General features: G+C 40.5%; 2 pseudogenes; both read right to left on the bottom strand.

Annotated features, from left to right (window-relative positions):
- Window positions 1-31,990: 31,990 nt before the first annotated feature.
- LOC118984784 (rho GTPase-activating protein 20-like) lies at window positions 31,991-32,861 on the bottom strand (annotated as a pseudogene).
- A 91-nt stretch (window positions 32,862-32,952) lies between these two features.
- Window positions 32,953-59,814, bottom strand: LOC118984783 (rho GTPase-activating protein 20-like; annotated as a pseudogene).
- Between the last annotated feature and the right edge of the window lie 12,275 nt (window positions 59,815-72,089).

Here is a 72,089-nt window from a genome sequence, read left to right as displayed (position 1 = left end):
TGTTTGTGAAAAAACGTACCATTTTCTCTTCAGCAATAAATGCCGAACAATATCATTGTTTGTCAGAACAGTGTTTGTAGGAAGTAGGTGTCTGGAATATTTTATGTGCTGGTTCATTAAGTTCTCCCTCCAAGTTCATGAGGCAAGTACTGGTAACTCAGCCTTTACATTTACAGATGTGGAAGCTGAGTTGGAGTTTCTTATCACACATTAGCAAACAGCAGATGCAGCTTCCAACCCTGGCCAGCCTGACACCAAGTCTCTGCTCTTTTGAAAAGGAAAATCTGACTTCCCCCAGAGCAAAGGAGTTTGAGTTTTAAACAAATATCCCTTTAAAATTCACAGTACTTTCAGTAAAGAAGTATTTTCAGTGTCTTTAGCGCTTGCATAGCTGTTCATATGTCTCATATTTAAGATTTTAGAGTTTAGCCTAATCATCTTGCCATCTGCTCTAAAATGCTGAACCCATCTGTGAAGATATTCATGGCGGTATCAGATTCCATTTATTCTACGAGAAGACAATGACTTTGGAAATACCAAATTTGAATACGTCTGATTACAACATTGTGTTGTGCTTAAGAAATCGAAAAGCTATTTCCATATGGTTGAATGATAGCTGAAGTCCCAGCACTGATAAGGTGATGAGGCAACCAAACTGGAAAAATCCAGACAACCAAAGGCTGATCTGGGGATATTTCAGATCTGGTATACTAGCCAGTGTCTTAATTATTCTTTTATGTTTAATAACACACAGTCTCTAGAAGTTTTGGAAGTAGTACTCTTTTATGGCTTCTTACAAAGTGCTTTCAATTTCATTACGTATAGGATTTTCATTTAACATAAATATACATTATTATTCTTTATTCCATTCTCTCTATATTTTTCTACTTATTATTTGTTATACTTATTTATTTTACTTTTCCATCACACTTTATCTCCCCCTTACCCTCCTCTACCTTCACCCCTCCCCACAATCACCACAACCAAACCATTTTCTTTTTTTTTTAATGAACTATTTTTTAAAGATTTTATTTATTTATCTTTAGAGGGGAAGGGAAGGAGAGAAGGAGAGAAATATCAATGTATGGTTGCCTCTCGTGAGTCCCCCACTGGGAACTGGCCTGCAACCCAGGCATGTGCCCTGACTGGGAATCAAACCTCGATCGTGTGGTTCGCAGGCCCGCGCTCAATCCACTGAGCTATACCAGCCAGGGCCCAAACCATTTTCTAAGTGGTGTTTCCCTGAAAGGGAAATGCACAAACCATGGAAATGTCCTGCCTGGGGACCAAACATGAGATACCACAAAAAAAATGACAAGGGATGTCACTTCACACTCTTTTATAACAATATTGTTATATTGTTACAACACACGTTATTGCTCAAGTGTGTCTAAATGAACAGGCCTACATTGTAACATGAGTTGACTCATCGATGATGCTTCTCCTCCACTAGCTCTCAACATCGACACCTCAGAGAGGCCCTCTGTGGCCACACTCTTTGATGCAATAACCCTGTATAAAGACACCAAATTATTTGAACTCATTAGAGCTTAACAGAGTCAAATATTTGTTGACCAAGCCAAGTAAAATTTCCTCCTAACATTCTTCTGACTCCTCTCTAAAGATTTTGCTAACCACCAGATGAAATCCACTTTTCTGTTGCATCCTGATGGCGTGTTGTACATACGCAAGTGTATTACATTTAAATATTTATGTGACTGTTCATCTGCCAGCCATTGAGATGCTTGAACTCGGTATCTCATGTGTGTTTGTGTTTCCAGCACTTGAAAAATACTAAGTTCTCAGCACCTGCTGGCTGAGTAGAGTGCACAAGTGAATCCCACAAGCAGAGTTTGACTTTATGTTTGAGTAGCACTACAGAAGCTCAGGGGATCAAATATGTGTTAAGAGTACAGGCTCATGGCCAACGTATAGGGCCCTGTTACAGGGCACAGTTTTAGCAGATACACCTAAATGTTGTGTGTTTACCCTTTTTGTTTTCCTACCCAACTCCTGCAAACACATCTCAGGCCAGGAAACACTTTTCTTAGCTCCTGGGTGCTGAGGGAAAGTGTCTCCTCTGAACAATACTGAGCAGATATACTGTGCCCTTTGTGCCCAGACAGACCCCGCTATCCTGTCTTAGAGGATTATCACCACTCCTTTACCTGTATTTCAGTTCCCAGTATTTCAGTCACGTCAGCCCTGGTCTCCCTCTCTAGTGCTGTGTGCCAGTTCTTACTGAAGGAGTCAGTCTAAACAAATGTATTTGTGTCCCCTGACCTCTGCCTCTGTCTAAAAATATGGACTAGTGTGGAGTCTGATCCTAGCTCAGCCAAAAAGATTCATTCATCCAAAGGCAAAAGGTAGTAATCTGGAAACAAGCTATACCATATTTCAAATAGGCTTTACATTCCTGTTTCCTTTCCCCCTCCTTCTTTAATCTTCTTCATAAGAGAAATTGAGACTTGCTCTGGATAGAACACAAATTATAATCAGAAAAACTGGTGTCCTGACTGGTGTGGCTCAGTGGGCTGGGCATTGTCCTGCAAAGTCAAGTGTGGCTGGTTTGGTTCCTAATTAGGGCGCATGCCTGGGTTTTGAATTCGGTCCCCAGCTGAGGCATGTGGGGAAGGCAACTGAATGATATTTCTCTTTCATATTGATGTTTCTCTCCCTCTCTTTCACCATCCCTTCCCCTCTCCCTAAAAATAAATAAACAAAATGTTAAAATAAGAAAAGAGAATATGGTAGTAATGGTTGTATTTGGAAGGAGGGTAGAGGGTGGTCTCAGAGTTTTGAATCCTTCTAGAAGAAAACTTACTTCATTCCAGGTGGTATCTGGTAGCTGAGCAGAAAAGCAGTAGGAGCAAGACAGGATGCTATGGCCTCAATGAAACAGCTCTAAGCACTCAACAAGGGGGACCTAGAGTTCAAAGCCCCACTCATGGATTGGTGGTCCTGCCCACCCATAGTCGGTACTTGCTGGCACAACTGACCAAGTCCAGTGCTTAGAGGTACTCGTTTAAGTCCTTGTATTGTGTAATTTTAGACAAAGTCACTTGAATTCTTTAATTATCAGTTTCATTTCTTTTGTATACATGACATAATACCTGCATCCTTTTCTGATGTTTTTTTTGAACATCAACAGAAATAATGCAAAGTAAGTAAAACCTAACTGATAGAATAATTAATTTACAAGAAACAAAACAACCAAGTGGATGGCAAGGGGTTAATACAGGAGACTGAATTCTGTGCCTCAGAACACACAGAGAAATTAGACAGGAATACAAAAAAAATTTTCTTTAAATTTTATATGTTTTAAGTATATGGCATAATGGTTAGACAATTATATAGTTTACAAAGTTATCTGCCTGATAATTCTAGTACTCACGGGGCACCAGGCATAGTTATTACAAGATTATTGGCTGTGTCCCCTCTGCTGTGCTTCACATCTCATGGCTGTTTTGTAACTTCTTACTCGCTTTACCTTTTCCACCCAGTTCCCCGACCCTCCCATCGGGCCACCTCAGATTGTTCACTCTAAGAGTCTGTTCTGTTTCACTTGTGAATTAATGAATGAATTGTGCTTTTTAGATTCCACATAAGTGAAGTCACATGATATTTTTCTTTCTAATTTGGCATAAGACACTTTCAGTCCATTTATGTTGTCACATGTGGTAAGGTTTCATTCTTTTTTACAGCAAAGCAATACTGCATTGCCTCTATGGAGCACATCTTCCTCATCCACTCATCTGTGAATGGGCATTTGGGCTGCTCCCCTGTCTTGGCTATTGTAAATAACACTGCATTGACCATAGAGGCACATAGATCTTTTTGAATTAGGGTTTGGGATTTCTTTGGATATACTCCCAGAAGTAGAATTGCTGGCTCATAAGGTAGTTTTATTTCTAATCTTTCTGAGGAAACTCCACACTGTTTTATACAGAGGCTACACAAATTTGCAATCCTGCCCACAGTGCACAGGGTTCCCTTTTCTCCACAACCTCTCCAGCACTTGTTCATTGATTTATTGATGAGAGCCATTCTGACAGGTGAGACATGGTATCTCTTGGTTTTAATTCGTGTTTCTCTGATGATAAGTGATCTTGAGCATCTTTTCACATGTTTATTCGCCATCTTTATGTCATTTGTGAAGAAATGTCTACTCAGGTCCTTGCACATTTTTGTGTGTGTAGAGTTGGATGTTAACCCCTTATAAGATGTCCTACTGGGAAATATGTTCTTTCATTCAGTACATTGTTGTTTTGCTTTGTTAATGGTTTCCATTGCTGGGTAAAAGCTTTTTAGTTTGACGAGTCCTATTTGGTTTTTTTTTTCTTTGTTTTCCTTGCTCAAGGATATATAGTAGAAAAAAAGTACTAAGAGCAATGTCAAAGAGTTTACTGCCTATGTTTTCCTCTAGAAGTTTCATGGTTTAGGGTATTACATTTAAGTCTTTAATCCATTTTAGTTTATTCTTGTATATGGTATAAAAAGGTCTAGTTCCAGGTTTTTTGCATGTGTCTGTTCAAATTTTTCCAACACCATTTATTGAATATTTTTACCTATTGTATATTCTTGCCCTCTTTGTCAAATATTAATTGACTACATAGGTATGGGTTTATTTCTGGCCTCTCCTTTCTGTTCCATTGGTCTATGTATCAGTTTTTATGCCAGTACCATGCTGTTTTGGTTACTATAGACTTGTAGTATAATTTGATATCATGTAGCAGGATACCTCCAAATTTGTTCTTCTTTCTCAAGATTACTGTAGCTAATCAGGGTGTTTTGTGGTCCCATAAAAATTTTAGAAATTTCTAAAAGTTTTTAGACCTTGCCCTAGTTGTGGGGAAAATGCCATTTATATTTCCATAGGGATCACACTGACTGTATAGATGGCTTCGAGTCATATGAACATTTTAATGGTGTTAACTTTTCCTATCTATGAGCACAGTATGTGCTTCCATTCATTTATATGTTCTTCAGTTTGTTTCTTTAATGCCTTATAATATTCTAGGTACAGGTCTTTACTTCTTTGATTAAATCTACTCCTAGGTATTTTTCTTTTTTTTAAATATATTTTATTAATTATACCATTACAGTTGTTCTATTCCCCCCTTCATTCCCCTCCACCCGCACACTCCCTCCCCCACCATGATTCCCCCCTTAGTTTATAACCACGTGTCTCAACTTCTTTAGATTCTATATTTCCCCCGCTATTCTCGCCCTCCCCCCTATCTATTTTCTGCCTACCATCTATGCTATTTTCTGTGCCTTCTCCCCCCTTCTCCCCCTCCCACCCCCGTTTCTATTCCCCCTCCATGTGTTCTTCATTTCTATGGTTCCACTCCTGATCTAGCTGTCCTCTTGGTTTGCTTTTGTTTTAGGTGTGGTTGTTAATAACTGTGTGTTTGCTGTCCTTTCACTGTTGATATTTTTCATCATCTCTTTCTTATATAAGTCCCTTTAGCATTTCATATAATAAGGGCTTGGTGATGATGAACTCCTTGAACTTGACCTTATCTGAGAAGCACTTTATCTGTCCTTCCATTCTAAATGAAAGTTTTGCTGGATAAAGCAATCTTGGCTGTAGGTCTTTGGATTTCATGACTTGGAATACTTCTTTCCAGCCCCTTCTTGCCTGTAAGGTCTCTTTTGAGAAATCCGCTGACAGTCTGATGGGTACTCCTTTGTAGGTGACTGTCCCCTTATCCCTTGCTGCTTCTAGGATTCTCTCCTTCATTTTAGTCTTGGCTAATGTAATTATGATGTGCCTTGGTGTGTTCCTTCTTGGGTCCAACTTCTTTGGCACTCTCTGAGCTTCCTGGATTTCCTGGAAGTCTATTTCCTTTGCCAGACTGGGGAAGTTCTCCTTTATTATTTGTTCAAATACGTTTTCCACTCGTGGCTGTTTCTTTCCCCCTTCTGGTACCCCTATAATCCGGATGTTGGAACGTTTAAAGATGTCCTGGAGGTTCCTAAGCCTCTCCTCATTTTTTTGAATTCTCATTTCTTCATTCCTTTCTGGTGGGATGTTTTGTTCTTCCTTCTGGTCCATTCCATTGATTTGAGTCCCAGTTTCCTTTCCATCACTATTGGTTTCCTGTGCATCTCCCTTCATTTCAATTAGTTTAGCCTTCATATGTTCCTCTAATTTGTGACTTTGTTCCTCTAATTTGTGACTATAATCTACCAGTTCTGTGAGCATCCTGATAAATAGTGTCTTGAATTGTGCTTCTGAGAGGCTGGCAATCTCTTGGTCACTTAGAGATATTGGCTCTAGGACTTTGAGTTCTTCTTGCGCCATCTTTTGGGCTGTTTGTGCCTGTTCCGTAGCAGGATCGGAGCCCTAAAGTGTTCACTAGAACAGGGCAACTAAGTCGCTGGGTTGTGACGTTGTATGCGGGGGCGGGGTCAAAGAGGGACAATGGCTTCCCTCTGCCGCCTAGGCCCCCACCGGCGCCGCAGCCACCACCGTCACCAGACCCACGCATTTCATCCCACTGCACGCGAGTGTGCCACGGCTGTCAGCCCTCCACCACTGGGTTCGCCCCCTGGGGCCTGCGTGGTCCGTCTCACTGTGCGCGAATGTGCAACCGCGGTCAGTCTGCCCCACACCCCGACTGGTTCCGGGCTGCTTGCGCGCCTAGGTCGGGGGATCTGTCCTGCCCGACCCAGCTCCGCTGCTGGCTCCGCCCCCCTTACCGTCCCGGTTGAATGGTTCGTAGTTGTCGGACTTCCGTATAATTCCGTTTTCTGGTCTTTAGGTGTATCCTATTTCTCCAAACCTTTGTTGTATTCAAACTTGGTTGTGGGATAAGGCACAGTGTTTCCACCTATGCCTCCATCTTGGCGGAAGTCCTACTCCTAGGTATTTTTCGATGCAACTGTGAATGAAATTGTTTTCTTAATTTCTCTTTCAATACTTTATTATTGGTGTATAAAAATGCAACCAATTTCTAAATATTTATTTTGTATGCTGCCACTTATCAATTTCAATAGTTTTTCTATGGAATCTTTAGTGTTCTCTCTACAGTATATTATGACATCTACAAATAATAGTAGTTTTAATTCTTCCTTTCCAATTTGGATGCCGTTGATTACTTTTTCTTGTTGGATTGCTATGGCTAGAACTTTCAATACTGTGTTGAATAAAAGTTGTAAGAGTGAACATCCTTTCTGGGAACATCCTTTTCCTTATTCATGATCTTAAGGAAAATGCTTTTAGTTTCCCCCTAATGAGTCTGATGTTAGCTGTGGGTTTGTCCTATATGGCTTCTATTATGTTGATATATTCCCTGTATTCCCACTTTGCTGAAAGTTTTATCATACATGGATGCTGGATAGTGTCAAGTTCTTTTACTGCATCTATTGATATAATCATAGAATTTTTATCCATTTTGTTTATGTGGTATATCATATTAACTGATTTGTGGATATTAAACAATCTTGCATCCCTAGAGTAAATCCCACTTGATTGTGGTGTATGATCTTTTTAATGTATTGCTAAATACGGTTTGATAATATTTTGTTGAGTTTTTTTTCCATCTCTATTCATCAGGAATATTGGCCTATACTTTTCTTTTTTAAAATAATGTCTTTGTCTGGTTTTGAAATTGGCAAAGCTGGTCTTCTCTCCTCTTGAATATTTTGGGATAGTTTGAGAGAGTAGCTATTAATTCTTCCTTGAATGTTTGGTAAAATCTACCTGTGAAGCCATTCACTTCAGGACTTTTGTTTGTTGGGAGGTTTTGGGGGGATTTTTTGATTACTGATTCAGTGTTGTTGGTAGTAATTGGTCTGTCAGGTTTTCTGTTCTTCTTGAGTCAATCTTGGAATAATGTATATTTTTAGGAATTTATCCATTTCTTCTAGATTGTCCAATTTTTTGCCATGTAATTACTTTAAGTGTTTTTAAAGTAATCTTTTGTGTTTCAATGGTGTCAGTTGTCACTTTTGCTCTTCCAATTCTGATTTTATTTATTTGGATCCTCTCTCTCTTTTTTTTTTGTGACTAATCTGATTAAGGGTTTGTTAAAGAAACAATTTTAAATGCACATCCATGTTATGTACCACAAAGCACTGCAGAGGCCATTCGAAGCCCTCAAATAATGACTATTAATAACTAGAGGCTATTCTTTCTTCTTTACTTCATTAGGCTAGTTCTTCCTGTTATTCTTCAATTAGAAAGAAAGACATGGGTAACAACAGAATATTATGATTTAAGTATTTTATGCTTAAAATGCTTCTTATGTTTGGTAATTATTGTTCTTCACAGACAAAAAAATGGGAAGAAGAGCAAGAAGTCGGTGGGGAGGGAGAGGAGAACAGGGGAGAAAAGAGAGGAGAGGAAAAGCCTTATCCAACAACTTAAATCTTCCTATTCCTTCAGCACCAAGTTCAGTGTAAAATATTCTTTTAAGTTTAATGTCCTAATTTTTCCCCTTGAACTCAAGTACTTGTTCACTGAGTCACTGTCTAAAGGAGATGAATACTATGCTTCTGGATTTGATATTAAAAATCTCTAGATTGCATTTTGAGTTTTCTCAAGTTTCATATTCAGGGTAAGAATCTCTGCCAACTTCTGTGCCACACAATTATATCCTTTTTTATTTCATAGTGAAAGAGCACTGTATTTGAAAAAGTTTGTATGCCTCATTTTTTGTGTGTATGCATAACTCAAAACTTTGGAAAAAACTTTCTCTTCTAATAAATTCTTGGTGTTAATCCAGTCCCATCACCAACATTCCAATGACTTTCATTTTTATCGCTAGACAAGAGTCTTACATAAATGCTCCTACATTGGGCCAGATACTTAATAAATATGGTCCTATTTAAGCCTAAGGAAAAGTTATGATATACGTAATTTTTCTCCTCTTTTAAAGATGAGAAAGGATCTAAGAAGTTATGAATTATACTGAAAATCCAAGATAGTACATGGCACAATTAGAATTATTTCCCAGATAGTTCTTCCCATCAAGGCTTTTTATATGACAGTATTCTGCCTTCACTTGGAAATATTAAAAAGGCAGTTATTTATATCTTAGCCAGAGGGAAAATGCTAGGAATGCAAAAATAAACACTTCACTTTTCCTTCCCACAAGGCATTTATAGTCTAGTAGTATAGATAGATGCAAACATAAACTAAGAATTACAATGGTCTGTGATTAAAAACATTAAATCGCCTAACATGTATGGAAGGTATCCTATTTGTGAAGCATGTTCTGAGGGATTACCTGTGTTGACTCCTATGCACCATGATAGGGGAATGCGTGAGGGGCCTGGTGGCCAAAGAAGAAAGGAATGAGATCTGCTGAAGGGACCCATTTCTTTATCCTAAGAGGAGACTACATGAGAGCAGGCACCAAAGGATGGACAAGAGCCCCTTGGTCTGTTTGGGTGGAAATATTGCAGGTAAAATGAATATATATGCAAAGGCAGAGAGATGTGGAAAAGCTTGGCCTTTAAGTTTTATGGAAGGAGTAGGTGAGGGAGTGGGATGCATCAGTTTGAACAGGTAGGTAGGACTCAAATCTGGAAAGGCCATGAATGCCATGTTACAAAGTTTGGGTTTTTATTTCATTGTCAGTGGAAGGTCATTAAAGAGTTTTAAGTTGGTGAATGACATAGGACCCCAGCCCCCTGATCACACCAAAGGTGAGTATCTATTCCAACCATAAATGCTGTGGTCATGGACAGGGCTGAAAGCCAATGTTCTTTTCACATCATAGCGACCCCAAGGCTTGGACCCCAGCCCTTGAACACACCAATGTAAGGGCTGGTGCTTTGCCGGTCATGCAGCTTAAGGACCCCAAAGCTCAAGGACTAAAAGGTTCATCTCCTAACGTCCAGTGACAGGCCAGCTGGATCTCTGTGTGCTGCCCTCAAATACGATAGGCAACAGAGAGGTAGGACTCAAATCTGGAAAGGCCATGAGTGCCATGTTATAAAGTTTGGATTTTTATTTCATTGTCAGTGGAAGGTCATTAAAGAGTTTTAAGTTGGTGAATGACATAGGACCCCAGCCCCCTGATCACACCAAAGGTGAGTGTCTATTCCACACATTTGCTACTTCTGTCTTTATAATGTGCTGCAATAAATGGGGGAAAGTGCTTGGCATATAGTCTGGTTGGGATTCACTATTGTTTGCTTGGCAGGTAAAATACTCTCAAATAAATCACTTCCTAAGTCTGGTGAACCTAGGCTCCTTTGCTGCAGAGCCTCACTCCTACCCATGTCGGCCTAGGTGCTGTTCCTGCTGAAGGCAGGGGACTAGAAAAAAAGGCTATGGAGACTGTATCTTGACTCTGTCTCTACAGCAGGCCTCTCTCTATTCTGAGGTATACGCGTGACTTAATACAGATAAAAAATTATTTATGTGGCTCCAATTTACTCTTACCATTTTTTCCAGCTTCAATCAGTGGTCTCTTCAGAGTTTTCAGTCTCAGGCAGATGTTGGGATCCTGGTGTCATGCACAGAAGTAGCTTGATTACAATCACATTCCTTCAATCATCTCATTCTATCTGCAGCTTGATGCCCGTTATTGCCTTCACGGATCCGCCTTGGGAGTTCTGTTCTAACTTTATGCTGAGATATCTCTTTCTATTTTTGCTTCCTTTTCAATAGAGCTATGACTTCCTAGTTATTAGGTACTCACTGTTTATGAAGCACCCAACCTTCCAAGTGAAAAGGTAAGTCCTGCTTTTCTTCCTTCTAGGGCCAGTTAATAAGTTATTTCTTCCTGCCCCATCCCAAGGTCTCACTGAGCTCAGTAAAGCACCTCCTACACGGACTCTTTCTGCTGGCGACTCTTTTCTCCTTATGCCAATGACACAGAAATTGGCCTCCTTCATTCCTTCCAAAGCCCATCTCATGTTATTATTCCTCCAACCTCATTTTCCAAGCCAATTACGATCCCATTATCTCTGCTAACTTGCTATATTATACACACGTAAATTATTGAATACAAAGAGATTATGATCTTAATATTTAATTGCTTTTCATAATGTGGTATTTTTTCAAAATGAAACTCTGTTGTGATGGCATTTCTCTATTATATACCATTCAGTGGCAGTCAGTGAATTGCAAAAGAAAACAAAACCACAAATCTTAGTTGTGGTTTTCAGGAAGGAAGGGTTATTTCTGTTTAAGCCTAAACTACTGACATTCAGCTATTTATTTATTTTTTAAAGATTTTAATTATTTGTCTTTAGAGGGGAAGAGAAGGAGAGAGGGAGAGAAATATTAATGTATGGTTGCCTCTCGTGCGTCCCCTGCTGGGAACTGGCCTGCAACCAAGGCATGTGCCCTGACAGGGAATTGAACCATGATCCTCTGATTTTCAGGCCCACGCTCAATCCACTGACCTATACAAGCCAGGGATCAGCTATTTAAAATTAAAGTGGAAGATGGGAGCCTTAAAGAGAAATGTTTCCTCGGAAATGTTGAGAACATTCTTTCTCTGATGAAAACAGAGTGAATCTTACAGTGGGAATCTCGTTCCCCATCAACACAGACATTCTAGATAGTAGCTCAGAATCCTATCCAGGCCATTCATTCATGGACATTCATCCCATTCAAACACAAATGATTTACTCATACAGTCAATCACTCAAGTATTTTATTGAGCACCAACTCTATGCTAGGCCCTGAAGTTTAAGTTCAGTAAGTCATAACTGACCTCTGCCTTCAAGAATCTCATACTGTGACAGAGGTGGCAGAAAAGTGAAAGGGGGGCTACATTAGAAGACTGATATAAAATGAAGAGACCTCTGATAGGAGGAAGTGATAATCAAGTTGAGTATTGAAGATTTAGTTGGAGACAGAGACGAAGAGGGATAGACACATCACTGGTACTCAAAACAGCAGGTTCAAGGACATCACCACGGGTTACAGTCTGGTGGCCGGCAGTGGAATCATGTCTCAGAACAGTTCTGTTCCACTCCAGCATAGTATTTTTAATTTGACTTTCAGAGCTTTAATGCACAAGTGCCATAGTACCCACTGCCCCCTATTACTTTACACTGCCCCCTATTACTTTACACTGCCCCCTATTTACTTTACACTGAGGCTGTTTTACTCATTTGTGTTTCCCACTTAGTTTCTAAATATATTTCAGTTTTTCAACCTTGGTGTAGAGACAGAAAACAGAATGAAGCATTACAGAGAAGCTTCACATAGCTGAGTATGGGCAGTATAATAGGTAAATGCAGGGAAGGGGAAGGCAGGAATTTGCAGCACTGCACAGGAATTTGAACATGAGGGGCCTTGCAGGGCAAGGATAAAGAATCCGAATTTCATCCAGAAAATTAAAGGGTACAAAGTAATTCGAGCTTGCAGTGTCAGGGTCAGATCTGTCTTGTGGAAAGATCATGAGATCAGGATGGATTGGGGGAGATAAATAGAGACACGCATAAACATTCTAAAGTTATTGATTACACCAGGCTGAATATCATAAAGGCCTGCACAATAACAATCAGAATAAAGGGCTGGGACATGTCTTTTGAGATATTAAGGAGGTTGAAAGACTAAAACCTGATAGATGGGCATCATGGAAAATGATTAAAATGAAAAGGTCTTAGATGAAATTATTATTTTTCTGTCTTACACCACTGGATTCATGGGGGCACCATTTGCCAAAACAGAAAAGGAAGATTAAATCGTAAAAATCTTTTTATCATCACTTATTGTCCCCTTGTCTAGAGCTGAGAGCTCTGCCTCTGTGATCCTGCACTGTCAACAGGGCATCAAGGGGAGAGATCATGGGTTAGCAAAGAGAGTGTTACTCTTGTGACCAGGAGCCTGGTTTTGAACCATCTCCCCCTTTTTAAAAAAGATTTTACTTATTTATTTTTAGAGAGAGTGGAAGGGAGGGAGAGAGGGAGAAAAACACAGATGTGAGAGAGAAATATCACTTGATTGCCTGTCACATATGCCCCAGGGCAACCCAGGTATGGGCCCTGACCAGAAACTGAACCTGCAACCTTTTGCTTTGCTAATGACACCCATCCGACTGAGCCACACCGGTCAGGGCTGAGCCATGTCTTTATGTAGTCTTGGACATAGTATTTTCACTGTGCCTCAAGTATCTCATCTTTCAAATGGAGATGCTAANTAGATGAAATTATTATTTTTCTGTCTTAGACCACTGGATTCATGGGGGCACCATTTGCCAAAACAGAAAAGGAAGATTAAATCGTAAAAATCTTTTTATCATCACTTATTGTCCCCTTGTCTAGAGCTGAGAGCTCTGCCTCTGTGATCCTGCACTGTCAACAGGGCATCAAGGGGAGAGATCATGGCTTAGCAAAGAAAGTGTTACTCTTGTGACCAGGAGCCTGGTTTTGAACCATCTCCCCCCTTTTAAAAAAGATTTTACTTATTTATTTTTAGAGAGAGTGGAAGGGAGGGAGAGAGGGAGAAAAACACAGATGTGAGAGAGAAATATCAATTGATTGCCTGTCACATATGCCCCAGGGCAACCCAGGTATGGGCCCTGACCAGAAACTGAACCTGCAACCTTTTGCTTTGCTAATGACACCCATCCGACTGAGCCACACCGGTCAGGGCTTAGCCATGTCTTTATGTAGTCTTGGACATAGTATTTTCACTGTGCCTCAAGTATCTCATCTTTCAAATGGAGATGCTAAAACTTTCTGCTTACCTTAAGTCTGGTTTGGAGATAAAATGTGCAGGAACGAAAGTGAATTTACTTCAGATGGTATGAAGTTTAAGGAAGTATCTAAGAGATTAATTGAGTCTCTTGGGCACATCTGTGCCAGGATGTGAGCACTGCCCCAGAGGGTGTCACGTGGGCAGATTAAAAAGCAGTGAGAGAGATAACAAGCCTGCTGTGTCAAAACCGGGAGCAAATGAAGCTGAAATAAGCAACCTGTACACTGGTGAGATGGAATGAAACCTTGAAAGTCAGGTCAGACTGACGAGGGAAATCATCTCTCTGGGGAGTCAGGGCAAGTAACTCTGAAGGACTTGTTCCACAGTTCTTCCTCTGGAGAAACACGGGTGGAGAGGTTCACTCTGAAGTTCCCTCTGATGGCTATATAAACCCTCAGTACTGGGGATGTATGTTTATGATGCAGCTGTGAGCCACACAGTATTGCTGGGAAAGTGATATGGCCTACCCTGTGTTTCTCTCAGAGATGCCACCTCGCTGGGGGCTGGGAGTTCATTTGTGGGGGCTGAGGATCCAGTGTAAGTAACAGGGACCCCTCAAATCCATCAGCCCCTGCTGCAGTCCTCTTCCCAGGCACTTGTGAGTGGATTCCTGAAGTATGGTTGTCTGCAGGTTGCCTAAACATAGGATGGTTATGTTAATTAGGATATAGATTAGGAGGCTACAACAAAAAGACTCCCCAGGTACAATAATATAAACAAAAGTGAAAGTTTATTTCTTTCTGCTTTAGGTGTCTTGGCAGGTGGTCCAGGTCTGTGTTGGTGGCCTGACAGGGTGAGAACCCAAGTTCCTTTGATATTCATGCCCCCTCACTGCGTTACCACATGTTTGAAACTAGCTCAACATCACATCTGCCAAGAGTACATTTTGGCCAGGAGAGAAGGGTAAAGGGGAGGCCACAGGACACTTTCTCTTTTAAGGTCATTACCCAGAATTTGTGCACATTGCTTAGGCTCAGTTGAGCAGAACCTAACCAAACGTTCACACCTAGCTTCAATAAAGGCTGAGGTGTATAGTCTTCAGCTGGTGATCCGAGTGCCCCCTAAACCTGGAAACTGCAGAAGCAGGAGGGATGATGGAATCCTGGGCTGGGGGTAATTACCAGTCTCCACCGCAGTAATAGAGGCACTCGGGTCTGAAACTTTGTCCTTAGGGATATCCTTCAAAATAAACTCAACCTGAAGAGATAAAGTGAAATATTAGTCTGGTGAAAATCTAATTATGGCTCTGTGTTTTCTTTTGATCAAGATACAATTTATATGCAGATGAAGGTGCAGATCTTAACTGTTACAGTTCAGTGAGTGTTGATGAATTTGTATACCCATCCAACCTACGCCCTTATTAGGACAGTGAGCATTTTCATCACCCAAGAACGTTCTTTCGTGCCCCTTCTAAGTCAATCCCCAACACCCAGGCAGTCCCTGTTCTGAATATCATTCTCATAGTTTTGCTTTATTCTAGAGCTTTGTGGGAATGGAAATCAGGGAGCACATACTACTTTGCTTCTCTCACTTAGAAAAATGAGTTTAAGATTCTTCTGTGTTGTGAGTAGTACCCCATTATATGAGCTTACTACAGCTTGTTTGCCCATTTTTCTATTTGATGAACATTTGGGTTATTTCCAAATTTGGAAAACCATGAATAAACTGACTACGAACAATCACATGTAAGTATTTTTCTGGATATTTGCTTTCACTTCTCTTGGATAAATACCTAGGCGTGGCATCGCCGGGTCTCAGGATTGATGTGTGTGATGTGCCCAAAAACGTGCTCGTTGTTTAACCAGCAGTTTCAGTTCCAGTTGCTCTAAATCCTCACCAACATAAGCCACTGGATTTTTTTTAAAGATATTTATTTATTTACCTTTAGAGGGGAAGGGGAGAGGGAGAGAAACATCAATGTATGGTTGCCTTTTGTGTGTCCCCTGCTGGGAGTTGGCCTGCAACCGACCTGCAACCCAGGCATGTGCCCTGACTGGGAATCGAACTGCAATCCTCTGGTTCTCAGGCCTGTGCTCAGTCCACTAGGCTACACCAGCCAGGGTGCCACTGGATTTTTAATAGAAGTTCTTCCAATGGGCCTACTGAGTTTGAAAGGGGGGAAAATAAAATCTGGTCTCTGATTTACATATTTTCATATTTCTTCAACAACTCTTCTCCATAAATAAACAGCAAATAAACACTGAAGAAATGTTCCTAAAATACTTTGAAATATCAAAATTTCAACATAGAGAAATGATCCAGTGATACATGTGTTTACAAAAAGGAGTTTTTAATAAAACTTGATCGTATAATGGTGTTTTAAGAATCAGGAGATCTGGGCAGCTCACTGAGTCTCAATTTTTTAATCTACAAAATGGAGATAGAAATACCCTTTTCGGGTGTTAATGAAAAGTAAATAGAGGAATTTTTCCCTGGCACTTGCATGGTGCCTAATAGAGAGTAAAGGATAGTGTTTCAGTAGCATCTGAGATGAGCTGGTCTCGTCCAAATAACCACAATCTTCACCATCACCATCACCACCATCCTTATCGTTAACTCAAACCTTTACCATATTCCAGGAACTGCTAAGCACTTACATATGTCAACTAAATCCTCCAACCCATCTTTAACTTCAGCATTGGCATTTCAATTTGTCAGGCTATTCATGGGTTTCACCTTGCACCAAATACAGCAGGCTCTCCAATAGCATTGCTTTGGTCAACGTCATTTCGTGGTAATGTTGATGAGAGACCTGCAGCTACTTAACTCTTGTCTCTATCAATTAACCTACGGTAAACCGATTTCCTTATATCTTGTTTTGCTGTAAGTTGCATAACCTGTGAAGGACATTTAGTGCAGACTTAAACTGTAATGCTTGCTGCTCTGAGCCTGTTGTCTGATAGAGGAGACGTGGTTGTACTGGGAGCTTGTGCACACACAGAGGCATCGCAACACCCACTCAAATTCATGGGCAGAAGTGTCAGTAGTGGCACATATGCTCCATGTCCTTGTCACCTTGTGGAGAGGGGTCCTTTCCTGGCCCACAGCTCCACGGTGCGTCCAGCTGTGGCTCATCCCAAGCGTGCCCTCTCTGCAGTGTTCTACGGGAATTGGGCTCGCGTGCATCTGCTCATGTCTCTGACTAAACATGTTTCACCTGTGAAACCAAGCGAACCCATAGGGGTTTGTGTAAACACAGGGCATGCACCCTGTAATAGACTATCAGTCTGGACTCAAAAAGGTGCAGGATTTGCTCAAGCTTACACAATCAGCAAGTTGAAGAAACAAAATTCAAACCCAGGCTGTGGGACTCAAAGCCTTTGTTTTGAATTGTTTGGAGGTTCAGACTCCTTAACCAGAGTTTGATGTTTTCATTTGTTTTTAAATCTGACTGAAGCTTTGTTTCTTTTTGATAAACATTCTGAAATGGCCCCATGTTATGTGCCTCAGGAGAACAGATGAGAAATCAAGCATTTGTAATAGATTTGCACATGCAGTGATGTGACATCAGGGGACACCAACACCGGTCCAGTGCTGACCATTTGAGTATCTAGGTCGTTCCAGCACAAATCTCTGGAACCCAGTTTTGTTTCAGAGACTGAGGGGAACCCAATTTTAGTTAAACAGCTCTGGATCAAAACCACAGTTCTCCCCGTGGCTAGCTGTGTAGTCTAGTACCTGAACTATTTAAGATTCAGTTTCTTTATTTGTAAAATAAATATATTAGGACTTTCTCATGGGTTGGCATGAGGATTAAATATAGCTTATGTTGTAATATTTTGTTGGCTCTAAGTCATGTGCGTCTTAAACATCAATAAAAATGTTAAGTGCCTGGTACCTAGGTTCCCACCATTGGAATTGCTGCTATTTTCACTATTGTTAGCACTGTGTAAGCCCATAAAATTGGCACAGAGAAGACTTCCTGTATGAAGGTCCTCTAAAGCATTGAAGGCAAGTGATTGCTCTGAGCCTCTCAGGTACAACTCTGTCCATTGGCATCTCAGTCCCTGTGGTATCAGAACCTCACACATCTGTCAACTACAGTGTCTGGTTTATCTCATTCTATATTTAATAGACCTGCATGAAACCATTATTGGTGAGAGGGTGGTCCAGAGGGAATGCTGAAAAGGACAGGGGTAAATATATTTGCCCTCATGATAGAAATGCAGCCAGAGATTATCAGTCCCTTTCAGTTATGTATTTGGGCAATACAGGTGTCACTTGTAAAGTTAAAAGTTACATTTGTCCATTATCATCCATAGATATGGAGAAAAGAAAATCTCTGACAAAAGTTTCCTCCTTTTTAAAGGTAAAGTGCTCATGCCAGATAGACACATTTTCTATTATGTAATTGCTAAGGAAAAGAACTTATTAGCAACAAAAATATTTACCTGGGTTCAAATCTGGAGATTTCGAATTGACCGGTGTGTGATCTTGAACAAGCTGCTCATTCGCTCTGGGTCTCAGGTCCTTCACTGTACGACGGCACGCAGAACAACACACGCCGCTCAGAGTTATTAAACCATCTTTTCGCGTGTAATTTCTTCAGTTCCTCTTGTCTTTCCCCCTGACCTCTGCTTTTACTTTACCACCTAGTTCAGATGCCTCCTCCAGGTGGAAGTGAAGAAGCCCTAATTAAAGAAGAATTAGAGAAGCCCTGATTAAATATCCTTTTTAGATCTTATAATTTTAATTTAAAGAAATGCTTTGATAAATATGCAGCTAGCTTTTGTCTCCCCCACTGGATTCTGGGCCCTGTGACATTAGGGCCCACGCACAGGCCTGTTTTTGTCCATGCTCCTAGCGGGCACCCGGTGCACTATAGGTGTTCTGTTATTTTCCCGAGTTGAATGAATGAATGAACAGATGAACAAGTGAGGTAAAATGCCTAGCTCAACTCCTGGCGCCTAGTAAGTCTTCACAGTAGCTATCAATGCCATTTTTTATGGGAACTTTTGTTTGGAAATTTTTTTATCTTTTTTTCTCTCTTGCCATGTTTTAATCATTTTATCTACATCACTCCTGCCTGTCTGTGACCTGGCTGTGTTTTCAGGGATCATTTGGATCCATGTGTCTGAGCTTGTTTGCCATTACATGGTGGACTGTCACGGTCCGTTCTGGGATTTAGTGAAGATTTGTTTCTTTGGAACTCAAGGCACCATCCCTTGTTGCGAGTGAGAGTGAGCCGGCTGCTGCTGTGGAAGTGCCGGCACTCACAGGATACCTTCCAATCATCCATGAAGCCCCGGCGACAGGAAAGAGCAATAGCCTTTGCTTGAGGAGTCACCTTAGGGAAAAGCACAACCATGTTCAAGTGCACTGAACAAGTGGATTTGACAGAGTAAATGAGAGTATCTGGATGGGACCATAGTCAGAGTGGCTCTCATCAAGGCAATCTCAGCCACGTTCAGTCCGTTATTCTCAAGGTGCAGAGGAGGCCAGTTTCCGCATGGCACAGGGTACATATGGAAGCAGCTGGAAACAGCCTCGGGATTTCTAAAGAACAGTGTAGCTTGTTTGCATGGATGAGGATTGAGCGTGCACAGGCTACTGACTAAAACTGTGGAAGCACCCAGTTTTGATCTGACATTGGAGCTTTTGGTACTTAACCTGGACCCTGAAGTCAGACGTGTGGTTTTGAATCATAGTCCTATCACTTGTCAGATGCATTTTCTTAAAAAGATTCCTTAGTCCCTTGATACCACAATTTCTTTATCTTTTCACGGGAGGATAATAGTACTTATCTCAGAGTTGTGAGAATGAGTTATTATGCTTAGTGTGTTGAGCTACGAGCCTCATCAACAGTTACTCATGTCTTAGACTCCGTCTCTGACACAGGGTCAGCAGTTGCGTATGGGGCCCTCTGTATCACGGTTATGGCCATCGTGACTGTCACATAAAGGTGTGGTCTTTTATCGTTTTTAAGAAGCTTGCCTTTTCCTTAACTTAGTTCATCTTTATATCAATCCTTCAAGACAAAGAAACTACAACTCATCTTGTAAAACCGCATGTCACGTGCATCAGCCCTAGATTAATATATCAGGAGAAATGCAGAGAAGTTCAAAGGAGCTTTCAGACTAGGAAGAATAGACAGAGGTTTAGAAGAAAACAGTTTTGAGTAACTACAGTGCAGCAGACCAGTGTTAGTTATTATCACCACCATGTAATGTAAGAGCACCTTAAATGGAGGTTTCGAAGGCAGTGATGGCAGAACGGTATTTTAACCTAGTTATAGCTCACTGGAAAACACGTATTCTTTCCACCACACATCAACATTCATTCATGTGATTAAGTGGCACCCCATGGCCAGAAGAATGGCACGAGGTATTGGCGACAGAGCCTGCACTGTTGCAGCCAGTGTCCAAACCAGGATGAGTGACTGGGAGCATCAGCGTCATGGATCAGAGGCCAGGCCCTAATCCATCACTTTTATTTCCCCGGCACCTGGCAGACAATGGGGGCTGAGCGTACATTGGTGTCATGATGGTGATGGAATAGGAAACGAGAAGTCAGGAAGAGAAGCCGGCTGTCTAGGAAACAGGCCCACTGATCTATATCCCCAGTTGCTTCTATTGTTCTTTTGACGTGTTTTCCAAGTCACTGTTTTGCTTGTCTCTCTTTTGTGTGCACTCTGCTTCGTTAACGTTCCAGATGTGAACGGGCTTTCCAGGTGGTGTATGCTGGTTGACACAATATTGATGCTGTGTGTGAAAGGATTACTGTTTCTATTATGTCATAAAACTGTCAGTACAACCTAAGACTGAGAGGTTTTTGACAACTGCATCACATCTACCCAGGTCTATTCCTAGTTTATTGTTAACTGAAATTTGAGAACTTTGGCTGAAACCTCGACATCCTGCACATGTATGATTAATCTTTTGAGTGGAAAGTCAGGACTTGACAATTCGTTCTTTTAGGCCATTCACAAGAGATGGCTTTTTGAAAGAAGCACCGTTTTAGGAATTATTTAGATGATGGCATTGGTTAGGCTGGATTAAAATGCAAGCAGAAAGGACCCATCAAGCCTGGTGAGGGCTGGGAGGAGGTGAGCTCTGGGAGGAGGTGGAGTCTCTCATCTTCCCTATCTCCCCAAACCCCTGTTGGTAAGATTTCCTGTGCTGTACTCAGAAGTACCAAACAGAGGCTAAAGCAACAGATTTGCTGCGTCCAGGAAACTGGAATTTCTGCCTCCATCAGCTAAAAGTAGATAAAAACCCCTTGACCAGGGCAGCATTGCATCTACAGCCCCCCCACCACCACCCGACACCTAGGATGATTTATAATTACAGCGGACTCTCGAAGTCGGAAAGCCGGTGCGGCACGGCAGAGGGTCCGTGCACGCAATTACTGCCGTTTGTATGCTGTGCTCCATGAGTCCCGGCAGTTAATAGCTAATAGAAGAAGAATAAAGCCGCTTGTCCTATTTTTTAAATTCTCCATTTCTTCCCGGCTGCTTTTGTAGTTTTCTATTCTGAAAGCCATGAGTTAGCCTCACCACCCTTTCATTTCACCCATTTTAAAGAACCAAATTTCTTGGTGCCCTGACATTTCTGGCTTGATTTGTTTTTCCCCTTAGAGGGACTTTAACAAAGGCTTATTTGTTTCAAAGGCTTAACATTCAGGCTAAGACACTGTGACAAGTGGATTAAAGTCAGGAGCCCAACTTAAAATAAGAGTCCATCTGGTTTTGTTTATAACAAGCAGAAGTTATTCTTGCTTTCAATTGCTTAGACTATTCTCCCTAAAAAGTTATAACAACAACAAAGTATTGAGTGATTTCAGAGTCATGAGAGGGAGTGGGGTTCCTAGAATGCAGCCACTAACGGGGCCTTGGACAACAAGATGCCTTTATGAAAGCTACCTGGGCGACACAGACGATGAAGGCATGCAGGTCTCCTCAGCCATTGGTCTCGGAAGCACGTGCAAGAGAACACAGGTGTGCTCACACACTGAGGCCCCAGTGTAGGAGCTACACTGGGCTTGGCACTGGCTGACTGTGGGGTTGCCCTTGAGGCTTATAGAAATGCCCCATTCACTGCAAGGAGACCTGTCTTAGGGGGTGAGACCTTCATCTCAATTATAAAATATCCAGGAATAATATCCTGAAAGCCAGAGTTCACTCTTTCAACAAAGACACCAATTTGTTTGTGCATTACTCTCTTCCTTCCACGGCTCCTCCATCGCCCTGAATCCCTGTTCAGACACAGCAGTCCATTCCAGGTTGTCTGTCATTCAGAATAGGTTTTCAGTTCTGTTGTGTCATAACTGGGTCTCCTGGACACTGTGGAATTGAGATCTAAGGAAGTTGAAAATTAGCTTAGTCAACTCCAGTGGGTATGTCTGTATCTGTCATGGAGAAAGCAGATTTGTTGCTTAATTGTTTCATCCAGGAGTGTGAGAGGAGAGATATATAGCATCAACAGGGTGCAAAAAGGCTGAATCCTGACATGTCTGCTGTATTTTACTAGAATTCTGCAGCCAGCACTCAGCCAAGTTTGGAAGGAATTTAGGATTCCAGAAGAAGGCACGTTTGGAGTTGTCATGGGCATCTGGTAGTTAAAAAGGGCCTATTTTGTGATCCAACATGGGACGCCACCTTGAGGATGTTGAAAGGGTCTAGAGAAGTGCAGGTAATGTTTTACTGATATGTGAGTATTATTGGTAGTTCTGCCTCTATCAAAAATATTTCAAAAAAAAATTTTTGAACAAACGTGTGCATCAGAACTTATTCTTTTCATTAGTACAACCATAGTTGTGGAAAGAAAAGCTAAAGAGTAAACTTTATAAGTGTGCCCTGGCCAGTGTGGCTCAGTTGGTTGGAGCATCGTCCAGTAACCAAAAGGTTGTGGGTTCAATTCCCCTTCAGGGCATTTAGCTAGGTTGAGGGTTTGATCCCTGATCCAAGAACTATAACCCCTGGTCTGGGAGTATACAGAAGGCAACCAATCAATGCTTCTCTCTCTTTCTCTCTCTCTCTCTCTCTGAAAGCAATGAAGAGGATAAAAAAAAAAGAAGAGTAAACTCCATAAATCTCAAACAAAGGTAGAGTTTTACGTATGAATAGGGGAAAGTTGTTCTCCAGGATATCTGGGATTAGGTAAATCAGAATAAATTTTTGTCTGTATGAAGAAGTTTCAGTTAAACTTGAAAAAAAATGTCTTTTTGAAATAATAATGTGACTAGAAAATTTCAAGTTGTGCATTCTTCTCTAAATGGACAATTATTTCCATTTGTGCTCCTGATTTTTTTTTCTATTTTAAAATTTTTATTCCATTTTTGGGGGTGTGACACTGGTTAATACAATTATATAAGTTCCAGGTGTACAAGTCTATAACACATCATTTGTATATTGTTCACCACCCTAAGCCAAGCCTCTTTTCGTCACCGTTTATCCCACCCCCCCCCCATGTCCCCTTCTGCCTGCCCCCAGCACCCATTCCCTCTGGTAATCACCATAGAGTTGTCTGTGTCTGAGTTTTGTTTTGGTTTTTTTTGTTTTTTTGCTTAATCCCTTCAACTTTTCCACTCAGCTCCCCCAACCTCCCTCTGCTCTGACAGCTGTCAGTCTTATTCTCTGTACCTATGAGTCTGTTTCTATTTTGTTCATTGATTTTGATCCTAATTTTCTTTGGAAGCTGTTTGAAATGGAGAAATGACTTGTTTTCAGACTAAACACCTAAACTTTGGTCAAGAAGTTAGGACTCTGGTTAGTTTATTTTTGGATTTTACATGGAATGAGACAGAGTCATTTTTTTCCTATTCTTCTTAAAATCTTTTCATATTCTCTATAAACCTAATGCCTCTGCCTTAGCAAGTCAAAGAAAGCGAATATTAGTGAAGCCCTACTATTGATTCCAGATTATATAGTAACTAACTGACTACCGTTTTCACTCTAATCAGCTGAGGATTCACAAACGGTGTCATATACTACTGGCTGGTCATGAGTGAGGTGGATGGCAAGATATTATAGAGATTCAAACACTGCCCTTAGAATGTTTATAATTACTTTTTTAAATTTAGTGAAAGTTTTAGGGGAGGAGACAATGCTCAAATGAAGGAAGAGTGATTTCATGTTCAAGATGAGGGAATAGGAAAAGACATAGGCTATACTTGTGATATAATAGTAAGCTTCAGGATCTAGTTCTAGAAATAAAATTTTACTAACTACCAACCCAAGGACAAATAGCAGGAGTTGTTTTTTTAAAGATTTATCTGTCTTTAGAGGGGAAGAGAAGGAGAGAGGAACAGAAATATCAATGTATGGTTGCCTCTTATGCATCCCACAATGGGAACCGGCCTGCAACCCAGGCATGTGCCCTGACTGGGAATCAAACCATGATCCTTTGGTTAGTGGTCCCGAGCTCAATCCACTGAGCTATGCCAGCCAAGGCAGGAGTTGTTGTTTTAGTGAGTGCTTTCTTATGTTTTTTTTCTGTTTCAAAATGAGAATAAGATATTAAGAAATATGGGAAAGTGTTATTATTAAATATAAACTTCCTTGGTGAAACTGGTTGAGTCTGGTTTGAGTTTAGTTTGCCCACATGTCATTTAAGTTATCAACTTACATCTGAATACCAAAGATAAGACAAACATATTTCAACACTTAACCTTTTTAACTTTCTGTATACCCAGTTCCTTTATCCTGTGAGAGAGCTCTGGTATTAGGATACCTGCCATTATAAACATAAGAATGACAATCAGGGTGACTGCTTAGAAAATCAATACTCTTTGTGGCAGACTTTCATCAGGTTCAATGCACACCCAATGTCTCTTCTCAGTCTTTTCCTAAGGTTATATCTAGGAAATACTGTGTCCGTCTGATAGGATTCATTAAAGAAACTCATAGGAGCAATTTCATGAGGTATTGGCTTTATGTCTGACCCCTTATGGCATCATTGTGCTACTAAAGCTACCATGAACACGTGTTCAAGACCGAGCTTTAAAAAAGGAGGTGCTGCTTTCATTTTTGCTTTTAGGAGGGTTCCTTTCTTCTCTCCCTTCCTTAGTCTATTGCACTTAGAGGAAGACAGATAGATGGACACTGGCTAACTAAGTTCAACTACGAAAAACTGGAATGTACCTAGTGCTTCTGTTGTGGCTGTAGTTAATGCCTGGAACGGAAGGAGGTGAAAGTGGAAGCTAAACACAGATATCGACATGTCCTAAGTCAACTCTTCCTCCTCCAGTCCAGATACATCCATCTTCTCTATTCTGCTCATATCTTAAAATATGAATCCATATCAGACTTCTTTCCTTCTCTCTCTCTCTCATTTTTTTTTTGTGGTTTCTTCCCTTTATCCATTACCAGAACACAACTTCCCCTACAGGGTCAATCTGAGAGCTTCATCCTTGATACCTGCAGTATACAGATAATCTTACATTAAAGCACTCATTGCACTGAATTGTAGTATTTTGATTATATTGCTTTTTTTCTGGCACATGGTGGGCTACTTGATAAATAGGAGCATGTCATTCATATTTGTATTCCCAGTGACTAGCAGAGGCTCTAACTATAGTAGGTTCTTGTTAATTATAAATGAATATTGAAAGTATGAATAATTATATGGATGGATGAATAAATGGGTGATTATCTAAATCCTGATTTCTTTCCCAAGTCCTTCATGTTTCTTGATGAATATTTCTAAGACCTTTCCGAGAGTTCTGAAATTCTACTACCTATTGACTAGGATTCCTTCTCCAAAACATGCCTCTGCCTTTTGGGCCTTGTAGTTTTCCTCTCTGAGCCAGTGTTTCTGATCCCTACTGCCTCAACCAGCTGGAATCTGAATCCTATCTGGCCCTTTATATTTCCCTGCTCATCCCTGTCTTTACTGATTTGTCTGTGTTTGGGGCCTCGTCTATTCAAGTCACATCCCACTGCTTCTTCCTGTACCTCTCCCATTAAAAGTCAGAAAATGGCATTATTCTATGAAATGCTATACTCGACCTGATTAATGATTAAATAGCTTATAATGGCCCCAATATACATGCTGTGGGAATGCATGGTCATAACGCTTCTGTCCTTCCAATCACATATCCATCTGTTACATAATTTTTTGGGGGTATGATGTGCCAAATTCATTATACATGTTTGTGTGCTTAGAATAGATGAATAGGTTGAGTGCCAGATCTCTAGTGTCTACTAGAGATAGGCATGTAAATCAGTAAGTATAATACAATGTTACAGTTTGGGTGTCAAGTCTGTACATGGTCTTGCAGGAGATCAGAAGACAGAATGGTCATTACCTAAATGAAGAGGCAAGGAAGCTTGAGCTAATTGGGAACCATGAGTAGGTAAATATGGTTGGAAGTTAAATCGTTCGGGAAAGGAATGTAGCAGAGGTTGCTAGTGAGCCCACATCAAAGCTGAACCTTTCCGTCTGCCCCCTGCTGCCCTCTTCTCCCCTCAATGAATGTTGACTTCAAGACATAAACATTCTATATGTTTAACTTCATTTTTTTAAAAAAGATTTTATTTATTTATTTATCTTTAGAGGAGAGAGGGAAAGAAACATCAATGTATGGTTGCCTTTCATGCATCCCCTGCTGGGAGTTGGCCTGCAGGGAACTGGCCTGCAACCCAGGCATGTGCCCTGACTGGGAATTGAACTGTGATCCTCTGGTTCACAGGCCTGTGCTCAATCCACTGAGCTACGCCAGCCAGGGCTATGTTCAACTTCATTTCAGGAGTCTGCTATACTGAGAATATAACCTACCACCTAAGAAGGCTTTATGTAAATAATGAAAAGACATGAATAGGTTCCTCTCTTAAGAGGAACCTGACAACACATTAGTAACTGTTTGGAGATAATATTTAATAGATCACTTATTAGACTATTATAATAGTCCACATAAGAGTTGATAAGGGCCTGAAATTAGGGAGAAAATGGGAATAGAGATAGGGAAATTTAAAAAAATACTACAGACATAGAATAGGAAGGAATTGGTCCTTGATGTAATGTGGAGAAAGAGTGAAGGTCACTGAGACAGGGAAGAAGAGGGTCATCTTGGGTCATGGAGGTGCACAGGAAAAATGGAGTCCAGGTTTGGCCATACTGAGTGTGAGTGCCTGTAGCGAGCCTATTACAGAAACAGGGCCAAAGGGGGGTACAATATACTATTACCAAAAGGACCCCCCACTAGGTTCACATTGTCTGCTACTAGTGGAAAGAAATTGCTCAATGCCAGAGATTTGTGAAAAGGAAAGGAAGTGTTTATTTAAAGCTATACAGACTTAAAGTAGTAACCTAATGTCTTCATTAAAATACCAAAGTCCTTTAGGATACCCGCAGAGGCACACAGTCCTTCCTTCTCCCTCTGCCCTAAACTAGGGTACCATATCTCAGGAAAAGTAGAGGTCCATGATCTAGGCTTCTGATACCATCAGCTGTGTCACTGCCAGGATCTTCAGTTAATTCAAAGTCATGTGGCACCTTCTCATGGCCCATTAGTAAAAGTCCTTTCTCCTTTTTCTTCCAGGCAAAGTCTCTCCTGCTTCCTAAGCCATGTGGCCAAAGGGAGCACCCCAAAGCCATGGGGTTCTCATTCTCACCAAATCCATGGGGGTCCCCCTCATCAAAGCTGCGGGGCGCCCCACCCTGGCAAAACCCAATAGTTCTCTCCCGGCAAAGCCGCATGGTTCTTCCTCACATGGTTGTGGGAGTCCCCACTCTGGCCAAAGCCACGTGGTTCTTTCTGCACTGCTACAGCCATGGGGTCCTCTCACTCATGGCTGTTGAGACTGGGTTTTAAATCCTCACGCCAGTCTTCTTCTGCAGCCCCATTTCCTACTCCTCCCACAATTGGCTATACTTGCCAGCACTCCCATATCTTTACAGCTTTACTGGGCTGCCATAGTGAGTCTGGGCAGGCATGGCCCCATGGTGTGGAGCCAGTCATCTCCAAGCTCTCACACAGGTGCTGTAACCAGGGGGAGTTGCCTCCCAGTTACATCTTGGGCGGAAGTCACTCCCTTCTCTCTGGCTCAAAGCATGGCCACAGCTATCTAACATGTCTATGAAACCAGTTAAAGGTTATAGATATGTTAAGTGACCATGTCAGAGGTTAGCTGCAAAGCTGTTTCTGTACAAAACAGCTCTGCGTGTTCCTGCTCCATGTGTCCCTTCCCCCAACTCATACCTGTGGGGGGAAGGGGTGAGGACATTCTATATGTCTTTCTAATATTTCCTGGACACCTTGAGTTCTGGGCCCCATTCCAAATCTCTATTTGGGGTCCTCCTCTTGGCCGCACCCTGTTCAAGTCTGCATAACGATGGCCCGGGCAGGCAGAGTCTGGGTTGCAGCAGTGAGGTCTGGGCGGGGAACAGGGATGTGGCTGTCACTGTCATCCTGTGTGTGGAGGCCAATCGGGAGAAGGAAGGGAGTGTACTCGGGCAGGACATTTTCAGAATAATTTCTTAAAGTTATGTCTCAATGGCATATACTCTGTATTTCATCTGTATCTTCAGGAGAGAAGAGGGTTATGGACTGGACTGTGGACATTTTCCATACTGAAGATGCAGATGGGAGACAAGCCAATGAAAAGGCCTGAGAAGCAATCCTTTGAGCTGTGGTTGGTGCGGGGGCATAAACAAAAAATGCTCTCCCACCTTCTCAGTTCCTCTAGCTGGGCTAATAATAACATCAACAGAGACAGGTTAATAAACAGAAGAAAGTAAAAATTTAATATGTGCACATGGGAATTCACATAAGCATGAGAATTCCCAGAACAGTGAGAAAAAATGAGGTAGAGATGTCATTGTGTACAACGCAGAAAGGGGTAGGAAGAGTCTGGAATTTCAAAGGAGAAATAAGCAATTCACAGGTAGCTGAAAAAGTGCCCGTAAATGTTTGCTAGGCCGTCCAGAAACAATGGCACAGAGGGAAATCCAGTGAGCGGATTGTTGCATGAGTCCTTCCTGTCTCTCACACTTCATTCGTCCATGTCAAAGGGTCCTTCCTGTCTCTCACACTTCATTCGTCCATGTCAAAGGGTCCTTCCTGTCTCTCACACTTCATTCGTCCATGTCAAAGGGAATATATGAAGGTGATTATGCTGAAGTTCCCTTCTTAAAGCAGGTTTTTCTATCTGAAAGAATCTCTTTGGGAAGGAGGTTTAAAAAGAAAACCTTCTTTCTGAGTATTTTGGACTTTAGTTGATTTCAGTTCAAAATAATTTGCATGCTGGGTCAGCACATTCTGGAAAGACCTGTTCCTGACCTCGGACCAGAGAAGGACAGAAATTTGCGAAGAGATGGCAGGCAACAGTTTCAAGTAAGATAAGGGCTGAAGTGTTACTTGTATTTGACGTGTGATGATTAACTGTTTATTCATCTTGTATCATGTTGAAAGCACTTTGTGAGGCATAGGACACTTAGGACAGAATAACGCTAGGTCCTGACTCATGTCAGCCACAGTTCACTGAGTGATAAATACAAGGAAACAGAGTATTCCTGGGCAGCGTGACAATAGCTCTGATGAAGATGCATACACAGTGCTGGAAGAACTGAGTTGTGGGTGGAGGAGCCAATCCAGTAGTGTTATTGGAGCCACTTGTGAATAATAGAGGAAAAAGACCTTGGGTGGTAAATAGACTTTCACTAGTAGAAAAGCTGCAAGTATGTGGGGAAGGATGAGAGGTATGATTCAAAATCAATAAACTTATTGTTTATCTAATGGCCCAAAACATCTTGTAAAAAAAAAGGCATTGAGTGAATACTAGAATAAGGCACATTCCAAAGTCTCAGCAAGCTAGACACAACTAACTATGCTGCTTCCCCCCTCTCTCCCCTGCAAGGTAACTTCAATGTCGATTTTCTCTTTAACCAAATCATCAATGTAGCCTTTAGTTTCCTATGGCCCAGGGACAAGAATTTTGAGCTTAGAAAAGTATGCTCTTTACCAAATTACATTTTCAACACTATTTGCTCACCTTCTTTTAAAAGCGTAACATTGTTTTTAAAGTTTTATAGTCACACCCTTTGTGGGTTTTTTTTTAAAATAAGAACTTCATACACATAGGAAGAAAATGAAAACCACCTATAGTCACTCTCAGAAACTTATAGAAAACAGAAACACTTACAGAAAACATTACTTGTATCCTTTAACTGACAAATGCAACATTTAAGACAAAAGAGGATGAACATTTGACATGAAATTTTCTGGCGTCTCAGAAAAATAATTTGGAATAAGCTAGTTTGTGAGAGAGAGGTCCATCTGATGGTGGACTAAAGAGACCCTATGGATTCTAAGCAACTTCTTTTAAGGTCAAATGAAGGGAATGCATCTCCAGTCCTGACCCCATCCCTTCACACTAGCCGGCAAGGTGATAATCCAGGACATGTACCAATGTAATCTTTAAGATGAAACAGGAGAAATGTCCATGGATATGAAATAAACGTATGGGTCATAAACCATCTGTAAACCATGAATCATCTGGGACAAAAATATGTGAAAACTTCTGGAAATCCAAATCCAGTAACTGAGAAGAAGGCCTCACAGCCACTCTGGTGGGTATGCTGTTCTTAACTCTTTACAAACTGGCATCTTCTAAACCACTCTCTCCACTGCCACATGGTAATGAGAGTAACAGTGATTTATCAGTAATGTTCTCTGGCTGCAGGAAGACAGTTCAGCAGAGGAGCCAGGCTTCCGCCACATGTTGGCGATAGCATTCCTGTAGCAGGGAAAGGGCCCTGTTGCAGCCGTCCTCACACTCAGGTAGCACATGCTTTTGTAAAAGCATTTACAAGGTCACCTTGTAAATAGGGAAGTGTTTCTGGGGAATGTTCCCAGCACAGGGACCTTTGGAAAGACGCTGCGATGAGCAGCCATTTCCTTCTTTCACTTTACAGCTCTATTTCCTGAAGGCTTTGCGGAGCAATGCAACACTAGTAGGAAAAGAATCCAGCCACATAACCATTACCACCACTACCAACAAAACAATATCATGATACTTATGGTTCTTCAATCACTCTAGCTTATTCCAGCCTACCTACATCAATGCACCGTCTATTTATCGGCGCGATCCTGTGAGGGCACGTGACTACAATAAATCAGAAAAATGACTACTAGCTTGACTTCAGGAAAATATTTCGCAGGATTTCCTCCATTACCAGACATGCTTTTCTACCTAATGTTTTCATAAGTAGCATTTTTGTCTATTTATTAAAAATATTCCACGGCATGAGGATGGTTTCTCCGCACCCCTGCCCTCTCTCCACAGTCCCCGTTCTTCACTTATGATACCCTGGCCTTCCCAGGAGACTAATCTTACATAAGGCATGTAGAGAAGATGCTTTCTCTAACTCTCTGCTAGTATTTCCAAAGTCACATGCCAGGACCGATCCCACAGGCTAATAGGAAAAATCCTCCCAAACAGGAGTACAGTTTTTTTAGTCTAACCAATTTGCCAAGTGGTCTCAATAAAGAGAATCACATTGTTATCCTAATTTATTAGTGATGGTTATCTTTATGCTCACTAGCCCAGGTATTTTGTACATAGAGGTCATAGTAACTGTGTGGCTATCACTAGCCCAGCTTCTGTTCTTGTAGACACCAGATTCCTGTGGTTAAATGTCTTTGGTTAAGTTTGTCCCCAACATCACTAACTGCTATAAGCCCGGAGTCTGGTTCGGACACATCATTCACAATCAAAGAGCAGGGTGAGGACCTCACACAAGGCAGAGCACCAGGACAGCACTGCCCATCATTTCTCTCCTTCCTCGTGTGATTCCACACAAAGCTCGAGTCTGTCTTCCATTAGACAAAACACAGAGTTCCCATCTTTTTCTGAGTCTTGGTCGGAATGAGAGTTATACTGCCGGGCTGTCTGCTCAGCTCCAGCTTCTCCTTTTGTTGCTAACTGGACTGTCTGCACAAGTCCAAGAACCTCTGTTGCCTCCCATGGGGCTGTCTGCACAGCTCTGGGTCCTTCTGTCTCCCCTAACTGGGTTGTCTGTGCAGCTCCAGGTTCTTCTGTGGCCTCTAAGTAGGCTGTCTCACAGCTCCAGGTCTTTTGGTTACTTTAACCAGTCTGTCTATACAGCGTTATGTCCGTCCATTGCCTGCAGCTGGGCTGTCTGCACAGTTCCATGTCCTCCCTGTTTTACTAATGCACTGTCTATGCAGCTCCAAGTATTTCTCATTGCTAACTGGGCTGCCTGTGCAGCTCCAAGTCCTTCCTTTGTCACTAACTGGGTGTCTATACCACTAGGAGTCCTTCTGTTCCCTCTAACTGGGCTGTCTGAGCTCCAAGTCCTCCTCCTGTTGCTAACTGGGCTGTCTGCACAGCTCCAGGTCCTTCAGTTGCCCTTAGGAGCATGGCTTTCTTTTCTCCTGGAGTGAGTTGGCTTCTGGAACACCAGAAGCATAGGGAGGGGATTTGTGGATACTTTTAGAAATGCTATTTTTCTCTCTTGATCTGGATGCCTTTGCTTTCTTTTGGAGGGACCAGTTGTTCAAACAGCCTATGCCATTTCTTAACCTTGTGCTCCGGTGAAAAGTTGCAGAATGCATTTGTGAATGACAGTTTATGGTGTCATTTTTGTGTGTGTAAGCCAGGCAGCTGCTGGTCTGCTTAGAAGAGGTACCAGGCCTTTCAGAAATGACATTGGAACTGCAAGAGACAGAAGAAAACTCTTGCTTTCTTTGAGCCTAAAAAGTACAACCTGCTGGGGAGAGGGAATGTCAGTGGGTGTAAACAAGGAACGTTCAGCAATCTGAGAAAAAGCACTGTCCTGGGAGCTCCCTGCTGAGCCAGATGGGGACGTGCCTGGGGAGGACAGGCAAGTGCTTCATCTTCTCAGTATAACTTCTCAGCGTTTGCTGTGTAGCCCGTCTCTTCCCCACCTCGATCCCCATGACCAAACTCTGATCAGCAAACTTTTGCCTCTCCACTTACAAAGATTTATGCTGCTTGAGATAATCCACCTCTCCATGCAAGTGACCAACTTCTTAGCTAGTTTTTTTTTTAATAATTTGTATTGAATGTATTGGAGTGGCATTGGTTAATACCATTATGTAGGTTTCAGGTGTACCATTCTGTAATACATCATCTGTATGTTATATTGTGTGTTCACCAAAGTCAAGCCTCCTTCCATCTCTCTTTATTCCCCTTTGCCTTCTTCTACCTCCCCCAACTCCCTTTCCCTTTGGTAATCACTATACTGTTATCTAGTTTCATCGTGTTTCTTTGAAAATATCTTCCTGGGACAGCTCAGTGTGCAGGGCTCATCATCAGTATTGGGCTGTGGGCAGAACCCCTGCCTCTCTGATCACCTGAGGGCATCTGCTGTGTGTGTAGCAGAGGGGGAGGGGCCTGCAAGTGTATCTGAACCAATGGGCTGGTTCCAGGGATGATCATGTAAGGACATGTGACTGTAAGATGGCACAGAAATGGCCACTGGCTTGGATTCAGGGAGGAGCTTCACATGATTTCCTTCGTGAACAAACAAGCTTTTCTTCTTAGCATTTTTACTGGTGGCAAAATTTTTGATATCAGTGCCTATAACTAAGCTCTGTTCAAAATATGTCTTTCCCTCTTCCTGTGGGGGCTGATTATGCTTCAGGCAGTCCTCATCTTTCTGCATCACAGCTGGACTTGCAAAGCTTTTTCTGGCAAAACTGCCTGAGAGAGGAAAGCCATGATCTAGACAGTTGGTGCTGGACTCCAAGCAGCGCTGTCTTCCCCTCAGGCTTTTCGTAGCATCGGCTGCAGCTGTGGACAGACAGCTGGGCATGGTCATGCCACATGGTGCCAGCATGGTGCTGCAGCGGGGCCTTTCTCTACAGCACTGTGATGGCCACAGGCTTAGATTCAAGGGGTCATTGCATTTGAATGTCTTCCTGTTTAGAATGGACTAAGCCAGAGTCACTCAGGGTTAAATGACCTTCCTCCTCATGCTGGTCTAGGTCATTGTCACTAAGAGTTAAGAGAGTCCATGCTTCTGCTCCCCTAAGGTTCTTCACCAAGACCCTACATCCCCCCATTGAGCTCATTTTCCAGGTTGTCATAAGAGAAGTCAGTCATTTATAATCAAGGCATATTGGAGGGGCTCTCTCTAGTATCACATCTCACCGAAACCTCTCCAAAGAAGGGGTTGATTTCTTCTCCAAATATTCTGCAGACATTTTCAAACAGAAATTGAGTAAGCAGAATAACCTTTTTATGAGCTCGTTTTCTAGTTTTGGGCTAAGGGAAGTAGGAAACCAAACAATGCGTGGAATGATACACACCACTGAATTAAATGCAGTTGTTTGATTACATGGGGAATGTTACTCTATGTTGTATAACACCCCAAAAATGTATCTTAGGAGAACAACATTGGCTCTTGGATCTGGTCTATCAGACTTTTAATTGTATTTATTTCTCTTCATCATGTCCTTGATCCATCACATAGACCCAGTGATCATAGAAATCTGATGAGAAAATATTTCCAGAAATATTTTGTAGATTCTGCAAATAGATTCACAGCTCAGGTATATTTCAACTCCAGAATTCAGTTTCTCTTTCAGCTCTCTGCAAGATTTCACACTGACTGAAGATGCCTTTTGTGAGGGGTCCTTTCTGATTAGGAAAGAATTGTGTATCAGAGACAGGCTTGGGCAGACCGTCATTCTCACAGATATTTGGCAGAGACACTCCCACGAGCCGTCCTGGCATAGGAGAGGTGGTAACATGGGCGAGTTAAAAGGCCCACTTTGTATCTTCTCCTTTTAAATGTCTTCTGATCCGAGTCCCTCAGCTGCTGGGCTGCAGCCAGGCGGCTGGGCTTCAGGGTGAACCTGCGCTGCATCTGCTGGGGCAGCTGTTCCATGAGGAAGGGCACTCGGAGGTTGGGAGGGCTGGTGGAGTCCTCTGGTCCCTGTGTGTGGAGAGCAGGACCGATAAAATGGCATTGGTCTGATCAAGATAGCATAAAGTATATAAAACAAAGTGGAGTCACTCACGCCAACCAAAATGGCTGTCAATCAGCCATGACACTTTGGTTCAAGAGGGAAACTACCTAAGTCAAGGCAGACACATCTGGCAAGGAGACACATCTAAGATACTCCCACATGTGACCAGAACAGCCATGTCTGCAGAGCAGGACCACCTGTAGATAGGCTCCTAGGCAGACTCCCACTTGCTATCAGGGGTGACAAGACAGCAGAAAGACCCACACAGGTGGGGTGCACCACTTTCAAGGTATAACCGAGGCAGAGTCCAGACCACTGCTGAGAAAGCTGAGCTCCACACACCAGAGTGCTGCTCTACCCCACTCTGAGCTCCCTTGGCATCGGCCGCTGGAGGCTCTGCCCTGCTGCCCACCTGGCTCCAGAGATCCTTCCTTGCAGGAGGCTGACAACTGCCTTGCTCACTGTGCTGTCTCCCAGACCTGCAGATTGAGACTCTGGGGCTCAGGTTCATTATCCCCCACTGATTGCTCTGTGTGTGTGTGTGGGGGGGGGGGTTATATTTCTCTTAGACTGTTAGAATGAGAGTAGGATATTGATGTATGTTAATGTTCTATTTTGAGTGAAGCTGAATTCAGTAAAAGCTGAGTGAATAGCATAGTTACTTTGTGTGACTCTTTTCTATTCCTTGGTGCCAGGCTGCTCAGCAGGCAGCTAGCTGAGCAGTTGCCCAGCTGTTGTATAGGAAGAACTATATCATGAACATACGCTGTGACACTGTGTCAGGAGTGCAGTGTCTCAAAGATGGCTCACTTTAATTCTGTAGGTTTATGTATGCCCAGTAAGTGAATACAGTGCCTCATCTTTGCCAGAACTGACCCAGACCTGGTGCTCTCTCTCAAAGCTGGTCATCCCCAGCATTGGTAGTGATGTGTTGAGACATCCTTCACTGTGTCTGAATTCCTTATTGCTGTAGTTTTAGAGCAGGCACAATTCCCAATGACCTTCATGAAAATTTGGAGGGGAATGCTCTTCGGATTGTCCTTCTTGTTCTCGAGACCGATGTGTCTGTGAAGGAGAGAGACATGTGTCCTTCTGCTCTGGGGAACTGAAAGTGGCCTCAGAGTTCACCGTGGGCCAGCCCAGGACGATCTCCTGGTGTCAGTATGGCGTCTCCCACTTCTTCTGCACAGCTTGCTGTCCATATATCACTTGACACTATTTTTCATCTTAAAGTTGTCATATTTGATTTTGGCCACAACCAACAACAGATCACTGAGCAGGAAAAGATACCGTCCCTGTCTCTGCAGGCCCCTTTTGAGTTCTAAGGGCCATCAAGGAGCGGAGTCCTGTTGGGGCACATGGATGATGAGAGAAATGCACACACACGTCCATGCTAGCAGAAGGCCTTTCCTTGGTACTAGGCTGGTTTTGTAGAGCTTTATTCTGGGTAGGAGATGGAACAGTCTACCTTCATTTTCTTTATGTGGGATTGGTGTGCCTCACCAGATACCATCAGCCTTAAGGACCTGGCAGTGACCTCTGGGTCAAGAGGTATGGCCAGAGGACCTTGATGGGAGAGCCAGGAGCCCCACACCTGTTTAGGAATCATGACATCCTGTCTGCCCCATGGTAGATGGAGAAAAAGAGGCTATTGGGTCCACTCAGAGTGATTAGACTCAAATGGTAGAGTACTTGAGGTTTTATTGTGCTGCTGGCTGGTCATGAGGCAGGTAAGGTGGAAGTTCTAGAATTAGAACTAGTGCAGGGGCAGGGAACATTGGTGTGAAATCCCTGCAGGGATTGGCTCACACGCCATAGTGGTGGGTAGGGAGGGTGCCTGCAGTGAGCAGTTCTGCTGCTCAAGCAGCAGGTTCCAGCCAGCTCAGTGTCCTCACCTTCTTGGTCCAGGGACCTCCCTTGCTCAGACACACCTGTCAGGGAGGAAGAGTGACCTGGCTGCTTTCCTAGAGTCTTTTACTGGGGGCCATCTCTTGAAGAGGACCTGTAAGTAAACCCCAAGCCAGGAGGAGACTGCATGGTCATATCCGTGGGATCCTGGCCAGAGAGGTGAGGGTTCATGGGGCCTAGGTGGCTGCTGGGCTCAACCAGGGAGCCAGGCTCAGGGTGAGGGCAGTGTACCTCCTGTCAGCACACTAGGCAATGCTGGATGGGTGTGGTTGCTGTGGCTGCCACCGACACCATGACCTGCCCACCTTGGATCCAGGTATCCAAGTACTGTGCCTTGTTCATCAAAAATGAAACAAACCAGGGCAAACAAAAGATTAACCACTAATCCCTATGGGAACACTTGCCTTGTTCTGTGCTGTATTCTGATCTCTTCTTGTTTTAGAATGTGCCACTGGTCCTCCCTAGGAGAACCTCATTGATATGTTGAAGACTTACAATACCCATTGTCTAATGAAGAAACTAAGATGTAGGTGAATAAAAGACTTGATCAATCTGTTAGAGTGATTTCATGGATAACCTAGAACCAGGCATTAGTCATACGCTGTAAGGATGGACTTTTATATAGCGCTCTGGTTATATAATTATATCATTTTAAATATCTCTTTACCATAAAGATCCTTCCAAACTTTAACTAAGATTCTTAGTTAACGAAGAATTAGTTAAATTCTTCGTTAACTAAGAAGCAAAGATTACTTTGCTTCTCTCAGAAAATCATTTTGAAATAAAATCTTGGTTTAAAATCTTAAAATTTGCATGGAAACACAAAAGGCCACAAACAGCCAAAATAATCCTAAGAAAGAAGAACAAAGTTGATGTATCTTGCTACTGGATTTCAAACTATGTTGCAAAACTATGATTATTAGAACAGTATGTTACTGGCACAAAATCACACATAGATTGATGAAAAAGAATAGAGAACCCAGAAATAAAAACCATCGTATATATGGTCAATTAATCTATGATAAAAGATTCAAGAATGTACAATGAAGAAATGACAGTCTTTTCAACAAGTGGGAAAACTGGGCAGAAACATGCAAAAAAATTAAACTGGACTATTCTTTTATACCATATACAAAAATAAACTCAAAATAAAATGAGCCTTAAATATAAGACCTGAAACCACAAAATTTCTGGAAGAAAACACAGGTAGTAAACTATTTGACATCAGTCTTAGTAATATCTTTTTGGATATGTTCCCTCAAGCAAGGGAAACCAAATAAAAAGTAAACAAATGAGACTTCATCAAATGAAAAAGCTTCCATACAGTGAAGGAAACCACCAGCAAAACAAGAAGACAACCTACTGAATGGAAAAATACATTTGCGAATGATATATCCAATAAGGGGTGGATATCCAAAATATGAGAGAAACTTCCACAATTGGGCAGAGGACATAGAGACATTTCTCCAAAGAAGGCACGCAGATGACCGATAGACACCCGGAAGACGGGCAACATCACCAGTCGTTAGGGAAAAGGAAATCAAAATCAGTGAGATGTCACCTCGCACTTAGAACAGTTATTATCAAAAAGTCAAAAAATAATGTGTTGGTGGGAATATGAGGAAAAGGAAACCCTTGTGCACTCTTGGTGAGACTGAATATTGGTGCAGCCGTTAGAGAAAACAGTATAAACATTCCTCAAAGAACTGAAGACAGATTTATCACATGATCCAGCAGTTTTAGGTATTTATCTGAAGAAAACAAAACACTAATTTTTAAAAATATATATGTGTGTATACAGGATCCAGCACAAATAATGACCTTTTTATTACAAAATCTTTTATTACAAACTTATAAGCATGTAATTCTGTAGCATGATAATATCACACTCAAGCACACCCTATGACATTTTAGGTGAAATGTTCAAATTGCTGGCCCTCGTGTGTGAGACATTCATGTACCCTACCAACCACACTCCAGCAAGCCTTACTTCTACCAGACCCTGTATATATTGTATGTGTACATGTACGCATACATACATATACACAATATATATATAGGTTTATTGCTGGAATATTATTCAGCAATAAAAAAGAATGAAGTTTTGCCATTTGCAACAACATGGATGGACCTACAAGGTATTATGTTAAGTCAAATAAGTCTGAAAGAGAAAGACAAGTACTGTATCATTTCACTTATATGAAATCAAAAAAAATGAACAAACAAAATAAAAAAACTTCAGAAATAAAGATCAAACTGACGGAGGGTTGAGAAAAAGTATGAAGGGGAATATAGTCAGTAATATTGTGATAAGTTTTCATGGTGACAGGTGATTACCAGACTTAATGTTGAATCACTACGTTGTACATCTAAAAAGTAATATATTTTGTACCAACTACACTTAAACTTTAAAAATAAAATCTTGGTTTAAAGAAATTCACTAAACTGGTATAATAAATTTTCTGAGGAAGTAATAGAATCTCTTACTTTTTGAAGTTACAGAACATAGATTGGTGAAATAGAGGCTCCATCTCTTTTTGGAAGAAATCTTGCATACTAAGTGACCCAGATGTTTGATTCTAATCCATGTGCTGAAGGTAAAAATATTTTTGTCTTTGGCCAGAGCTCCAGTATTTGTTAATAAATTAGTTTATCTTAGGAGTACAATATATTTCACTTACTACTGCAAAGAGAATTTTTATATGTAATAAATTAAAAATAAAACATGGCTTAGGATAATTCATTTGTTCACCTCTTCATGTCCATTTATATATTATCAATGGGGAAAAAATTACTGAGTATTTTTCAGGAGGGATGAAAGATGACAAAGGTAAGTGGCATTGATCACCTCAAAGGAGCTATAATTAAAAGAAAACACATGAAACAATTTCCTAAAGTAATGTATCCTGCCCATAATTAAAAATATGTAAAAATCTTCCCCCAATGAAAGACCTCTGTTTATAGATCTCAATTTATTATTCTTAATGCACTCTCACTATTGGCAGTTACACATTCATGTATTTGATTACTGTCTTTATTACAGGATCTACGCTACAATGTAAGATGGATGAAGATAAGAATTTTTGTTCATCTCCACGTTCCCAGCAGCGAGAAGTGCCTGGCCCAAAGACGACACTTCACAGATACTGAGTGAGTGAGGGAGTATGAAAACCTTACCTAGAGTTCATTACAAAGTTTCAAAGGCAAAGAGGTTATTGAGCTACATCTTAAAATCTCAACTTGAGTTTAAGGACAAAGTCAGTGGGCGTAGAAAGCCATTTTACAAAGCAACATATTTGAGAGAGCAATACATTCAAATGCATGGCTGAGAGAAAGAGACTGGTTTGTGGAAGGAACACTGAATAATAGTTCAGGCTGGCAGAAAGATTCATGAACTTTCATTTTTAACCTATCAAAAATGGATTTTCCAGCCCAGGCTGTATTAAAGGGGAGTGATGAGAGGTGTCCGCTGGGGGATCACTCTGACACTCCGGCAGAAGTTGACTGGAAGAGAGAGCGTTCCAGCTGGGTCAGGGAGACCAGGTAGGAGGCTACTGCAGCAATGCGAGTAATAAATGACAAAAAATTAAATCACAGTCCCACGGAAAGTGAGGAAGAGAAAAGGAAAATTTGTGGTTCTTAATTCACTCGAATTCAGTTTTCGTGGGCCGTCTCACCGGAGGACTTTCTGCACTGTCGGCATTAAATGCTACCAGGCACACCTGCTTCTTAACTTGAGCATCACTCAGGAATAGGACTCAAGCCAAGTAAAAATGCAATTTTCTCAGTATGGAACTTCAGCTAATAACAAGTGAGCACAGCAGTTCCTAATTGCTAGACGGGTGACTTTTTACCGAGGTGGGGAGATCAATTTGAAATAACAACAACAAAACAGGATGTATCCTGCCACAAGCATCTCTCCAAAGGCAGTCTGGCCAAGGGAAGGTCTACAAAATCCAAGCCTGCTGCAAATAAAAAGTTTAAAAAACAAAAAAACGAACCAATCAAAAGCTCCCACATTTTTTGGGAATGGAGCAAAGAGTCCGTGTAAATGACCTTACATTGCCAATGTCTTTAAGTTAAACATTCCCTGAGTTGGTGACAAGATAGGATGGTAATTGCTGGGTTTTCCCATGGTTCTAAACTTATAGTTGACCGCATGAAACCATTACTAGGGACCTCTCTCTGATCATAGACTCCCCAGAGCCACAGGACACAATAGTTTTTAGGGGGTGGAGGAAGGTAAAGACCATTCCAAGTCATTGTTACTAAAAACAGTTAAAGTACGGAAGCTTGAGAGCACTTTCCTTCATTATGGCACATCCAAGATTAGTATTTGTATAAGACCATGTTCACCCAGTGGCATTATGCCATGCTTTCTTGAATGGAAAGGAAGGGCTTGGAATACCAGGTCATTGGGGATTTTCATCCTCCTGGCTAGGCCCATTGGACAAAGGTGCAAATGTGAGGTTAGTAGAGGTTAGTAGAGGTTAAAAAAAAAGTTTGACAATCATTGACCAAAGAAGATTTTTTGAACTTCTCTATGGTAAAAATCTTCAGAACCTGGCCCCAGCCCCCTCTTCTTCCTCCCAAACCTCTATGCCCAGGAGACCCCGGATGTTTGACATTGCTGGGACGTGCCACACTTTTTTCCTTTGTGTCTTTTGCCCAGACTATATTCCTCCTTCCTCCGCCCTCTGGTCTCTCTGAGGTGCTTTCTGACTCTCCTACCAGGAGCCATTCCCCACAGCATCGCACACACTTCTAACTGCAGGTCCTACCTGGTTTTATAAGATTTGTGTGTTTTGGGAGCTGTCTCCCTAAAAGATTGCAAGGCCCCTCGGGGGAGCGACTCTGTCTTATTCACGTTTGCAACATGCCTGACTCACAGCAGTAATCAGTGTTTAGTAAATATTGAGGGAGTAACCTCAGGAAGTGTAAAATTTGTGATAACTTTTTCTTATATTACAAGCCTAATGAAAAAAAATTAGCACATCTATTTTGACATGTGTCTTTTCTTCTGCTGGAGAGTGAATGACTTCACATCTTGGGCATGTCGATTTAGCATGCCCAACATATTTTTGAACATTTTCCAGGCTAAACCTTGTAATGATGTGATGATAAAGATGAATAAGACTCTTAAGTTGCCTGCAACATCATGGGACACATCCTTGTCCACAGCCTTTCTGGCAGATGTGTGGGCGGGTGCCCATATACGCACATCACACGGAGCTGCAGAACCGTCACTGTTCATCAGCCTATGCCGAAATCGGGTCACGGGGCCACCCCTATGCTCAAAGAGCAGAGCTGAGAAAAGTGGGAATTAATTCTAATGTTAGTTATGATTAGAGATTGAGGCTTGAGGGCTTTCTGATTTAGGTAGAGAGTAGCTTACACTCCTCCTCAGATTTGAGTCATATGTTACAGGCTTGGAAAGATCCCTAAATCCTCTGAAAAATGGAAAAGGGAAGTCTGTGATTCTCTGTATGTAATCTTCTCTTCTCTTCCCAATTAAATTGAAACACTTGACAGCCCAGCCGTCAGGAGACAGTTGCAGGGGCAGGGTTTTCTCATCCCAAATCTGAAGCTCTATGTTTGGGATTTAGTCAGCAAGAGGAGATGCAATTGTAAGCAAGCTAATGAATGTTATCTAATGACTGCCCTGTAAGAGTGAAATGCTTGGTGGAAAGGAAGAGAAATAACTGGCACTGAGAAGAGCATCGGTTAGTGTCTCACAGCTCTGGTCCCAGATACTTGTCCTAAGAGAACCTTGTCCTAAGTACTCTGACCTGTGTAGCAGGATGGAGGAGACCTATGTCTGATGCTGCAGCGGGATGTGAGATGTCCAAATGCTGCCTTGGAAAACAGGCAGACACCGTGGATGCATCAGTCAGGATGTTTCAAATATGCAGATTCAGGGCACATTTGAAGGGTTGTTCTTTGACCTTGGTCAACCCCAGAAGAGAGATCCTGGATCAGAATGAGAGGCTGTATGGAGCCACGGAAACAGCATAGGCATTGGAGTCTGCAGAGCTGGGCTGGCTTCTAATTCCACCACTGTGTGACCAAGGACAAGTCACTTCACTTCCCTGAGGTTCAACTTGCTTACCCATAAAATGGATATGAATAGTTCATGGTCCTGGACAGGTAGCTCGGTTGGTTAGAGTCCCATCCCAATATGCCAAGGTGGTCGGTTCAGTCCTCAGTCAAGGCACATGTAAGAATCAACCAGCGAATGTGTAATTAAGTGGAAAAATAAATCTCTCTCTCCCTCCCACCCCTTCCTTTCTCTAAAAACATCAGTAAGTAAAATTTTTAAAAGAGTAATTTACTACACTTTTGCCTAAATGCTACTTACTGTAAGCTCAATAAATGATGTAGTAATGAATATCACATTGGTAGACGCTAAGACCAAGTACTGAACCAGACACATTGGGCTCAAATTCTGATGTCTAGCATTGAAAAGATTAGTAGACTTGCAGAAATTACTTTACTTTTTCAGTTTCTTATAAGATGATGTAATAATAATTACAAGAATACCATCCTCATAGGTTTGTGGTGAGGATCAAAAAAGATAACACAGGTCGCCCTCTCAGTACACCTACCAGGTTACGTGTTCAATACAAGTTAGCTGTTCTCGTTGTCATCATCTCCAACCCAGATATTTTCAGATATCTGCTTCTTTCACCACTGGCAGGATCCAGGTGAAGTGTGGGTTCTCTCACATCAAATTTTCATCTAGTTACAATGGCCATAAAGCAGGCCTTGACCTACTCAGCAATGCCAGTTTTGTAGCAGATTATCCTTTCTTGCCTCCCAAGCCTGACACAACGTACACCCAATAATGCTCTTTTTCCTGACTGATAGCTCATACAGAAAAGTTCTTCCTCAGAAATGATGGTACCTCACTGAGCCAATAACTTCAAGAGTCCGAATTTCCTGGTATGACAAAGGAGTTAAATTGGGAGAGATGGCAGACTTGCATTAGAAGCCTCATCATAACGGCAGTCACCATTTACCGACCAGTGTCTATATCCCAGGTCCTGTGACATTTCACGTGTATAATCTGATGCCTTGAATCTGCACTCTTGCAGAGCGTGGCAGGCGGGAAACAAGCTGGTAAACAGCACTGAGTTGTGAGACCAGCGAAGAACACATTGATCTTGGAATACGCCCTGAATTGTCTCCCTTCTGTGCTTTTCTCAGATGGTTTCCTCTTAGGAATTCCTTCTCCACTTGGAAGTATCCCACCGGTGCTTCAAGGCCCTACCGCATGGCACCTTAGCCACGTGATGGCTCCCTGCCTATCCTCAGTAAGCTAGCCGCCACTCTTTCCTGTTCCCCACACCTGCCCATAGTGTTTTTATCATGAACAGCTGTGTTATAATTGTTTCGGAAATTGGCTACCTCCGCCATCAGCCACAAATAACTTCATGAAAGGAAGGAGTGCCTTACTCATGCTTCTATTCTCTGTCCAGGAGAGGGTTTGGCACGTAGTAAACATAAAGTGTATGAAGTACAGTTGACACTTGACCAGTGCAGGGGTTGGGGCACTGACCCCCTGCACAAGTGAAAGTCCACGTATAACCTGACTCCTCCAAAACTTAATGATTAATAAATAGCCTATTGTTTCCAGGGAGCTTTACTGATAGCAAACTACAGGGATGTCCAACCTGCAGCCCAGGGTGGCTAGGAGTGCAGCCCAACACAAAATCGTAAGTTTACTTAAAATATTATGAGGGTTTTTTTTGTGACGTTACATGTTGTAATGCATTGAATGTGTGGCTCAGGACAATTCTTCTAGTGTGGCCTAGAGAATAGAAAATGTTACTAATATCATCATGAAAATACATTTACAGTATTTATTGAACACAGTCAGCGAATGAGTGGACACATGCATTCAAACCCATGTTGGCCAAGGGTCAACTGTACACAAATGTGCCTATGAGACACTTCCCCCTGCTGAGTGAGTGCCCCTGCCCTCCCGGCAGAAGCACCCCAGCATCAGCATGGGGCTCTGTCTTATATCCGCTGCAAAGAACCAACTATTATAAGTAAGTTGTAAAAATCCTCCCTTTGTATATAAAAAAAGGTTAAGAGCCATTAAGGTTTATGAAATAGCCTTTTGTTAAATTATTTAAATAACTGGACATGTAGTTGATGGATTGGACCCATGCAAGGAAGTCTGGATGTCCCGGCATTGCCATATCCAAATTATTTACTATACTGAGCTAAATTGGCTTTCACGCCCACTGCGTTCCAGTGCCCAGCCAGGGAAGACCACCCCAGAGCTCCACAAGGGAGATGTCTCTTGGCCTGGGGACTGGAGGACAGTTCACTTCTCTTTAATCATCTGGCAGTTTCTTCCCTCTTCTGGTGCCTCCCTCGCGTCTCCTCCCCATTTGACCAGCTCCATGTTTGTATCTTATGGGAAGTAAACTATGATGCAGACCAAAGGCCCCAGGCCCTAGATAATCGGTTCCGTGGTGCCTGTTGTGCCATGGCTTGCTTCCCGCATATTTTCAAAAGAAATAAAACAAGTATTTTATTTCTCAGCATTAACTCCATTGCCTGGGTGGGACAGTGTTCAGTGAACAGATAAAAGAAAAGTGAGCACTCGGGAAGCCCGCTCCCCTGGGCTATCACCTTCAGAAAGTCCCCTACATTCTGCAGCAAGCGTGGCGAGACCAGCTGCAAAACCCCAGGCATTTAGAAGTTAGCATCAAGCACCAGGGAGCCAGGGGCCGGTGGTTTCTTGAGCAATTGCTGTAATCCAGTGCTTGCCATGATTTGTCTCATTAATCCTGCAGGCAGCCCAGGAGATGAGTGTTGTGATGGTGATGCTCACAGATGTGGGCAAAAGTCAGCCTTCTCTTGGATGTGATCCAGCACTGAGCTCCCTGGTATTTAGAATTCCACAGAGCAGTACAGCTTGCCAACACGTTTTCAGGTTAATTTTACTAAAAGTGGATACTTTTTTAAAGAGCAGCAATTGCCATGTACAATGAGTATCATTTAATAAAATAAATGGTATTTGTTGCCATAAAAGTGTACCATCTAAAAATAAAAGGGAGTCCTTTAACTTAAATATGTCTGTCTATACAAAAAACATGCAGACTCTACTACCCAGCAGTTCCTTCTCTAAACGTTTATCTGAGAACGACACTTGCTTGTATAAACTAGCACACGTACCAAAGCGTTCATAGCGGCCCTGTTCACACTAGATGTAACTTGGAAACAATTCAAATAGCCATCTACAGGAAAGTGGATAAATATGTAATATGCTTTCAAAATTAAATAATATACAGTAGTCAAGATAAATGAACAAAAGCTGTCTGTAAAAATCATGGATCTTAATAAAAGATCGAGTGGTAAAAATGTCAAAAACATAATAAGATACTCGAGTGGTAAAAATGTCAAAAACATAAGATACATGGTTTATGAAGTAAAACTTTATAATATACTTTTAGAGATTATATGTAATTGTCTATGTGTATTATGTGTATCTGTGTGTATAATTGTTTAACGAATGAGAATAAAATCTCAAATGAGGTGAGACATGAGAATGGTATGAAGGAGAATTATATGTATAGGTGTGAATTATGGTCAAGGGTCTAGTTCCCGTGCTGGGTAGGAGACACACCTGTATTTATTGCATCCTGTTGTTTCAAACACACACGGGGTGTGCATGGACAGCAAATGGACATGTGCCACAAATCAACAATTATAAGAGTAGTAATACTACTAAGACATCCTTTAGAATATTTTCTTTTCTCCCCTGTTTTCCTCAGGGTCATTAATCACATATCAGCATTAGGCAGTGGGTGAATCCACCTGTGGAACAGTAATCTAGACCAAGCAAGCTGATTTTCCATGAGGGTAAGAATTGTAAAGCAGGTCTTAGACTTGCAATGGTACTGAGACCTCTATTAGGGAGTCTGGGTGAGACAGAGAGAGAACAGATCAGCTAAACACACATAGGACAGGCATCAGATGGGTGGAGTGAGGTATAGAAAGAGTGGAAAGGAGACAGCCACAGGTGCTGGGTAGGAAATAAATGCAGGAAACATTGGGAAGAACATCATCATTGGTGAAAAGTACTGACACTACTATTACTTATTAATTTCCCTTTCCTTCCTGTCTGAAATAATAAGAAATGTACTCTGGCATAGGGGGAAGAATTATAGTTCTCATGGACTTCCCTTCAGCTCTAGAGTAGAAAAAGGTTCCCCTTATTTCATCTCCTAGCAGGATTTGTATGAAGAGACCTACAGAACTTAAAAGCCTTCTTACAAAAATGCTGCAATAATAAATCTACCTAATGGCTTGTTCAGTGATTGATCTCAATACATCACTACTCTACTTAAAACTTTTCTGTTCCTCCCCAAAGACTTACGATAATGTTTAAGCTTCCACAAGACATCCTGAGATGTGGCTTTGCCTGCCTGTTCAGCCTTATCAACCACACCTCCCTCAGAGGCACCTTACACCAGTCTTCCTGAGTGGACTGTTTTTTTACTGTATTCATGCACACCCCACCTTTGCCTGTGCAGCTTTGTTTGGAAAGCTGTTCACCCCTTGTTACCTAGGTAATCGCATCAATCCTCCAGTCCTCAGTGAGGTATCCAACCCCTGGGGAACCTTCCCTGACCACCTGGGTAGACTGGCTCTCCCGTTATCCACCTTATCACAATATTTAATCATTATTTACATTTTACTGTCTGCTCTATATTGAGGGTTCCCCTGAGGAAGAGATTTATGTTTTTTAGTTCTGTAGTAGGCAGTTAGACACGGGCAGAGCCAAGGACATTGGGCCAGGTACAGAAGGTCACCAGGGCAGAAAGCCCTGGTTACCTAGCGATGGGCAAAACTGGGAAAACAAGGACCTCACCCAAGGGTGATATGTTTCCTCTCCTAATGTAACGGGGTGCAGCCAAGAGAGGGGTCCCAAATAGGGATTTGGAATGAGGTCCAGAACTCAAGGTGTCCAGGAAATATTAGAAAGATATACAGGATGTCTTTCTGCCCCCTACTGTCCCCCCACAAGTGTGAGTTGGGGGAAGGGACACACAGAGCAGGAACATGCAGCTAACCTCTGGAATGGTCATTTAACATATCTATAACCTTTAACTGGTTTCATATATATGTTAAATAGCTGTGGCCATGCTTTGAGCTAAGGGGATGGAAGTGACTTCCACCCCAGATGTAAGTGGGGGCAGCTCTCCCTGGTTACAGCACCTGTGTGAGAACTTGAAGAAGATTGGCTCCATGACATGGGGCCACAACTGCCCAGACTCATGATGGCAGCCCAGTAAACTTGGAATAATACAGGAATGCTGGCAGGTGTAACTGATTGTAGGAGTCGAAAAGGGGGGTGCAGAGGAAGGTTGGCACGAGGATTTAAACCCAGACTCGGCAGCCGTGCAAAGGGAGAACCACATACTTTTGGCAGAGTGGGGACCCCCACAGCTTTGGTGGAGGGGAGAACCATGCTGCTTTGGCCCGGGGGGAGATCCCCACAGATTTGCAGAGGACAACCATGCAGCTTGATCCTGGCCAATGACACAGCTGATGGTGTCAGGAGCCTGAATCATGAACTTCTGCTTCTTTTCCTGAGATACGGTACCCCAGACTAGGCAGAGGGAGAAGAAAGCACTGTGGGCATTTGTGGTTATCCTAAAGGACTTTGATATTTTAATGAGGGCATTAGGTCACTATTTTAAGTCTATATAGATTTAAATAAACATTTCCTTTCCTTTTCACAAATTTCTGGCATCGAGAGACGTCTATCCTCTGGCAGCGGACAAGCGAACCTGGTGGGAAGTCCTTTTCAGTAATGGTATATTGCACCCTCCTTGGCCCTATGTTTCTGTAACACTAACACATTGCTAGTCATGTGGTTTGGACTTCTTGACCTTTCATATCTCTGGTCATGCAGTTCAAATTCTCCCCTGACCTCTCCCTGTCTGGTATGTTGCTAGTCATGTAGGTTAGACTCCCTTACAGGGGAAACAAGGTGAGCAGAGAATAGCCCTTAAGCACTACACTCCCTAGAACAACAAAGTTCTGACCTGCATCAAATATACCTAGGCCTCAGTTGCATTTCAGCTTCAGGCCCAAGACAAGTGGGCCTGAAACAGCAAAACCAGACAAGTGATGGCATGGCCGACATCAGGATCAGCTGTGTTGACTAATGACCCCCTGTCCTGGTGCTGACCATTCAGCAGAGACCACAACCCTGAAAGGACACACCTGGAAGACTGCTAAATAGCCTATTGAGATCCTCTCCTGGGACCACTTCTAAAATCCCCACCCTTACAAGCCCTTAGGATGGAGGACCCAGGTAAGCTCTCTCTACGGAACATGCCTGTGCCTTTTCCCACTCCCTCCCTCCAGGTGTTTTCCTTGTCTCTTTCCCCTAAGCTGCAAGTGTCCTTCCTTTGCCTCTGTAACTTGTTCCCTGAGCCCATGCCCAGCTGGCGCAATTTTCCTACCTCTGTGACTTTCTAAATAAACTTTCTCTTACACTTTAAGTCTTGGCTGTGAATTCTCTCTCAGCTAGACCTTAAGTACCGAGGTTGCTGAACCAAGGCCTGGTCAGACTCCGCCCATCTCACCATCAATCGTTCTAAGGCTAATTATCTTTTCGAATGAGATAAGTACACACATAAACACGCAGAGGCTAAACCCCACTACCTAAAATAAGCCCAATGTATATTGTGTTCAGTAAATATTTGTTGAATTAACTGGATGTCAAAAATAATTCTATAGCCTAAAGTCATTTCAACATATAATCTGGACAGCTGCAGAGTCAGTAATTAATTCAGCTAGTTCAGAGAAAGCCTAGCTGTCAAGTAATTCAAGAATTAAATTAAAAAAAAATTTAATGGGGGCTATATTCTGCCCATCTCTCTAGCTGTCCTTCTGACTCGGTTCCCAGGCCCTTTTGACAGAGGATTCTGTCATTCAGCTCTGAGTCAAGCTGGCAGACAGAAGGAGACAGGCTTCTAGATCCTAAGGCACAAGCATGCCACTGCAGCCCAGGCTCAGAAGGGCTGCTTGGCTGTGTGCAAATGGTGTGCATTCCTACCCAACTTGCCAGAATTCCATTCCAGCTTGGCCCTTTCAGATGCAAAGGGACTCATCACTAGATAAGTGATGCATTTCCAATACACAGCAGCGTGAATCATCATCTAGTTTCTTCTGGGGAACAGTTGCAACAGTGCCTTTAAAATGCCAGTGAATCATCTCTAACTAGAGCCTAAAATAATATGATGAAGCCATCTGTATTGCACTGGGAAAATATCATGTGGCATAATTAATTCATTGGATGTGATGATTACTTAGAATCACAGAAATACACGTTTGAAAGAGCTCTCATGAGGCCTGTCAAAAATTCCCAGATTCCTCCAAAGACCCGTATTTAAACTCACCAAAAGCATAATTACTCCATCCTTTAAATTATCTAGTCACAACTTAAATATTTGCCACAAATGAACGTGTGAAATTAGAGAAGTAACTTAATCTCTCCCAACCTTGGTATCTCATTTTTAAAAGTAGGGGGAAATGCATCATTTTTCTCAAACTCTAACACTGATCTCTATCTAGGGTCTATAGAGCATTCCTTCACAGCTACTGGGAAAACCGAGGGCTACCGACAGTACTTAGCATTTCCCTCCCATACTGTTGTTTAAAGTAAAACGAACTCCTATTTTTCCTTGTGTTTCTGCCTCTGATTTTACTAGGAAAAAACAACAAGATTTGACATTAAAGTCAAACACTAGAACTAACAATGCCCTAGCTACCCACTGCTTTAATAGTCACTAAATTTATCAACTGCATTGAGAAGCCATCTAGTGTAGCCACTACCAGATTTTAAGTCAGAAGGTATGATGAGGATGATAGCTCAGGTGATTACCATCTGTGAGACTCCAGGTGAGTCACAAAATTATTTATCACCAGGTATAATAATAGCTTTCTCACAAAGCATCTTAGCCTGGGCTCCCCATGAGTGTTATTAGCTCATTGCTTGTTCCCAGACCATCTTAGAAGCAGTACAAAGTATTTCTCAGATCTGTCTATCAGCGGGACTAAGGAGAAAGCATTTGTCCATTGGCTTTGAGGGACACCAGATTTTGCCACCCCAAAATGTGCCTCTTGAGGTATTGATGTCATGATTTTAAGCTGGTAATTAAGAAACAAAAGACTCAGAAAGTACCTTTGACCTCCCCCCTTACCGCCTAAAGGAATTCATATAGAAAACATGCCTCTGGAGGAGAACCTGAGCATAATGCCCTCAGCACATACGAATTAGCACACTGTGGTAGATGGGAAGAAATCTAACCCAGCCTTTCCCCCCTGGCGTCGTCCCTTTGTTTCTGAAATGCCCAGTAAGAATTCAGCTGCCACATGCCTACTCTCTCTCTGCTACCTGCGAACTGCTGGCTTCCTCTTTGGATTCCCAGACCTCTACACCCTCTTCTTTTTGTCCAGAATGGCACATAAACCTCAACCGCCTACTGTGGTTTTGGCTTACACCTTATGGCATTTCTGCATGTACATCTGTAATAAACTTGGTACATTTTCTCCTGTTAATCTCTGTTAATTTGATCACTCGTTCAGTTAGAAGAACTTAAAAGATCAGAGGAAAGTTCTATGTTATTTGTTTGCCCCACGTGTGGCCCAGTGAGCCAGAAGCACTCACTGCTAGCTCCCTGGACTGCTGCAGCTCAGAGATGATGAAAAGCCGACCACAGCCAGCAGAGGTGCCGAGCACTCTTACCCTGCCGGTCTCACTGATCTCCCCTCAGGTGCGTTCATTGGAGGTTAGAAGTGGTGAAAGGCCTCTTATTCTTTCTAAATTTAGATTGGCAGGAGAAAGTAGCTGGGAAACTTTTCTTGGGCAAATGTGACCCTGGTGCCCACGTGGTTTGAGCAGACTTGTCTTCTTCCCTTGCTCCTGTTCCTCTGGGAGAGGCTCTGTTCTCTCCAGCAGTGGGATGATGCCTGTGCGCCGGGCCTCCAGCTGAACGCTGTGGATACAGGTGAGCAATTGCAAAACTTGTCTGTTCAAAGGGGGAAAGGATGTGATTCCCCATGTCCTGGGACAGATTTGTGAAGACAACCCACCCCATCTTTTTTAGGCTAACTCTGGGAATAAACCGTTTGGAACGTGTGAGGGCTGCACCCTTCGCACTCTCTGTGGAAGCCTCCTCTTTCCTCACTTGAGCTTTTCAAAGGCTGATTGGTTGGAATTGCTATAAAAATCCTACCATCACTGGCCTGATGATGGAATCTTTGAGTTGAAAAAAGCTTTTAAACTGGAAAGTGTGAGAGCTCTCATATTAGTTATAATGACTTGCTATTAAGACTTCTTTCATCTTATTAAAGAAGTTAAAAAAAGGATAGAAGTTAAAGAAAATTAAAGTCCATTCAGACTCCTTCCAATTTGCCTTCAGATATTTCTGGACATTGTAGGGAAAATCAGGACACCAGAAGGACAATTGCTCAACATTTAATAAAAGGAGAATCATTCCCACCAAAGTAGACATTTTAAAAAGATGACTGAGCTATAAGACAAAGAAAACATTGATAGAAACGGAACAAAGAGGAAACAGGGAAGAGTCACAGGACTCACTCTAGCAAGATAGAAATATTTAGCTAGTTTTTAGCAATGGGATAAGTAAAACATACTGATGAAGGTAAAACAAAAAGTTTAATATAGCTTGACCTAAAGTTGGGTGAGCCAAAGAGACTGCCTGCTGGTCTTCAACTATTAAGGGCCCCAAACAAGTCTGCTTCTTTTTAACCAAGTTTGAAGAAATTTTCTTTAATGAAAAAGCAGAGATTATAGTAAGAAACCTGACAAGATATTTTTAAAGAAGTTATTTTTGATCAGAAATTTGGCAAAATTGGAAGCTGATTTTTCTGTCTACTAGAACTTTAGTAAGCCTCCTAAGCCTTCCCGTGGGTTAATCAGGAATGCAAATACAGCCCACAACTGCCTGAAAGTGAACAAACCAAAAATAATCCACTAATCTTGTGTAAATCTGTTAATGTTTATGATCTCTCTTTGTCTTGTGTTTGTCTGTATATTTTATCTATAAAAAGGTACTGCATTTTGCCATGTATAATGTGCACCCATGATTCATGAGCATAATACACAGGATTATTATTCCCATATATAATGCGCATCCTAATTTTTCCCTCAAAAATTTAGCAAAAAAGTGTGTATTAAACACAGCAAAATGAGTGTTTTCTACCTCAAAATGCTATTAATAATTTTTCATCTTTAATTGGCTTAAGGGAATTAGCACTTATAAAATTAATAGCTGGCCGTTCTGATGGTAATGAAAAAATATAATAAAGATTTTTTAAAATTAAAAATAAGTGTTCTAGAGATTATATAAGATTTCCAAAATTATGCTAAATCTTGCTGTGTTATTATTTGTAATCCTAGCTACCTTAAAATGTTATGTCACAAAGAAAAGCAAATTTCTTTATTACATTGTAATCAAATATTTAACCACATAATTTTAACTTTTTGTCATTTATAGTTATTTTTTGCTCTGATACTTTTGCAAATATGTTTTATCTTCAGAAAGACCCATGAAGAGGACTCTGATTTCTTCTAAAATGAAAGTTTTGAGAATAAACTTTCAGATACACATTTAGACTCTCTGAATATTTGCAAAACTCTAAGGAAAAACTGGATTTATGAAAATACTAACAAGTAATCAAGATAAGAAATCAAGATAAGATTTAATTACATGGCAGTAAATTAACTGAGGATGATTATAATTTTTGACTTTTTGTTTGAAATATTGATTATAAAAATCCTTTTGTTTTTCAACTATATGTTAATTTGTTTCTTGTAAACTATAACCTAGAACAGTTCTACCTGTTCTAACCAATCCACCCAGAATTGGGAAATTGGGAAATTCTTAATAATTATTACATTCATTCTTATATTCATGGAAATGTGATTATTGGATAATTTCAATAAGAATCTGTTCTCTTTGTAACAGGACACAACTGGAAACTGGTCTGTTGCCAAGGTTTACCTGCAATGTCATGTTTGGGAGGGGCACACCTAGAGTTGGGCGTGGCCAGACAGCTGGAAGGAATGAAGACTGACTTTTGAAACCTGTAAGAGCCTCTTAAGGAAACAGCCTGGTGCCTTCCTCACAGGACTGACTCTCAGCAACCTTTCCAGGAAAGTAACAATCAGGTCAAATTTATTGCAACTACACTTATGTTACAGATAAATTAGTCATAGCCTGACTGTCTTTGGTAATAATGAAGATGATTTTAGATTGAACAATTATTTTTAGTAGAAACTATAATATACACTTGCGGACATTAATTTCTAATTCAATTAACTGTCTTTAAAGTTTTGTGTTCCACCTGTGAACGGGACTAATCAAGTTGAGGTCATGGGCTCTACTGATTGGTCGAGGTCAGCATAGGGTTGATCTTTGTATCAGATCCTGATGTCAGTCAGCCATGGCGTCATTCTGTCTAGTTTTGTGAGGGTGTGGTTGGTAGAGTTGTTCCACTTTAGATTAAAAGTTTCACATTGAAGAAACCAAGATGGTAGATTTCTCCACATTTCACTAACCACTGAGTCAGTCCTGAGGCTAAGTCAGTTCCATTAAACAGTGGTGCAGTTCTTTCAGGAGGTAGGGATGCAAATGGGCTCCCACATATAAGCCTATTCTATATAGACAATCCAACAGTATCTTGGATTTATTTTCCTCAACTATTTGGCTGAAACCCTCCAAACTAACATTTTCATTTTTCTTTCATCCTTTGACGTGGAATTACGGAACCCAAACCTCCCTTTTTTCCTCAGCCTTGCAATTGAAAACTGCAACTAGATGACTTAATATAAACTTTAGAGAGAGTACCACAACAGCTCATGCTAAGACAATCTTCATGACTGACGCTGTGTAGGCCACTGAAAATCTGCCTGAACAGCCAATAACATCACCAGAGATGTTCCAACTGCCGGCCAGGATGACCTATCCGACGGTCACTGCCTACCTCACTCCATCAAGAGCAGCTTTGACATGTGGTACCACAAAACAAAAATTCTATAAAGAAACATAAAACAAAGAGAAAAGAATTCAAATACATTATATAAAATATCATACTATAAGAAAAAAGAGCAAGAGATAAGGTAGAACAGAGAATGCCAAAAACCATCAGAAAAATAATCAAATGCCAATAAGTAGATACTTATTAATAAGTACTTTAAATGTAAATGAACTAAATGTTCCAATCAAAAGACTTAGAGTGGCTGAATGGATTTAATAAAAAAGAAAAACAAAAATAAGACAATGCATATGCTACTTACAAATGACTCACTTCAAATCGAAAGACACACAGAGAAAGTAAGAGCATGAAAAACATATTTCACGCAAAAAAAAAAAAAGCTGGGATAATAATGCTTTTATCAGAAAACCCAGAAGTTAAATCAAAGGCTGTAAGAGGAAACAAAGAAGGACATTGCATAATAATAAAGGGATCAATTCAACAAAAGGATGAACTTTTACAAATGTTACACCCCCAAAGTAGGAGAACCTAAATATATAAAGCCAGTACTAACGGACATAAAGGGGGAGAATAGTAACAGTGTAGCAGTCAGGGCCTTTAACACCCCATGGACATCAATGGGTAGATCATCCAGACAGAAAATCCACAAGGGAATAGCGGCCTTAAAAGACGCAGACAAGGAGGACTTAATTGATATTTTTAGAGCATTTCACCCAGGCAAAATACGCTCTCTTTTCAAGTACACATGGAACATTTTCTAGAATAGAACACATTAGGCCCCAAAACAAGTCTCCATAAATTTCAGAAGCCTGAAATAATACCAGTCATTTTCTCTGATATGTGTGTGTGTATACATATATATATACACATATGTATGTGTATATATATATGTATGTATGTGTATACATATATGTGTATTATATATATATGGAATATTACTCAACCATCAAAAAGAATGAAATATTACCATGTGTTGCCACATGGATAGACCTAGAGTATTATGCTGAGTGAAATAAGTCAGTCAGAAAAAAAATAGCATATAATTTCACTTATATGTGAAATGTAAAAAACAAATGGCCAACAAAGCAAAAACAAACTCATAGATACAGAGAAGTAATACAGGTAGTCAGTGGATGTGTATAGGGGAGATAGTGAAAAAGTTATGAAGGATTAAGAAGTTCAGATGAACAGTTGTTAAAATACTCATGGGGGGGGGGCATAGATCTTAGGCCATCAGGTCAGCTGACCCGTGGGGTGACCCAGCAGATTTAGGCTGCTCACCATGGTTTTGGAATAGCTCCACCGCAGGTCAGTTGAACAGCCACATAAGTGGGAAGCGAAAGAAGAAAGAAGCACCTGTTCCATGTACCAGCATTTTTAATGCCTCCATAGAATGAATATGAAGCTTTTCCAAAGCTTGAGTTGTGTTCTTGTGAAAAGGCATTACACTCTTTCTATACATTTCATAGTAGGTCCTTTTACTTTTTTGATAACAAATCTAGTCTCTTTGTACAAACTAATGGGTAGAGATTTTTGTTTTTTTTATGCCTTTTAGATCAAACAATGCTGACTTCTTTCTTAGGTGTAGTAAGAAACACTTCTTTTTAAAGAAAGAAAGGGATTTTATATAAATACACACACACACACACATTTTTTCCCCCTAAAGTTCTCTTGAAGATCAGGGTCTTTATCTATAAAAAGTAGTAAATAGTTGTTTGTACCCTGTGTAAAGCAGCAGTTAGCCTTCAGATAGCCCTGTCTGGCTAAGGGTTAGAACGATGAGGACTTGTATAATTGTTTGGGCTGCTTTTAGTTATCTCTTAATCAAAATTATTAGATAATAGAATTCACGAACTTGTTACGAGTTATTACTTTGTATATTGATAACCATTTAAAAGTAAAGATTCTTTGTCACGCAAAAAATAATAAAATACCCATGAGATGTAAAGTACAGTATAAGGAATATAGTCAGTAATATTGTAATAAATATGTATGATGTAGATGTATTTTAGACTTATCAGGATGATCACTTTATAATGTATATAAATGCCTAATCACTATATTTTCAACCTGAATCTAATATAATATTGTATGTCAACTGTAATTGAGAATTATTTTTTAAAAAACACAATAAACAAAAATAAAGAAGCTTAAAACTGACATCTAGAAATCTTCTTGACCTGTAGTCCTCCAGGCTCAGAATCTGAGTTTATAATGTACTCTAATAATTAATCTCTGTTTTTATTTTGTTCCCATAGAAATGTCTCTTTTTAAATACCTGTCTATATAGGATAGGCTTATATGTGGGAGCCCATTTGCATCCCTACCTCCTGAAAGAACTGCACCACTGTTTAATGGAACTGACTTAGCCTCAGGACTGACTCAGTGGTTAGTGAAATGTGGAGAAATCTACCACCTTGGTTTCTTCAATGTGAAACTTTTAATCTAAAGTGGAACAACTCTACCGACCACACCCTCACAAAACTAGACAGAATGACGCCATGGCTGACTGACATCAGGATCTGATACAAAGATCAACCCTATGCTGACCTCGACCAGTCAGTAGAGCCCATGACCCCACCTTGATTAGTCACCATGATCAATGACTTTCCCCTGTGTAACTGATCTTTTAGAGGCCACCAAGGAGCCCAATTTTACAAGAATTCACTTGCCTATGTCTCCAGGCTTGGTGTCATTTCCTTAAATAAACCTTTACTTTCTTTGCTGCACCCCCACAAAAAAATTCAAAGGTGGACTGAGGGGAACCAGAGTTTTGCAACCCCAAATTATGCCTTTGATGGTGATTTTAAGCTGGCTATTAACAACAACAACAAAAAAAAAAACACTAAAAATGAATCTTTGACCCTTGCATTTCCTGCTTAGAGGAATGGAGACAGGAAAACCTGCTTCAGGAAGGTCACCTTAGTATATCCACCTTAGCACATCTGCATCAGTACATAATGATTGAAAGGAAGCCCTCTAACTAAGCCTGTTTCCCTCTGTGTTCCACTGTTTCCAGATGGCCCAACAAGAATGTCTGCTGCTGCGAGCCTGCTCTTTCTCAGATACCTGTCAATTGCCTACTTTGCCTTTGGATTCCCAGATCCCTGCCTCCCTTCTTCTTCTTTGACAGAACGGTAGATGAGACTCAACTGCTCACTGTGCTTTGGGTCTCGTATCTTATGACACCCCTGACACGGACTTCTGTAATAAACTTTGTACATTTTCCCTCGTTGATCTCAGTTAATTTGATTATTAGCCCAGCTAGATGTTGGAGGTGGAAAGTTATATTTTGGGAGGGCCCTCCCACAGGTTTTAGTTCCCATTGGCCAAAATTTTACCTTATAGGTTGTTAACTATCCCATATTCCTAATTTGAGCATATGTAGCCATCAAGTGGCTTCCACAGGTAACTCCTTCCTGACTGCGGGGCAAGGCAAGGGGTCAGAGCAGCAGGAGCCTGATGAGTCAGCTTGTAACTGCATGAAGCTGGTTGAGACCATGCTGAACTAAGTGAAGCAACTGTGGCTGGCATAGGAAGTGTTGCTGAGATTTCTAACAGTGCATAAGAGGTATTTGCCTTTCACCCATCCTACCATTCCAATCCACTTGTGCCCTCATCCAAGTCCAGTCTGTTGTAGAGGCCCCTTCTAGAAGGTGGGCAGCTGCAATCTCTGCAAAGACAGTGTGAGATGACCAGGGAAATAAAATAAGGTGTAGTCCCCATGCTGCAACCTGTATCCACCATCTCGCCTCTACCATCCATTCTCGATACCCCTCAGCCTTGGTCAGAACTTCAGTTGGTGTGGGTCGTTTGTCTGGGAGGGTGACCCAGACATGCATTCCCAGTTGATCTAATCCTTCACTGATTTCCCTTTCTTGGGACTTCTTTGGAACAATTGCCTATCCATCATCAGGCACAGAAAATAAACAAACACTTCAGTAGACTCCAGATATGCTCATTTGTGCCTGACTCCATCTTGTGGCAGCAGCTACATTGTCATGGTAATCAGAGTTATTTACCCATTATGTGAGTTTCTCATCCTGCTGTTTCATGAATATTAGGTGCCCTCAATGACCAGGCTGTAGTTGCAACTTCAGGTTCAGTGGAGCCCTCTCTATGTCCGTATGAAACATTCACCCACTGGGAACCTGGCCTCTAATTTAGCAGACCTAAGATTTCAGAGATAGCAAACAAAATCCCACAACTGGATCACTCAGAAATGATGATGATTAGACTGAATGCCACTTCTACCCGCTGGTCACTGAAGCCAGGTTTTCTAGTCATTAGAGACACGCACCACGGGCATAGGTTAAACGCGCGTGCCGTACACTGGGTACAGTCTCCAACCCTGAGCTGGCTTACTGTCTGAGTATTAACAACCCTTCCACCATTCTGTTGTGCTACCAGCTTATAGGTGGAGCATATAAGATAAAACAAATGAATACTGTAGTCTTATGCCAATTGTCTGACCTTTGCTTCCCTTGCTGACATGAAACATTTGATACACCCTCAGATAATGATTCTGGCCGAATTACTGTGGAAAATGCCTGCAAATATATATCCAAAGAAGGTTTCCATGATGGTGAGGTTGACCCACTTTTAAATTCGGGTAAGGCTGAACCAGGTTTTAATTCAGGTAAGGTTAAATTAAAGTGGAAAAGCTCTGGGTGCCTCAAGAAACTGTTCCATAATGAGGGCTTAGTATTGATCTCTGCTCTGGCAGGCNAACAACCCTTCCACCGTTCTGTTATGCTACCAGCTTATAGGTGGAGCATATAAGATAAAACAAATGAATACTGTGGTCTTATGCCAATTGTCTGACCTTTGCTTCCCTTGCTGACATGAAACATTTGATACACCCTCAGATAATGATTCTGGCTGAATTACTGTGGAAAATACCCGCAAATATATATCCACAGAAGGTTTCCATGATGGTGAGGTTGACCCACTTTTAAATTCGGGTAAGGCTGAACCAGGTTTTAATTCAGGTAAGGTTAAATTAAAGTGGAAAAGCTCTGGGTGCCTCAAGAAACTGTTCCATAATGAGGGCTTAGTATTGATCTCTGCTCTGGCAGGCTTGTCATTTCATAGTGGCAGCAGCTAAATCAGTTTCCTTACTAATGATGGAAATTCAAAAAGAACACGTCTGCCAGGCGAACGGTGGCTCCTCAGGTGCCGGGGGCTGCGCTGACCTGTGATAGTGCAGAGACCATGCCCAGGGTCGGCATCTGGGGTTCTGCCAGCTGCGTAAGTTTACAGCGCTCCCCCATTGCCGAGCATAACCCGCCTGGGGTGTCAGGGACTATGCAGGTTCATAAATAAGGCCTGCCACCTCTTTCCATCTTTGACGAGGTCACCGATCTCTGACTTCTCATGTAAGACATTGTTTCTTTCTGTTTTAATTGGTGAGGAATGAACAGTTTTAGAGACTTTCACGTGACCCTCCTTACAATAATGCTTTTTATTCTACAGGTAAGTGGATCAAAGAGAGGATCCTGTCAGCTGCTCTGAAAGCTGTAACTGAGGGACCAGCTGAAGACCCACACACTAGATCCTCAGGCCCATTGGATCTGCTCTTGAACTTGGGCCATAATTCCAGCTGATCCAAACCACTGCACTGACAAAGCTCCCCAGAGTCCCAGAATTTTTTTTTTAAGTCTCTAGCATGTTTCTTTTCCTAAACACTTGCGTTTTACAACTCATAAAACGGAGCCTGACTACTTTCTGAATCAAATATCCTGAAATTAAATCTCTCGATTCTTTCACCTATACCTTCTCCCGCCTTGATCTTAAAAATGTCTTTGAGAATTCTTGGTAATGAACATGTTTTGTTATTGTCTACTCTTGAAGAATATCATTTAGTCATTTTCACACTGACGGGGGTATAACTGAGTCTCATTTAATTTAGTAAATTAATACAATAAACTTATTTAATACTATTTTTTTCTTTTCCATACCTGCCCTAAAGAGAACATGGAGAAGGAGAAAACTGGTGATTGTTCAGGGCTCATCTTACCAACAGAACACAGGCTCCTGCAGAAGGAAGGTCTGTTTGATGGTGGTTGGTAGGGTAATAATATGGGTGTCACACGTTATAGTTTTCATTTGAATGTTTCACCTAAAATGTCATGTGATATGCTTGAGTGTGATATTGTTATGTTACAGAATTACATGTTTATGATTTTCTAATAAAAATTTTTGTAATAAAACAGGGGCGTTACTTGTGCCAGGCCCTGTACTTCACAGCGAGGTGACACGTATACAAAGGTTCTTTCTATTGAAAAAATCCCAATCACATCACACAAGTTACACTTGTTGTGTACAGTTCTTAGGCAATTAAGTGCATTTCTGACATTGGACAAATCATCTATTCTGAGTGTTTCTTCAACTCCCCCCTCTAAAATCACAATGCTCAGTTCTTACATAGAAAGGTATAATTAACAAAAATATTCATGTTCATTAACCCGTTTAATTTTTCCAGCAAAACTGTTATAAAGATGATCTGCAATTCACTTACAACAACTGATATTCAAAATCAATAGTGTCTCTCTCCTGCTCTCAAAGCCATCAAGTGGCTATTCAGACATAAGCCTCTTTACATCATCTTCAATACTATGTTTATATCAATTCCATTCTATATTGACCCCTTATGGTAGAGATACAAAAGGACAGTGAATAAAAATGTCATTGATGATGAGAAAAGTCACTTAAAGCTGTTGTGACAAACAATTGAGAAAATGTATGGGCTTTCAAACAATTATAGAGGAACAAGAAATATTACTGACAAGGTCGAGAGAAGGTGGCTGTGAGGGTGGAGATGAACTCTTTAAACATAGTTAAATAGCTCGAATTTGTGATTCTAAGTACCTGGCACCTTCAAATAGTCAAGAAAATCAGAGTTGCCATATTACATCTGTTCTAGAATTTAGAAATATTTAATTTTTATATGCTAGAAATGTTCAACTTGAGATTATATCTACTGACACTTAGAAATGCAAATCCCTCATACAAATTTCACAGATATTTAATGTATATTGCCTATGTACCTGGTAGAGTTAATAGAGGTGATAGAGAGAAAACAGCTTCCAATTGTTGTCTTCGTGGTTCTAACATTTCAGTGATGTAGCTAGACATTGATTAGATAATCACAGGTGAACATAAGTTTGCAATGGCAATAAGTGCTATGAAAGAGATACGTGTTGATTTGAGGATTTAAAGTAAGAATTTGACATAAACAGTGAGTCAAACAAAACAAAGGAAAAAAGACCTGGTAGGAAGAGGATAGGATAAGACTAAACTAAATGAGGAAGGAAAAGCATCCCAAGCATAAATGCCATTGCAGATGGCCTATTGCCAAAGGCGGCATTGTGAGCATGGGAGGCTAAAGGAAGACAGTGTGGTTCAAATAGACTGTAAGGCGATCAAGGAATGCTAGCGGTAGTAGCGGTCAGACTGTGCTAGGCTTTGTAGAAGTATAAATGATTTTGCTTGTACCTGAAGATGGAGAGTGACTTGATCAGATTTGTGTTTTAATAAGATTAATTTGGTTACACTTTTGGGTGGGTCACTTAAGAGCAGATTTCTGTAGATCAGTCAGGAGGTCATTGATAGCTCAGTGATAGATAATGCTAACCGGATTGGTGGTGGGGATATGGAGAGAAATGACACGGAACTGAGAGGTATTAAAGGAATAGGTAAATAGAACTCTGACTTTCAAACCAAGATCAAATATGCCATTCATCAAAGGAGGGAACTCTACAAGGTAAGCATGTTTTGCAGGGAACATCATTTTCATTCTCAAGAAGCCACAACATTTGCTTCTTGAGATCAAAGGGGTGATGCCTACTAAAGACATAAATTTGGAAATCATCTTTATAAAAACATGATGATTAAAGTCCTAGATGAGAATTAGATTTCTTATGGAAAGAGTGTAGCATAAAATAAGGAGAGGATCTGGACTGGGTCTTAAGAACTTAAATATTAATCATGAACAAAAAAGATTATCTTATAAGGAAGACTGATCAAAAAACATTGAAAGTAAAAAAAATGGGAAAGATATATTTAACTCTGGAGACATAGAATCCTGAAGGAAAAATTGACAGAATTAAAAGGAAAAATAGAAAATTCAACAAAAATGGATGCTGATGTCAATATTTTACTATGGGTAATTGATAAAACTAAATAGACATAAAATAAGAAAGTGTAGAGAAGACTCAGAAAACACTGTCAACCACTTGACATAATTGACATTCATAAAACACCCAAAGAAAACAGAATACATATTCTTCTTTTAAGAGTACGTGGAATATTTTCCAGTAGCTCATGATAGGCCACAAAACAAGTTCTCGCTATGTTCTGATTGAATTCATACAAAATATGTGTTGCAGTCAAACACAGATTAGACTTCATAAACTTGAAAAATCTACAAATATTTGGAAATTAATAAATATGTCTAAATGACCCATGGGTCAAAAAAAATCATGTGGAAAACAATAACATGTTTTGAAATGAAAAAAGCAAAAACACACTAATATCAAGAAAATGTAAGATTGTCCACTCTCAACACTAGTACTTAGCATTATTGAACTGTGGGTTCTAGCCTGTGTAACACCCTTTACCTCCAAAAAGTGAGGGGAGTGGGGGAAGAAGAGTGTGTAAAGAGGAAGGAGAGAAAGAGAATTTTTGGTATTTGATTTGAAAGGAAGAAGTAAAACTGCCTATATTCTCAGACAAAATTATACTGTATGTGAATAAAATATAAGCAAACAACAAAACTCCTGCTAGAACCAATAAACAAGTGTAACAAGGTCACAGGGTAACTGATCAATGTACAGAAAGTAATTGTTTTCTGTACATCTATATAGTAGCTATGAACAAACCAAAAATAGAATTACGGCAACAATTGCATTCAAAATAACTTCAAAAAAAGTAAAATGATCAGAAATAATTTTAACAAAACAGGTATAAGTTTTGTACACTGCATATGATAAAATATTGCTGAAGTAATCAAAGTAGATCTAAATTAGGGATGTAAATAAAGAAAACACAAAAGAATTGACTGAAAGGAATTAGAAAAAATAGCAGTTTGATAAGTGGATATCAAAATAAAATTATAAAAACCACTGCCTGCTTTTTAGTCCATAAATAAGCAGTTCAAAACTAAAAAGGGGGAAAATATTTATCATAGCAAAATAAAACATGAAGTACCAGAAAGTGTTTTCTTTTATGAAATGTATAAAGCATTTAAGGGAGAGCTAACCCCCTATCCTTCACAGATTATTCCAAAAATTTCAAGAAGATGGAAGACTCCCAAACTTTTTTTTATGAAGCCAGCATCATCCTAATCTCAAAACCAGATAAAGACAAAACAAAGAAAGAAAGCTTCAGGCCAATATCACTGATGAACATAGATGCTAAAATCCTCAATAAAATATTGGCAAACTGCTTCCAACAATATGTTTAAAAGATCATACACCATGATCAAGTGGGGTTCATCCTAGAAATTCAAGGATGGTACAATATTTGCAAATCAATAAACATGATACATCACATAAATAAAAAGAAAGACAAAAATCACATGATCATAGCACTAGATGCAGAAAAAGCATTTAATAAGGTACAGCACCATCTGTGATAAAAGTACTCAGCAAAATGGGAGCAGAGGGAGCATTCCTCAACACAGTAAAAGTTATATATAAGCAACATACAACAAACATTATACTCAATGGGCAAAAATTAAAGTTTTCCCATGAAGATCAGGAACAACACAAGGATGTTTGCTTCCACCACTCCTATTCAACATAGTATTGGAAGTCCTAGCCACAGCAATCAGACAAGAAAGAAAAAAAAATAAAAGGCATCCAAATTAGAAAGGAGGAAGCAAAACTGTCATTGTTTGCAGATGACATGATAGTATACATAGAAAATCCTATAGACTCCAAAAAAACCCTACTCAACCTAATAAGTGAATTTGGCAAAACAGCAGGATACAAAGTCAATACTCAGAAATCAAGGGCATTTTGTATACCGACAATGAAATGTCAGAAACAGAAATCAGGAAAAAAATCCCATTTGATAGAACAACAATAAAAATAAAGTACTTAGGAATAAACCTAACCAAGGAGGTAAAAGACCTGTACTCAGAAAACTACACAACACTGAAGAAAGAAATCAAGGAAGACACAAATACATGGAGACATATACCATGTTCATGGATCAGAAGAATTAATATCATCAAAATGTCTGTACTACCCAAAGCAATTTATAGAATCAACACAATCCCTATTGAAGTACCAATGATGTATTAGACAGATATACAACAAACATTTCAAAAAAATATATGGAACCATAAATGGCCCCAAATAGCTGCAGCAATTTTTAGAAAGAACAAAGTAGGAGGGATCACAATACCTGATATCAAACTGTACTACAAATCCACTGTAATCAAAACAGCCTGGTACTGGCATATAAAATATAAAGAAGATAACACATAACATTTTAATAGATGGAGGAATACTATTTACTTAAACTCTAAAATATACTACTTCTTTTAAAAATAATTTGTAATTTTGATGCAAGGCAATAAATATTTAAAAGATTTAGAGGAGATTGTCAAAGTAATTCTAAAAATTACATAGGAGCACAAATGAATGAAAATTACTAAAAACTTTCAAAGAGTAAGCTGGAGGGAGCTATTGCTTTACCAGAAGAAATATTTCCAATGAAGTCACAATAATTAAAATGATAAACAAGAGCAAACACATATATAATACTTACAAACATCATCAAGAAATTGTTGAAATAATTTAAGCAATGGTTAAGATAATCATGGTTGTTCACTTTGCAAACAACAATTTTAGGTATTTATTCTATAAGACAAAGTTGAACGCCAAAACCACCACCCCAGAACAGTATAAATAGACAAAATATGGGTGAATATTTATGTGATTAATGATGGGAAATAACTTTGAAAGTTAATAGTAAAAGATCTCTTGGAAAAAAACCAAAACACCCAAAATCATGGAGACTGAATGGTATGCTATTAAACAACGAATGGGTCAAGATTAAAATTAGGGAAGAAGTCAAAAAGTTTCTGGAAACAAATGAAAATGAACTCACAACAACCCAAAACTTATGGGACACAGTGAAGGCAGTCCTGAGAGGGAAGTTCATAGCAATGCAGGCCTATCTAAAGAAGATAGAAACATTTCAAACAACCTAATCCAACACCTGCAAGAATCGAGGAACAACAACAAAGAGTCCAGAGCAAGTAGAAGGAAGGAAATAAGCAAGATCAGAGCAGAATTAAATGACATAGAGACTAAAAGCACAATTCTAAGGATCAATGAATCCAGGAGTTGGTTTTTTGAAAAGATAAACAAAATAGACAAACCTTTAAGTAGGCTCATCAAGAAAAGAAGAGAGAAGACCCAAATAAACACAATCAGAAATGAAAGAGGAGAGATTACAACTGATGGGACAGAAATAGAAGGGATTGTAAGAAATTACTATGCAGAACTGTATGCCAAGAAATTTGAAAACTTAGGTGAGATAGACAAATTTCTAGAAAAATATAATCTTCCAAAACTCAATGAAAAAGAAGCAGAAACCCTGAACAGGCCAATAACAGCAGATGAAATTGAAGAAGTAATAAAAAAACTCCCATCACACAAAAGTCCTGGACCAGATGGTTTCACAGGAGAATTCTACAAACTTTTAAGGAAGAGCTAACTCGTATTCTTCACAGACTATTCAAAAAAATCTAAAAGGAGGGAAAACTCCCCAACTCTTTTCATGAAGCCAGCATCATCCTAATTCCAAAGCCAGTTAGGGACACAACAAAGAAAGAAAACTTCAGGCCAATATCGCTGATGAACACAGATGCTAAAATCCTCAATAAAATACTGGCAAATCGCATCCAACAATACATCAAAAAGATCATAAACCATGACCAAGTGGGATTCACCCCAGGGATGCAAGGATGGTTCAATATTTGTAAATCTGTAAATGTAATACATCACATAAACAAAAGCAAAGACAAAAATCACATCATCATATCAATAGATGTGGAAAAAGCTTTTGATAAGGTACAACACCCATTTATGATAAAGATACTCAGAAAAATGGGAATAGAGGGAGCATTCCTCAACATAATAAAGGCCATGTATGAAAGACCTACAGCCAACATCATACTCAATGGGCAAAAACTAAAAGCGTTTTCACCAAGATCAGGAACAAGACAAGGTTGTCCATTTTCACCGCTTCTATTCAATATAGTATTGGAAGTTCTAGCCACAGCAATCAGACAAGAAAAGGAAATAAAAGGCATCCAAATCGGAAAGGAGGAAATAAAACTGGCATTGTTTGCAGATGACATGATAGTGTACATGGAAAATCCTATAGCCTCTACCAAAAACTGCTGGAACTAATAAATGAATTTGGCAAAACAGCGGGATACAAAGTCAATATCCAGAAATCAAAGGCATTTTTGTATACCAACAATGAAACAGCAGAAGCAGAAAAAAATACCATTTGATATAGCAAAAACGAAAATTAAATATCTGGGAATAAACCTAACCAAGGAGGTAAAAGACCTGTATACAGACAACTACACAACACTGAAGAAAGAAATCTAGGAAGACACAAACATGTGGAAANCACAGCAATATTTTTACTGATTCGTCCCCTAGAGCAAGGCACATAAAGGAAAGAAGAAACAAATGGGATCTCATCAAACTTAAAAGCTTCTGCATGGCTGAGGAAAACAGTATCAAGATAAAAAGAGAAGCAACTATTTGGGAAAACATATTTGCCAATGATACCTCAGACAAAGGTTTAATCTCCAAAATATACAAAGAACTCACATGACTCCACTCAAAGAAGACAAGCAACCCAATTAAAAAATGGGCAAAGGACTTGAACAGACACTTCACCAAGGAAGACATAAAGAGGATCCAGAGACACATGAAAAGATGCTCGATATCACTGGCTATCAGAGAGATGCAAATTAAAACCACAATGAGATACCACTTAACACCAGTCAGAATGGCTACCATAAACAAAGAAACAAACAACAAGTATTGGAGAGGTTGTGGGGAAAAGGGGACTCTAGTTCACTGTTGGTGGGATTGCAGACTGGTACAACCACTATGGAAAACAGTATGGAATTTTCTAAAAAAAACTAAAAATGAATGTGCCTTTTGACCCAGCAATTCCACTGTTAGGAGTATATCCTAAGAATCCTGAAGCACCAATCCCAAAGAACCTATGCACCCCGATGTTCATAGCAGCACAATTTACAATAGCCAAGAGTTGGAAGCAACCTAGATGCCCATCGGTCAATGACTGGATCAAAAAACTATGATACATTTACACAATGGAATTCTATGCTGCAGAAAGGAAGAAGGAGCTCCCACCCTTTGCAACATCATGGATGGAACTGGAAAGCGTTATGCTGAGCGAAATAAGCCAGGCGGTGAAAGACAAATACCATATGATATCATCGTTAACAGGAATCTAAACAACAAAACAAACAAACAAGGAAAATATGACCAAAGACACTGAAATATGGAACAGGCTGACAGGGACCAGAGGGGAGAGGGACCAAGAATTAAATTAAAAAATATACAAAAAATGGTAAGAGTTTATATATCCAATGGAATACTATACAGCAATAAATTATACTTCTTTATTTCTTTTCTAAAAAAAAAAAGATCTCTTGAAGAAAAAGGAAAATAAAGTTCACTAGTTAACAGTAAAAACCATCTATACATCAGAAATCCTAAACAAAAATAAAGGGCAGAAAACATATATTGGCTTGCTACAAGCTCATAGACTCAATTAGGGGGAGTAAACAATAAAGTAACATATATGAACAAACAGCAGCATAAGGAATAATTTTCTAAAGAACAAAAATAGTTACAATAAAATGCTTCTAAAAATTAAATTTTAGCTTTTTCCTTTTAAAACTAGCCCCAAATCAGGTTTTTAAATGTCAATATATTGATGCTGACCAGGAGGGGATAACGAATAAATTGGCACAATCTTCTGATGTAATTTGGCAGCACATCACAAAAAACCTAAAATTAAGTTCATATCTTTGATGAGATTTATTGTTACTTAATACCGAATAAAGCTACATGTGTCAAACTCCATACTGTTCCTCCAGTTCCAAAGACCCATAGCCCCTTTATAAGAAAATCTTTTCTTCTGGCCTCTGTGACCCCTGGTCTATTGTCCTTTCCTCAGGTGGAGTTTTCACAGTGCATATCTGGCCATGTCGTTCCTCTTCTTAAAACCCTTTTGTGGCGGTCCAACTTGTATCCTCTGGCACTTGTATAATTAAAATACATGACCACAATACCATATCCATCAGGAGGAATAGTAGAGTTGNGATGACGAATAAATTGGCACAATCTTCTGATGTAATTTGGCAGCACATCACAAAAAACCTAAAATTAAGTTCATATCTTTGATGAGATTTATTGTTACTTAATGCCGAATAAAGCTACATGTGTCAAATTCCATACTGTTCCTCCAGTTCCAAAGACCCATAGCCCCTTTATAAGAAAATCTTTTCTTCTGGCCTCTGTGACCCCTGGTCTATTGTCCTTTCCTCAGGTGGAGTTTTCACAGTGCATATCTGGCCATGTCGTTCCTCTTCTTAAAACCCTTTTGTGGCGGTCCAACTTGTATCCTCTGGCACTTGTATAATTAAAATACATGACCACAATACCATATCCATCAGGAGGAATAGTAGAGTTGTAGCATTCTAACGTCTTTGAATTTTCTTGGGGGAAATAAACATAATGCTAGACTTTAATAAATTAAAGAAGCATGCTAAAGGTTAATCATGAATATAATAGATATTTAGCATAAAACCTCTAAACTGGTAGAGGGAAGCAATTGGAATTGCCAAAGTAGTCAGACCAGTAGAAAGCAAGATGAGAGAAGGAACATAGGATTGGCATGACCAACCAAAATCACATAATAAGATAATAGGTTTAAACCCACATAGTGAGTAATGGTGTAAATGTAAATAAATAGAGAAAATGATAGAATTTAAAGAAAAATATTTCTGAATTGAAGAAAACAGGAATGAAATTCCATCACATGCCATTCACAAGAGCCACATCTAAAACATAAGTATACAGAAATTTGGAAAGCAGATGTAAAAGATTTACCAGGAAATTATAACAGAAGATGCCAAAACTGTTGGCCCAGACTACAACAGAATCCTCACATTCAATCTTAGATGAAGGAAAAGACTTTCAAATGTGATAGACACTGAATCTAATCTTGGCCTTGGACCAGGGCTGCAGTCTGGGCTCAGCGGATCTGTGCCTCCAGCAACACAACAGCCACGGCCACAGAACTCTGCTTATCATTGCTTCATGCAGCTTGCTGAAGACTGACCCTGACATATATTCACATCTGCCTGGACAAACTTTGCGTTCTCAGAAGACTAAGGACAGTACTTTTTAAAAGAATTATCAGAAGGACAAAAATTACCTATACTGAAAGCTCTGAAAAGAATAAATTTCAAGAAAGTAAATGGTCTATCCCCAAGATTAGTTTTATTTTTCTGTCCTTTTACCCTCTATTTCCTTATCTGCTTAAAAATGTGGAGTAAACTAAGTCCAGAAAATGAAGCAACTTTGAGTATAATAGTGATAGTCTTTATACTAAAGCTTTTCCCTATTCTTTATGAACCAGAAAAAATAGACTCATTCATTTTCTACACATTACATCTCTTTTGTATTTAAAAGTAATTAAGGGGATTCAGATAGTAATTGAAATTGCTATCCAAATAAGCTACTATTTTAAATTCTATGTCTTTCAATTCCTTCCCTATTTCCATCACTTCTCCGTTTCCATCAATAGTTCAAAATTGCTGAGAAATTTAGATTGTCCGTTACCATATAGATACAGAGGAGATTTAAGTTGCAAATAGGCCTTAGATTTTAAGTTAGACAGTAATCAAAGCTGGAGGAATTCTAGTCCTAGTCGTACCTTTGTTATGAATAATTGTTACCCAATCGTTACATGCTTTCCACTGTTGTACAAACAAATTTCTCACAGCACAGATGGATACAGTAAGTAAAATCTACTCATAAATCTTTCTGAAATACAAATGGGATCATATACCCGCCTGCTTAAAACTTCTGACAATGCAATGCTGAAAAGAGAAAAAAAAAGACCAAATTCAATGATCGACCTCTTCTTCTTCATACATATGTTCTATCCTTATTCTCAAGAACCTCACGGTTGGTACCTCTTCTGAGTGGTAGACCCTCTGTTTGGAATGCTTACTCAATTCTCAATTTCTTTGCTGTGGAATCCTTTAGGGGCTGCTGGCTTCACCAGGCCTATGAGAATCTCCTTTTCTGTTATTTGCCTCTACATATACTTGTTCCCTTACTTTGGCTGCCTCAATAAAGTTTTTATTTTACCATATTTCATTGCTTTGTAAATTTAGAGGAAAAGAAAAAAGGCATTATAGGTTATACTCATTCATTTGTTTTTAAAATTCTCTAAATAAGTATTACTCCTATGTTATGCACTGAGGACCTAAGATTTACAAAAATTTAAGAAATTTACTGATGGTCTTTCATGTGTGGAAAAATCAGAATGTGTACAATTTCATACAGTAACTTATCTTGGTACTAATTGCAAATGAGCATTCCGAGTTTTTTTCTTTGTTTCCATAGTAAAATATATGCATTCTGTATCCTCCTAGAAATTGAGATTAGTTTGGATTCAATGCTTTGCCATAGATCTACCATAAGCCTGTAGGTTGTGAGAGAACTTCATATTGGTCATGATGCTGTTCACTGTCAAGGAGAGTGGAATTCCACAATTCAACCGTCACTGAACTCAGACAAACAACTTCATTTTCTCATTTGTAAAATTAAGAAGGTTGACCTGACCACCAGTGTCATTCAAACTTTAATTTAACTAAATAAAAAACTTCCCTGTCATCCTCCGTGAGGCTCTGATTTGCCCATAGGTTGGCCTCGCCCTTCCATCACCAATGTGTCATCACCTCGGCAGCTCTGCTGACTGTCCCCTGTGTGTTCAGCACTGGCCTGGGCCCACTCTGTCTCATTTAATATGCTCTAAAAATATAGACAAATTTGGGGTTCAAAAAAGATAAAATTTGAATTCCTAAGACTGAAGAAGACACTTGACTAAAGAAGACAGGTTTTTCTTGGGGAAATACTCCATGTACATCTATTACTCATGTTCAATCAGAATAAGAATTACATGAAAAAGTGTCTTTTGGGATTCCTCAGTAAATGAGGCTCTGTGAACTCCATTCTAGGCAGTTTGCCTTTTTTTTTTGTTTTTTTTTTTTGGTCTCGCGGAGGTTCATGCTTCTCATCATACATCTCACACTCATCTCACCAGCAGAATAGATTTCTTGGCTTTGTGCAACTTGCTGAAAGACTGACTCCTCACATCGGTAATATTTGGTTGCTTGGAAACAATTCTTGTTTTGCCACTATGACGGAATTAGGTCAGCAGCAAATTAATCCCATACAAA

Source organism: Sturnira hondurensis, unplaced genomic scaffold, assembly GCF_014824575.4.
Source record: "Sturnira hondurensis isolate 20B ecotype Veracruz unplaced genomic scaffold, ASM1482457v3 Scaffold0003801, whole genome shotgun sequence".
Taxonomy (NCBI): domain Eukaryota; kingdom Metazoa; phylum Chordata; class Mammalia; order Chiroptera; family Phyllostomidae; genus Sturnira; species Sturnira hondurensis.
This window is presented reverse-complemented; position numbering and strand designations above follow the sequence as displayed.